The 72,089-nt window shown below is 38.1% G+C and overlaps 2 protein-coding genes across 4 annotated transcripts; one reads left to right on the top strand and one right to left on the bottom strand.

The window, feature by feature from the left end:
* Positions 1-8,118: 8,118 nt before the first annotated feature.
* Positions 8,119-24,297, top strand: LOC309390658 (protein EURL). 2 transcript variants are annotated; one of them, XM_081950224.1, is made up of 5 exons: positions 8,119-8,549; positions 14,075-14,205; positions 16,949-17,479; positions 18,865-18,927; positions 23,203-24,297. In XM_081950224.1, the coding sequence occupies exons 2-5, from the start codon at positions 14,082-14,084 to the stop codon at positions 23,361-23,363; spliced, it is 879 nt and encodes a 292-aa protein (XP_081806350.1). In that variant the 5' UTR covers positions 8,119-8,549; positions 14,075-14,081; the 3' UTR covers positions 23,364-24,297. The 2 variants fall into 2 exon arrangements, with proteins under 2 accessions (XP_081806350.1, XP_081806349.1); XM_081950223.1 differs by lacking the exon at positions 8,119-8,549 and adding an exon at positions 11,839-11,988.
* A 12,308-nt stretch (positions 24,298-36,605) lies between these two features.
* CXADR (CXADR cell adhesion molecule) lies at positions 36,606-63,393 on the bottom strand. Of its 2 annotated transcripts, XM_081952067.1 has the most exons (8): positions 63,110-63,392; positions 54,268-54,428; positions 53,207-53,405; positions 51,082-51,237; positions 48,265-48,387; positions 48,003-48,141; positions 46,611-46,797; positions 36,606-38,014 (listed from the first exon to the last, which is right to left on the bottom strand). In XM_081952067.1, exons 1-8 carry the CDS (start codon positions 63,156-63,158, stop codon positions 37,973-37,975), a joined length of 1,056 nt encoding a protein of 351 aa, XP_081808193.1. In that variant the 5' UTR covers positions 63,159-63,392; the 3' UTR covers positions 36,606-37,972. The 2 variants fall into 2 exon arrangements, with proteins under 2 accessions (XP_081808193.1, XP_081808192.1); XM_081952066.1 differs by lacking the exon at positions 36,606-38,014 and having other exon boundaries at positions 42,367-46,797; positions 63,110-63,393.
* Between the last annotated feature and the right edge of the window lie 8,696 nt (positions 63,394-72,089).

Below are 72,089 nucleotides of genomic sequence, written 5' to 3'. Positions count from 1 at the left end.
ACGGAGGGAAACAAAAGGCAGACGAAAGAGGTTGAGGCTGTTAATGGCATAAGGCAGTGGTGGGCAACCTTTTTTTTTCAACTGAGCCAAATCTCGCCAAAACCACGATTGAAATTTATTTTGAGAACCACATTTTTAAAACCGAAAATACATAGGATGGTACACTGTTTTTAGTTTCAATAAACTCTGGCATTTGAAGCACGCAAGTCTTAAAGCTGTCAAGTTGCAAGACCCTTGCACCTCTAACCCTTTAGAAAAAAAAAACCCAGGGGTCTTCAAACCTGACAGCTTTAAGACTTGTGGACTTCAACTCCCAGAATTCCTCCTCCAGTCATGTTGGCTCAGGAACTCTGGCATTGAAGCATGCAAGTCTTAAAGCTGTCAAGTTGCAAGACCCTTGCACACCCAACCCTTTAGAAAAAAAACCCAGGGTCTTCAAACCTGACAGCTTGAAGACTTGTGGACTTCAACTCCCAGAATTCTGAGAATTGAAGTCCACCAAGGGCATCAATCATATTAGCCCAGGGATCTGCAAAATTGGCTCTTAAGACTGGTGGACTTCAACTCCCAGAATTCTGAGAATTGAAGTCCACCAGTCTTAAAACAACCAACTTTGCAGACCTCTGTGTTAGCCCAAAGCCTGGCGCTGGGCGGGCCTTGCTCCCCCATTGGTGGAGCCCCAAGAAGCGAGGAGGGAGAAAAAGAGACGGAGGCCAAGGAGCTTCCCCCCCGCCCCCTCCCAGCAAAAATCTAACCGGGGAGCCGCGTGCGTGATCGGCTAATTTGCTACTGCCCGCCCGGCTCCCCGGTTAGATTTTTGCTGGGAGGGGGCGGGGGGAAGCTCCTTGGCCTCCGTCTCTTTTTCTCCCTCCTCGCTTCTCGTCCCCGCCTGACTTCAGGATCCTCCCTAATCATTGTGGGTCGAAAAGAAAAAAGGGAAAGGGGCGCTTGTTTTGAAGTGCCCGAGAGGAGGGAGGGGAGCGGGCGCCCGCCCCACAGAAGAGCCACATTAAAATGTGTAAAGAGCCACATGTGGCTCGCGAGCCGCGGCTTGCCGACCACTGGTATAAGGGAAATTGAAGGGGGAGGCTTTGCCCCAACAAAGAGAAATAAAAAACATCCTTTTGGTGGTGGCCTAGGGAAAGTTGGGGAGAGTGGATGTGCCAAAGCAAAGAGAAGGGACAGAGCAGGAGCATAAAAGTGGGACAAAAAACGTACTAGGAAAAAATCAGATAAACGGGAATTTTTATCTGGGAGAATATAAAACTAAGATAAGGGTTTTATTTCTAAATATGACAACAAAATGGAGCTGCTAATTGATTGAATGTAATAATGGAAAGATAATTAAGCAAAGGTTGAAATATATGTAATATGGATAAATATGATATTGGTTTTGATGTGGGGAGGTTATGAAAAACATGACAATAAAATGGAGTTGCTAACTGGCTGAATATAATATTGAAATGACAACAGAAGGATAACTAAGCATGGGTTAAAATATATGAAACATAGATACACATAGAACTTTTAAGATGATGAAATAAAGCGAGATGTTTACCATTTGCTACAGTATACAATAGATTAAGGCAATTGAAATGAATATTGAACAGCGAGGTTTGCCAGTCACAGACAACTAAAGGTAACCTAATCCAAGACATGGAAAAATTGGAGAGGAAACATGAAATACACTTATAATGGGAAACTATTGAGACTTAAAGGCAGAATCACAAACTGGGGGCGCCTAAGACTGTATAATTATATAAAAATAATGATGAGAATAGCTGGGAACTGTAACCAGATCTATATCTCGACCAAAATTAGGCTGGTGTGGGTTTTTTTTAAAGTACAATGACTATATATGTATACTTCTTTGTTCTATTTTTTCTTCATATGTTTAAAATTAAATATGTATATTGAAAAGGAACTATAAATACCATCAACATAAAATGGAGCTTGCTCAGAAGCTGAAATACACCAAGCAAACGAGATGAAGAGTGGGAAGAAAAGGAGAGAGGTAAGGGAAGGAGAGAGGGATAGGAGATAGGTAGGAGGGGGGGAAGAGGAGGAGAGAAATGAGGAGTGGAAAGGGGAGAGCGGAATAGGAGAGAGGAAGGGGAAGTAGAGAAGGGAAGGAGGACAGAGAGAAGAAAGGAGGTAGGGAGGGGGATGAGAGAGGAAGAAGAAAGTGAACACATAAATATAATGTATGGAGAGCAGAAGAGCCAATAACTGGGGTTTTTTTCTTTTTCTTTTGGGGAGTTGATGGTAAGATGAATTGATATAAATATTTAATAATACCATACAATGTTGGCTATGTAATGGTATACATACGATTATATGTTATGAAAATGAAAAATAAAAAATTATGAAAAAAAGTTTAAAAAAAGAAAGAAACCTTATTCCGAAGAAACAAAAACTTAGCTGAAATAAAATTTCTCAATCAGATTAAAGAAAATCACCATAGTCATCCATTCCAGTTTCCTTTAGCCATCAAACTGCTGTGTTCACAACAATCTGATCTATTCTACCACCATGTAATGAGACATAAACATACAGGACATGGTGGAATGGATCCTGTTCCCATAATAGGGTCTCCAAATGTTATTGTGTCTTTTCAACCTTCTTCTGCTTTTCTACGCTTGGTTTGCATAATTAGGACTTGAATTTTTAACGAATCAATGATCCTAGTTTTGGGAGAGCCTTTAGGCACATTTTCCCTCCCTCCTCAAGTTACTGATGGAAAGAGAATTACCAGTTGCCTACTTCTAAGTAAAACAGTACAGAAGAAATTGTCTGCCAAAAAGTAAATAGTGGCAGCATTATCAAGAGACTTCCCAGTAGGTGTAACAGTTTGTGGATTCAAAGTTCGTCTTATGGTAATCAACATCCTACACATCCATTCATTATCATCAAACGCTTAAATCTTCACATTTCACTTGCTGATTGGTCAGAATTTCTAGAGCTTCATCTCTTTTTTAAAAAAAAGCATTTAAAGTTATATAGTCTGGATTTCTGATGTGAAATATAAATGAGCCTCTGAGAACCTAAGTTACTTATATCAAGTCAAAACCATCTGACCACTACATTTATTTATATTAAATCATGTATTCATTCATGTTATTTGCAAGTGCAGAAAGTGAAGGCAGAAAGTGAAGAAGAAGTAAAGAGTCTCTTGATGCGGGTGAAGAAGGAGAGTGCAAACGTTGGCTTTAAACTCAACATTAAGAAAACTAAGTTCATGGCATCCAGCCTTATCGGTTCCTGGCAAATAGATGGGGAAGAAATGGAGGGAGTGACAGATTTTACTTTCCTGAACTCTGAGATCACCGCAGATGGGGACTGTAGCCAAGAAATTAAAAGACACTTGCTCCTGGGAAGGAAAGCTATGCCAAATCTAGACAGCATACTAAAAGCAGAGACATTACCTTGCCAACAAAAGTGTGTATAGTCAAGGCTATGGTTTTCCCAGTTGCAATGTATGGCTGTGAAAGTTGGATCATAAGAAAGGCTGAGCACCAAAGAATTGAGGCCTTTGAACTATGGTTCTGGAGAAGACTCCTAGGAGTCCCTTGGACTGCAAGGCGATCAAACCGGTCAGCCCTAGAGGAGATCAACCCTGACTGCTCTTTAGAAGGCCAGATTCTGAAGATGAAACTCAAATACTTTGGTCACCTAATGAGAAGGACTCACTGGAGAAGAACCTAATGCTGGGAACGATTGAGGGCAAAGGAAGAAGGGGACGACAGAGAATGAGGTGGCTGGATGGAGTAACTGAAGCAATTGGGGTGAGCTTAAATGGACTCCGGGGGATGGTAGAGGACAGGAAGGCCTGGAAGAATGTTATCTATGCGGTCGCGATGGGTCGGACATGACTTCGCAACTAACAACAACAACAATCTTATTTGTCTGGAAGAAAATTGAAATTTTGCCTGGAAATAAAATTGATTATTGGATCTGAAGAAGATTTGATTAATACATAAAAAGATGAATGAAATTACAAAAGGCAAACATAGTTTATTAATTTCAAACATTTATATATCTTATTTTATTTTAGTGAGCAGTTTATTGGAATGAAATACAGATAGTCCTCGACTTACAACAGTTCATTTGGTGGCCATTCAGTTACAATGACACTGAAAAAAATTGCCTTAGTCACACTTAACGATTACTGCTGCATCCACATGATCAGATGATCAAAATTCAAAAGCTTGGCAACTGGTTCATATTTATGATGGGGTCATGTCCAAGGGTCATGTGATCAGCTTTTGCAACCTTCTGACAAGCAAAGTCAATGGTGAAGCCAGATTCACTTAACAACCGTGTTACTAATTTAATAATTACAGTGATTCACTTAACAACTGTGGCAGGAAAGGTCACAAAATGGGGCAAAACTTACTTAACAGATGTTTCACTTAGCAACATAATTTTTGAGCTGAATTGTCATAACTCAAGGACTACCTGTATAGAATAAAGCAACTAAATAGTAAACAATGCATAAAAGATTTATAAATGTAAATAGAGTGATAAACATTCATACCAAAATCAAAAACGCATGCAAGATTCTGATGGAAGGAAATATTCTGAAGTTTATTTTGGAATAGATTCAGTGAGTGCATAGGGGAAGAGGAAAATCAACCCACCATTTTGCTGAAGAATGACATAAAATATAATAAAATGTTATGTGTTCTATATTTATAAATCATCAGTTTATTTTCTGAAATCCTATACCCATTTTAAAAACAGAAGTGCTAAGGTATAAAGTTTATGTAATGCCCGTTACTTTGGTATTATGCCATGAAAGAGTTTAGCATTAAGGGAATAAAGCAGCTAAACAACTTCACACAATTTCAGCATCTCTGAAGGTCAACTCCCTACATAATGTATATCTGTGCCATTTCTAGGTCTCTGCCTTTCTGAATTAGGAATACAACATACTTTCAATCTGACAATTCATTGCCAATAGAGGTCCCCACTGACATGTTCACTTTATAATGGACTACCGGAAAAACAATCACATTGACCAAACTGTGAATGCTGTACAATTGGTGAGTATAATTGAAGTTTTTAATAAATGTATAAAAACTAATACAAACTAAGTCAGAAGCAAATAAAATAAAATTCAGAATGTGCAAAAAAAGATCAAAGTAGAAAAGAAAAAGGCAACAAAGGCAATAATAAAGAAGTGGTTTTAATCTTTACCACATTGAGTATATGAATATAATAACATTTCACCTTCTTTTAAAGCTACATGTCAAAAAAACCCTCCAAACCTTCTTCTCCCCATTTTATCTAAAAGCAATCCAGAAAAGAACAATAAAGATGATTAAGGAACTGGAGGCTAAAATATGAAGAATGTCTAGTCTAGTGAAAAAAATGTTTAGACTGGAGGATCTTTGGCATCCCTTCCAACTCTATTATTCTGTTCTGTTAGTCTGTTATTCTTACTAGGATCACATTTATCCATCCCATGAAGCTCAAAGAAAGTCTTGAATGGTATAGGACAGTGATGGCAAACCTTTTCAACACCAAGTGTCGAAAAGGGAGCGCACGTGCGCATGCGCTCATCTGGCTGCAACCTGGAAGAGGAGCTGCACAGGAGACATGTGTACACTGGAAAATGAACTTCTGGTTTCTGGTGCCTGTGTGCACACCAGCCAGCAAGTCTTCCGGTTACTGCTGTGCATGTGTAAGCGCCAATCAGCTGGCCGGCGCACATGCTCACGCCGGAAAATGGAAGATCAGCTCTTCGTTTCCGGCACTGCCGCATGCACAAGGCCAGCTGATTGTCACATGCGTACCAGAAACCCAGAAGAGGAACGGGCGACGCTGTGTGCCACTTCAGGCATGCGTGCCATAGGTTCGCCATCACGGGTATAGGATCGCCTGCCATGAGCAGGCGATTGGACTAGAAGACCTCCAAGGTCTCTTCCAATTGTATTTTTCTATGTTCTATGCTCTTAAATCGTTCTCTTTTTATTCCTGATTAAGCAAAAATCCATTAAAAGTTATCAGACATATCAAGCAAGTAGTTTGTCCCTGGTCAAACAGTCCGAATTTATACTCATTGTTTTTACTTTGAACAACCTTGACTTTTAAATCATTCCTGTAGCATAGCAGGATTTGATCTTTCATCAATCTTTCGCATTTAAAAGGAGTCTTCAAAGCTTTCATCAGCCTACTATTTAGATCCCATAAAAAGGCATTGTCCAAGATTTCTTGTCACAAGCCATGTCTTGTCCACATCATTTTCTTCATTTCTTCCTTTTTCTCTTCTTTTGGATTCCCATTTTGGTAATCTCAACTTTTAATATACATTTTCTCATAATCTAAAAAATGTATCTATTGAAATTATATTCTTTCTGAAATATTAGTTATTTTTATCTCAATCCAATTAATAAAACAACTCTTTAAAATAAGAAAAAGTTAGAGCAGCTTATCCTTTTTAACTCTTTTCTACCTTGTCAAGAGTATATTTGCAATCTTCCTCAAGTGACAGTTCCTAATAAGGGTTTGATTCTATTTCAGTTATTTCCCACATAATTATTTTACCAATAATTAAATATTGGGGAAAAAACCCAATATCCTATAACTCTCTGGATCCCAATCTGTTTACAATTTTCTTATTTTTTTTTGTCTTTGTCAATTGTATATTATTATAAATTCTTAAATCTCTGCTTAAATTTTCTTAAATCCAAAGAAGGTAAAAGATGTCAAACTAAGCTCACCTTTTGGAAGGTCCCTAATATCCATAAATTGGCTAAACTAAACATTTCCAAATGTGATTGGGTAAGGCTATCATGGTGAATAATTAGCTTACAAATAAAAAAATCATTTAGTAGGCTATTTTAAAGTTATCTTCAAAAATAAACCAACATTGTATGTGATGATTTGCCAGACAACATGATCGAGCATTCAAACTGAAACAGCATGAGATGCAAAAGAAGGATTAGATCCAAATGTGATTAGCAAAGCAGGTTGGCAGTTTCTGAATTCATTTCAGTCACTACCATGGAAATTAGGCCTTTGCTAACAATGAGTTTAATGCTGGCTGTCTGGCAATTTCTAAAGACTAGGGTTTTTCTTGCATATACAGCAAGGTATCTCTTTAACACTATGTAAACAGGATCAAATGCAGCTTTTACTTTCTATTTTACACATTATAAAGAGATTCTGCCAGCTAAATATGGCCTGTGCTGTTCCTGTGGGAACTTTTTATAGACAACTCACAGTAATAAGAATGTGGTCTATCATATGCTTAATAATGTTTCATCAGATATTATACAGTACTGAAAAATATCATTATAGTAACTGCATTTTTTAAAAAAATGAAATGCTACCTAAAAGTTTAATCGTACCTTCAAAGTGCGAAGTAACTTAATTTTTTTCCATAAAATGGAGAGCCATTCATTTCTCTTTTTCATGTGTGGACTTACCAGAAGTGCAAGGAGTCTGAAATGAAGTCCAAATATTTTCATACAACTCAATGGAGTTAGGTGTCCAAATAAAAGAAATATACAATCTATGCTACTGGAAACTGGAGCTCTGTAATAGTGAGAAGATTGCTGACTTTCTATCTCTAGCTGAAAGAACATAATCTTTCAGGTTGTGGGAGAAACACTGTTGAAAAGACATATGATACCTCAGATCTCTGAAAATTGAATTCATTTTCAGACCTTATACTATTCCTTAAGTGCCTTAAAAACATTTTAATTGGCTAGCTCTGAATCCCAGCACCATTAGAAGTAAAATTAATGTCACTCTATCTGAGCCCAACGACTTGGTTGTGAGGAAAATAAGAGGAAGATATGTTGTTGGATATGTTCGCCGCCATAAACAAACAAACTTCCCACATTTTCTGTCTCTTGAAGATTTTACCAACTATCTGCGATCGCGTTCCTAGGTATACGCAGCGCGGCATAAGAGCTTGCATACAAAACTGCACATTTCTTCGTGGTTGGCCAAAACTAAGCACTCACGTCATAAATTGAAGTTACCCCATCTCAACTCTATTGCCCAATAATCCACTTTCAGAACACATTTAAAAAAGGAAGCGTGCAAGTCTCTTTCTAACTGTGAGCGACGTCACGGAAAACTACCGACAAACAGGGACTTCCCTCGTCTTCCTCCTAGTTCATCAGGGTAATCTGAAGATCCCGTTTCCAATCGCTCCTACACAGCAGAGCTACAATAGAAAGAAGTAAATTTATTATATATGCTGTTCAGTAAAATTCCCCTTATTAACCCGAATCACTTGTGGCTGAAATGGAAACTGCTCAATAAAAATCCCTGGAAAAACCCCTGAATTTTAAATGTAAGCGGCAAAAACACATTAAAAAAGTTTTGTTCAGTTGTGCCTTTATTCTGTTTAGGAAATATGATCCCTTTTTTAACACTGATAACCCACAATCCATATTAATATAGTATCGTAATAGAACTTGATACAAAATATTGTATTGAGCAGTCGCCCCGTCTCAGTCCGTTCTACGCGACAAGATTGTGGGGGGAAAACACGCGTGTTCTGCAAATCAGTTTGAGCTTCTGGAAAAAAGGTATAATATGCAATATAAATGTAAACATATACTGTTAAAACCTCAACACTAACAATAACTAGTCACGCCTCCTTTCCTATGACTTTATAAAGTTATCTTGTCTCGACGAGTTTTTAGTCCTCAAAAGCTAGCCTATTTTTTGTAACCCCAAGTCGACATTCTGTAAGTAGCAAATTAGCATAGTTGTCTTCTTACCCAATTTGTCTATGGAGATTCTGAGTCATTCAAGCCCCAGAAGTGCTTTTTCAAGAGGCAACTGGACTTTCTGTTTTTTTTCTTTGAAGACATTTCGCTTCTCATCTTGTATGAGAAGTGAAACGTCTTCAAAGAAAACTCGAGAGAGCCCAGTTGCCTCTTGAAGAAGCACCTTTGGTTTCTTACGCAATTAGTATTAAGAATAGTTCATTTACCCTTGTAATGCATTATTTTCTATACCTCTTAAGATGTTTGCAAATTCAGCAGTGTATCATTTTGCAATAATATTAGTTGCCATGTTATTACTCTTGCAACATGCCAGATTACTGTTTGCTTTTCATTAAATGAATCAAGATCTGAGGAGGTATTAAGCCTGACTGGTGCCAAGTCACTGAGGTCAGAGGCTTGAATAGAGGAATTCAGAGATACAAACATTGGCAATATTTTTTGCATGTAATCAGAATAGATTATATTATTAATTTCAATTAGGTTGTGTTTATTGATTCTTATAAAACTGAGGCAAAGGAATACTTTCTTACTTTAAACCTAATGCCTTTGTTTTCCTTGCATGCTCATCCCATGGCACTCCCTGTTGCTCACCGTCTTACTGGTCCCACATCAGGCCCTTGTTGTACCCTCACCTGGATTGTATATTCTGATTGTGCTCCAGTGGTGTGCTCTGTCACCAACCACACCACTGCAAAGTCCCAGATTGGTGGTCTTTTAGTGGCAACCCTATCTGCAGGGATGCTGCAGTATAAATGTCTTTGACTAATATCCAAGTAGTGCAATGTTATACTGTATTTTAAAATCAGATCGATTGATTGGTTACATTTAATTTGTTTGCCACCCACCTCGCCGACAGGCAGTTTGATCCTTTGGTTGACCAGTCAATAAAGTATTGAATACATTTATACATGCAAGAATATATATATATATATTTGTATCCATGCCAGACTTTCATATTAAAATAATTTGATTATTTAAAATCTTTTAATCATCCACATTTACAAGTTCGTGCACAATCCAGAATTAGCACTGTGTAGCAAACCCATGGTTGTTGTGCATAGTCTCAAGCAGCTGTTTCAGATATGTTGGGGGAAAGGTAGATGAAGGAAGTATTTCTTAGCCTTAGATGGACCAGCACACTTAAATATTAGATGCAGGATTATCCACACCAGCCTTGAATGCATGTCACAACTTGGGATACCCTACGTAAATAAGTTACACACTTCATTTCTGCCTTCATGTACTTCAAAGCTGGTCAGGATTTCTGAAAAGCTGAAGGCAAACGAGAGAGTAGTTATAATTAATATCAGGGTCTCTATTGTTCATGGCTGAACTTTCTGCACCATCTGTAGCACTTCTTTTAGTAGAGAGAGATATAATGGAGAACAGGATGCTGGTCACAACACAGAATTGTAGAGGGATGTTAGGGCAAACCTCCTTGAACTGTGCTGATCTATGCCTGGAGTTCCAGGTCCTTTACAGAATCATCCACCCTGCCAATAGAATCTTGTAGCATCAATCAATTCCACTTCCTGGTTGCTGCACAACCATGGGTGCCACTGCACATGAACTATAGTTCCTATAGTTAATAGGAACTAAATGTAACAGTGTGGAAAGTTATCACCCAGCCCTCTCCCAGAAAAATAAAATATCCTAGGAAATATTGAAAAGGCAGAATATTTCTCTGGATGTGAAAAGGAAGAAACATGTTTTAAAAGACAGAATAGCTGCCTGCAGCTTCCTGCCCATCCCCCTTTGTCAATGAGCCATTAAAGACTGAGCTAGTTCTATTTACATAATGAAGAGTTGTCCCCTCCAACTCCAGAGTGATGGGATTAAGGCATGATAGTATTGGCCTTTTACCCAACTCCCCACATGGCATCTGAGAACTCAACCAAACCGGGATTCAAAACACACCCTAGAGAGTTGCCCCTGCATGGGCCCATGGGAGTCTGACAACCAATTAGAAGACAAGCTCAAGATCAAAGGTCAGAGGACATAAAACCAGGGATTCAGCATCTCAGGCCTTCTCTTCTTCTCCACCAACATTGAAGCATGTGATCACCTTTTCTGTTCAGGACTCAAGCCATGTGGTCCTGTCCACCAGTAAAACCATCTTTCCAAGCAGCCTCCATGTCTCCAGTGTCTTTTTCCCCACTTGGAGCTGAACCCAGAAGGACATTTCTTTCAACAACAAGGGTTAAAGATGCAGGTCTTTTTTTTTTGAAAACATCTACACATTATTACTTTTAAATTAGAATTATAAATTAAAGATATATAACTTTATTGCAGTCATTAACCAGCACAAGGAAATTGTTTCAATGGTTAAGATGTTTAGGAAAAGTAAATGCATACAAACATTGTGGTTAAAAATAATTTTAAATAAAAGTTAGCTAAAAGGCTTACTCAGGCTACACAGTCAATAAGAAGAGGTTAAAATTAGCAATCTAGAAGATAAAAACCTTGAAATTCCAATATAAAATACAATACAAATATACATACATACACAAAGGAACACATATACGTACCCATATATTTATGTGTATCTATTGCAATGAATAAAGCAGTAAATAAAGCAATGAAGTATAAATGAACAAGTAAGTCTCTTTACTAAAATTTATAGTAAGAGTTTTGAGGGGGGGGGGGAAATACGCTTAACCATAAAACATCTGAGAAATCTTGAAGTTCCCAATCATCCTTTATTATCTTCTACTATCGTATCCCAAATTTCACTTCTGAAAACTTGGGGTGGAGGGAGGACTTCTCAACAGGAAATGCGTAACTCTATATGGAGTATATCTCTAGCTTGCAGCACTGGTTGCTACCTGTCTGGGACTGACGGTCGTGTTTTTCTTGCACCGTGGGGAGGGGGGAGAATTATAATTTTACGGTGCTGCCGAATCAGAGTGACAGCAAAGTAAATGTTACTGCACACAAATCCCATTCTCTAGAGAGAAACAAGAAAAGAAAGGAGAAAGTGGAAAGGCTGGTTGGGGAAGAGGGAAAGTTTTCTCACTCTCCTAGATTTTCACCCCTCCCTGACCAACAATGGTATAGTCCGGAAGCAGGCAAACTCGGGGTTTCCCCCATGCTGGGAGGCCAGGCTTAAGCTTAGGTTTGCTGCCGCCGCCTCCTCCCACTGTTTTCGCTGTTGCTGTTTCTCCGACAGCCATTTCGCGAGCGCCTGTCGTGAGCACCGAGAACGCGGGAAGGCGGCGGGTCCCGTGTGGCCAGGGTGAGGAGGAGGGCCAGGGGGTGGCATGCTTGCGTGTGGCAGGGCTGGGAGCGCTAAGGGTTTCACTAGGGTCAAGTCAAAGTGGAGCTGGAGCTTGCCTAGAGCGCGATTTACTCTTAAAGGGGGAACGGTAAGGCAGGAGGACGTTGGAGCGCAAGGAGGAAATATTTGGGTTCTTTTCCAAGCGGCTTTGTGTAAGGCTGGAAGGACTCGTGGTAATTTCAGGGCAGCCATTGGATGGCTTGGGGGCGGATGAGTTGCAGCTGCGTGGTTTAGCTCTCCTCTCCCCGTCTCAATTTTTACCTTTCTTTTCCCCTCGACATGCGGCTCATCACCTCTTTCCCATTCTCAACTTTACCCAGCCTTCCACCCTCTAGATGAGTTGGGACTCTTCTTCTATCACTTCTAGAAACCCCCTGGTAATCTACCTCCAGTGCAGAAAAGGCTTGCTTCTCTGGAGGTTGGGATATTGGGCCCATCAACTGAAGGGGACTAAGGAGAGGCAGGGAAGTAAATATTGTCAGGATTAAATGTGCCTAATGAAATGATAAAAACATCTTTTGTACAGATGCCATCCCTGGAACAATAAGATATAAACCAATGGAACACATATATGCAAGGGCCAGAATGTACGAGAGCAAAATTGCCTCTTTACCTGTACCAAGTACATTTCCCTGGCCCCAAATTAGCTCTGAGTTTTCCAAGATGTGAGAAAGTTTTCCTGTTTTCCAGCTATATTGGTTTTTATTGTAAAAATGACAACATGCAAAATGCCGCTCCTTGGTATAGCTCTTTTCTCATTAAGGTGAATATAAATGTTTAGATATAGGTTTTCCCTAGCAGTAGAGAAATAATTATACTTGAGATGTCGAAGTGTACACATCTGCTATCCTCTTCACTGAAGCCTTGGCCAAGCCTTTTTTTTAATCTCTTAGTACCCTTTCTTATCTTATCTCTTAGTACCCTTTCAGCAAAGAGAAAATGGCCTAGTTTCAGTTTTGGGGAAAAGGAAAACCTGAGAAACATTCCCACATTTCCCAATGAGAAATGCTGTTTAGAAAACAATTCTGAAATTAACTTTGTGTGCTCATTTTGTGCTTTTCTAAGCCCAGTCAATGAAATGAAAGGCAATTGATTTGATATATTGACTATTGTTACTTATTCTATGAATGAAGTATATAAACAAGGTTGAATATAAAATATAATTTCTTTGTGCTTATTTAGCAGATACAATGGGATGATTTGTGCTCACAGCACATAGACTAATTTTACACTCTGCTGGGGTAAAATTCACAAGCTCAAAATGACTTTAAAAAGATACCTTAGAGCTGCCAAAATTACTCCCTGCATTTATTTATGTGATAAATTGTGTAATATTGTTCTGCCACAGGCTGCTCTGAGGTAGTAAAGTCATTACTGAACTAGCACAAAGATTTAAACACTTATTAAAATGAGAAATTATTGAAGAGACACTGATTTTTTCTATGTGTTTCATTAATGATTTACATACACTATATTGCCAAAAGTATTCGCTCACCCATCAGACTCACACATAATCAGACTCAGTTGTGAGCGAATACTTTTGGCAATATAGTGTATTTATTTAAGATACTCTGGAAGCTGATCATCTTATATACCAGGGATGTCAAACTGGCAGATCACAAGCTGGCTGCATCACACACAGGCAACGCTCACCCCAGCTCTGCAAATGGGAAAAACATCACAAAACTTTATGTGATGCGGCGAGTTGACACCCGTGTTATATACCATAAATCTGTGTGACTCACAGTAAAAATAGTGTGTTTGTGTATGAAACAATTTTTACAAATCCAAAAACCAGCTCCCAGTAGCCTACAACAATAAACAACGATTACTAGGTTTCAGCCAGATCTTATCTCAATGTAGCAAATATATTCAATTTTGAATCAATTGGAAAATAAATTTTTTTAAGTTTACTAAACTGTATTTGAATTAAAAAAGAGTTTTTCCAGGTTTTTCTGTCAAAACTTGTGTGGGATGCTAAATATATGATTCTTCCATATTGTAAGTAACAGTAACAATATATTATTAAACTTTTCTCTTTTAGGGGCATTATGACTGAAGAGCAATTTGTTAACATTGATTTAAATGATGATAATGTTTGCAGCATATGCAAATTAGGAACAGAAAGAGAGACTCTTTCCTTCTGCCACATTTGTTTCGAGCTAAGCATTGAAGGTAAGTGTAATCTAATTTCAGGCAGGGGGGGGATCTAACTTTAACAAACAAAATCTTTCAATATCCAGATTAGTGATCATAGTAGCTTAATAAATGTATTCCTGTTTTGCTAACATCGGTCTTTTCTTTGGAGGGATCCCTGAGTGGGAAGATGAGTTTGTTTGTATTCAGAACTTTGATTTTTCAAAGTTATAAATCATTTAGTAATCCTCTGTGTAAAAAGGCTCCAATTCATCTATTTCTCAATGGTTCTACAAATAAAAATTAAAATGTAACTCATATTTATAATAGATTTTCATTAGGATTGTGTGAATTTATAAATATAAACTTATCCTTGAAGCCAGTTTGGTTTAATAGTTAAGGCACTGGACTAGAAGTGAGAAACTTGAGTTCTGATCCTGCAGTACGTATGGACATAATTGGGTAACTTTGGACCAGTCATTCACTCTTAGTTGTAGGAAGAAAGTAATGACAAACTAATTCAAAAACTTTTGCCAAGAAAATTGCAGGACTTATCTATATATTTACCAGGAATCAGGATGGACTCAAAGACATGGGAGGAAGAACCTAACATTTCCCCATATATAGTTACTTCTGTAATTTTCTAATTTGATAACATTGCTTTATCAGTTAGTCAACAATTTCCCCTTAAATTTTAAATATATTTAAAATTTTATAAATGCTTACTTTTCTATATCTTAAGTTATGGTTCCTTAGTTTTCTCAATGAAATAATGCTTCTCATGCGTTTTTATGAAGAATTTGTAGGTTTGGAAAAACAGCTACCAATTGTCTTGCAGAAGTGAATAAAATAGACACATTATTTTTATTAATCCTCTGGCAGATGAAAATAATGAGACTTTATTCAGAAAATCAGTAACAATTTCAAGCACCGTAAGAATTTTGTGACAAATTGTGCTTTGAAAGTAATGTTCACTAGAAAAATCCCATACTTTTGTTTTACTAAACAGGTTGCATGTCACTTCCATTTGTTATCTATGAATAGAGATAATTTAACGTTTCTGCTTTTTCAAGATTCGTAAACTAAAGTATCCCAAGTTTACTATATTACTCACATAAAATAAAGATAATTAGCCACACAGATACTGTGACTAAGTTTCTATGCCGATACTAATATCAGTGCTAAGATAGGTTAATCACAGTACTAAGAAGATACAGAATCCTGTAAGACTGAATAGTTGGCGCTCTCTCCTTCCCTCTCTCTCTCTTCAATATTAGTGAAGAATTCGTTGAGATTCAGTGAGTGACAGTATTAGATGCTCTTGATAATATATGTATGTATATAAAGTCATTACTTTATATCCAAATGTACTTAGAATGGTGTTAGTGAATAAATAAGTTACTACTCCCTTACACGCTTTTGTAAACATTTGCACAAAATTATTACTGGACATTGGTGAACCAAACTAGATTTCTTGAGCTGATGTTTGGATTGTATTCACATTCAAACTTAGTCAGGGTAACTCATTTGGTAACTCTTGGTGGTAACACTTTGTGGGTTTCAATTCAGCCTTCAATTCTCTGGGTTGCTGTAACACTTGTTGGGGATTTACATTAAGGAAATCCCCATTTAGGTCACTTTTTGCTCTCAAGGAGGTAAGATATAAAACAAATACGAAGTTGAAAAACTATAGTTCTATTATTCGCAAAGCATCCTGGCCAAACACAAGATAAAAGATGTAACTCCAATATCCAATGAAAAAAATCTGCAAAATTTTCAAATGAAAAGAATGTTGAAATCTAGTTCTAGTAAAGGTAGTCCTCAACTTACCACAGTTCATTTAGTGACCACTTAAAGTTACAATGGCACTGGAAAAAAATTGATTTATAACCATTTTTCACATGACCATTATAGCAGCCCCATGGTCATGTGATCAAAATTCAGATGTTTGGCAACTGACTCATATGATTGTTGCGATGTCTTGGGTTATGTGATTACCTTTTGTGACCTTTTGACAAGCACACTCAATGGGTAAGCCAGATCCAGCTAACCCTGTTACCATCTTAACAACTGCCATGATTCACTTAAGAACTGTAGCAACAAATTGTAGCATAAAACTGGGCAAAATTCACTTAACTGTCTCGCTTAGCAACAGAAATTCTGGGCTCAATTGTTGTTGTAAGTTGAGAACTACCTGTAGCTGGCCATATCTGCATACATATTATCTGCATAAAATATAATGTATTTTTCAAAGTATAAGACGCATCTTTTTCCCTCAAAAAATGCTGAAAATCTGGGTGCGTCTTATACACTGAATTCAGCATTTGTTGCCTCTCAAAACCCCACCCCTTTCACCAAAATGGCCGTGCATAGTCTTTAGGAGGCTTTCAGAGTGCTCCTGGGAGATGGGGAGGGCAGAAATGAGCGAAAAACGCCCTGTTTTTTGCTAAATTCTATTATTCCCCCCCCCCCCAGGAGCACTCTAGGTGTCCTAAAGGCTATGCATGCCCTTTTTTTGACAAAAATGGGCCATTTTTTGCTTGCCCCCCCCTCCCCGAGCACTCTACAAGCTGCCTAAAATGCATGGCTTTTGGGGGAGAAAAACAGGGCCGTTTTGGGGAGGTCTGCAGAGTGCAAAAACTTTTTTTTTTTTAATTTGCATCTTCAAAATCTTGGTGTGTCCTATACTCTGAAAAATACGGTATATATATTATTTTCAGCCTATAATTTAGTATTATTCATGGAATTATACTCCTTATTTCTTTTTTCCCCCCTTTCTTAGGAATACCAAAGTCTGATCTTCTGCATACAAGATCATTAAGGGGACATAGAGACTGCTTTGAGAAATTCCACTTAATAGCAAACCAGAGTTGCCCACAGTCAAAATTGTCCAAAAGTACATATGCAGAAGTGAAAAACATTTTGAGCAAAAAAATTAACTGGATTATACAGTATGCACAAAACAAAGATAGGGGTTTGGATTCAGAAGGTTCGAAACCAACACAGCATCGGATTTTTAGTTTTAGACATCAAAAAGAGAGAAAGTTACTTCCACAGTTTGATTCCCAAGTCCCTAAATATTCTGCAAAATGGATCAATGAAAGCTCTGGGAGTATTACAAACTGTTCACAGAGTATTCTAGAATCAAGAGAATCCAGTGATTTTAGATTTGACATGTTGCAACAAAGAAGTGCACAATTTTGTTGTAATAATCCATTATGGTCTACTCATAATCAGTCATCGGAATTGGGAAAAACCAAAAAAGATCCAGATACTTCTGTACGAAGATTTCCCCAATACAGCAGAGAACAGTGTAAGTGCAAGAAGTAATTTATAAACCCATTTGTATATATAAACTTTGTAGTACTTGGAAAATAAAAATACTAACTTAAAATTATTGAAAGAAGTAAATGTTCAGTTGGTGCATTACTTTAATTATTACAATTTGAATCCAGTGATACAGTGTTTGTCAACTTGTCCTAGCCCAGTGGTGGGCAACTTTTTTTTTTCAACTGAGCCAAATCTCGCCAAAACCACGATTGAAATTTATTTTGAGAGCCACATTTTTAAAACCGAAAATACATAGGATGGTACACTGTTTTTAGTTTCAATAAACTCTGGCATTTGAAGCACGCAAGTCTTAAAGCTGTCAAGTTACAAGATCCTTGCACCCCTAATCCTTTAGAAAAAAAAAAAAAACCAGGGGTCTTCAAACCTGACAGCTTGAAGACTTGTGGACTTCAACTCCCAGAATTCTGAGAATTGAAGTCCACCAAGGGCATCAATCATATTAGCCCAGGGATCTGCAAAATTGGCTCTTAAGACTGGTGGACTTCAACTCCCAGAATTCTGAGAATTGAAGTCCACCAGTCTTAAAACAGCCAACTTTGCAGACCCCTGTGTTAGCCCAAAGCCTGGTGCTGGGCCTTGCTCCCTCACTTAATAGCAAACCAGAGTTGCCCACAGTCAAAATTGTCCAAAAGTACATATGCAGAAGTGAAAAACATTTTGAGCAAAAAAATTAACTGGATTATACAGTATGCACAAAACAAAGATAGGGATTTGGATTCAGAAGGTTCGAAACCAACACAGCATCAGATTTTTAGTTTTAGACATCAAAGAGAGAGAAAGTTACCCACAGCATCGGATTTTGGAGCTCTATTTTGTTTTGATTAAGCATGTATATTTGCAATGTTGCTTAAATATACTAGTCCATCTATCTACTTCGAGAATATAATGTAAGGCTACTTATAACAATCCTGGATCAGCTAGGAAGGACTTTAAATTGATGGATTCATCTGGAACCTTCATAAGCAGCCCTACAAGTTTATTAATTGGGGCAAATCTGCAACATAATAATAGTTACTATTTCAAAGTATAAAAATTATTTGGACAAAAGTTGGATGCATCATTTTAAAGAGAATGGTTGAAAAATTGCAAAAGCAGCTTTTCTCAACTTATATATTGCATTGTATTTTAAAAGAGATATCAGTGCTTTTAGTAATTTGATTTATAATTGCAAGAGAGAGAAAAGAATCCCAACACTGACTTAATATAAAGGAATGTATTGATCACTATGTATATATCACTAATATACTGTACAAGTAAAAACTTGGTATTTAATATTTCTATATGAAAGCATTGTTTCCCATTTATACACACTCATTAACAATTTACTTTGTCTTTACTTCATACCAGTGAATATGATGCCTCTGAGAGAGGTTGAGCAGCTGAATGGGAAACTACTCAAGCAAGTCAATGGTGAGATGCATTTTAATATTTGCTGATTAATACATTTTTATAAGCCTGTATTTTCCCATTTTATGTCCCTAAAAAGATTTATGCTACGTATGTGTGTATATGTACATGCACATGCATGCATGCATGCATGCATATGTAAATTAAACCTGTATCTGTCATTGGAAGCAAATAAAAAACAGTTTCAACTATTTATTATTATTAAATGTACTGTATTTTTCAAAAAGATGCACCTTTTTACTCCCAAAAAGAGGGTGAAAATCTGGGTGCGTCTTATACTCCGAATGTAGCTGTCTGGGTCCTCTGGAAAAAGGGCAGGTGAAGCGGGCGCTGCAGAGATCGTGATGGCTGGAAAGGAGATGGCTGGAAAGGATCCCCCCTGCTCGGCTCCCGGGAGGGCTCAGGCGGTGGCAGCAGCTCCTCATTGCTGGGGAGCGAAGTAATTGTGGCTATTGTCTCCCCTGAGCTGCCTGCCAAATATCTGAGGCAACTTTCACTTGCAGGAGGAGGGCAAGGGCGGAGTATACCAAAGACTTTGAGTAACTGGAAAAGAAAGCCGAGCTTGGAACCTGCCGAAAACTGCGCCCGAAAAGCACGCCTTTCTTTCCCAGTTACACAGACGCTTTGGTTTAAGGAGGCGCTGCTTTAAGCCATCCTCCTCCTGCAAACGAAAGGTGCCTCAGAGATGGTAGATTTCTCAGAACGCTAGATTGGGAAGTTAAAAACCTGAAATGGAGTACAATTAAGCTTGATTCAAAGGCTTTGGCCCAGAGAGATTGGGAGGGAGGGCAGGGGGAGGAAGGGAAGAGGAACAATCTCTCTAGGAAGACACTTATCAGAATACTAGATGGGAAGTTAAAAACTTGGAATGGGGTACAATCAAGCTTGATTCAAAGGCTTTGGCTCCTGAGATCACTGCGTTGCCACCCAAAACGCTGGTACCGTGATCTCTACAGCGCCCGCTTTACCTGTCCCTTCTCGGGTGGTTCCAGGCAGGAGAGATCGCGGTAATAGCATTTTCGTGCAGCGATCTCAGGAGCCAAAGCCTTTAAATCAAGCTTGCCACATTCCGAAGTTTCCTTTCCATCTTGTGCTTCTTTCACTAGCCAAAATCCCAACAATGTCAATAGCTTTTTTCGGAGAGAAAGTGGAGATCTAGGGTCCTAAGAAAAGTCTTTGTGCACAGGAGATTGGTTCTCTTCCCTTGCTTCCCCCCCCCCCCCAATCTCTCCGGATCTGTCATGCGGTGCTTATTGCTACTGCTGCTACTGAGCCCAGCTACCGTATCTCTTTGCTGACAGATCCAGGCGGATTTGTGGGAGGGGGGGTGACAAGGCAGCCTCGTTTCCTTTATGCTTCCCTTTTGCTGCTGAGGCGCCGCCACGAGGAACCATTAATCCAAATGGGAGGGATCCCCACCCCTCCTCATCCAAGGGTCGTTCCCAGCCAAGCACAGCAGCAGCCATTCAGCAGCACCCGCATGTCTTTCCCTCCTAGCTGAAGAGAAGCAGCGAGCCGACTGCCGCTCCTTGGGCCAAGCGGCTCACCGTCACTGCCAGTCCGAGGGAAGGGGGAAAACAATAAAGGGCGGAGAGAGCTGTTTAGCCCTGCCGTGTGAGGAGTAGAGAAAAGTAGATTTGAGATAGATAAAAGCTTTACTCTTTAAGAAGATCAAGCCCCCATGCGTCACATTTTTGCCCTCCCCAGGAGCACTTTGCAGGCCTCACAAAAAAGGGTGTGCAGATGGTTTGGGAGGCCTGCAGAGTTCTCCTGAGAGCCGAAGAGGGCAAAACCTTATGTTTTTAATTTACCTCTTCAAAATCTTGGTGCGTCGTATACTCTGAAAAATATGGTATATGCCACCGCTGTCACCAATAAAGTGACTGGGTGGCTTATTTGCTATATATTCTGTAGCAATGTTTCTTTTGCCCCACAATAATTATGGGTAACTGTCAAACTTAAGGGATACGGTCGCCTACATATCAAATGGCACTAAAAACAAAAACATTATCTAGGCCCCAGCATTCTTTACCTTGTGCAGCTCTTCCAGCGTAGTTAAGATTCTGATTGGAGAAGGCAGATCTGAAAGTACCTGGAAACTTGCTGTCACTAGTCAATTGTTGCTTATTTATCTGTCAGAAAAAAATGTGCGCTGCCGAGATCATATTACATGAAGTCCTCAATTTAGCGTACCTTGTGTGGTCCTGAGTGATCTTACAGTGCCAAGCTCTGTCTTTCCACTACTTGGCATGGAAACAATCATTAAAAGTAATATTATATATGTCTATGGTAGTGAATTGAAAGTTGTAGGAAAGTTAGAACTATGTGTATATACCACATTTTTCGGAGTATAAGACGCACCAAGATTTTGAAGAGGTAAAAGTTTTTTAAAAAACAAATTGCACTCTGCAGACCTCCCAAACCCTCTGCATGCCTCATTTTTGTGAAAAGTGGGGCATGCAAAGAGTTTGAGAGGCCTACAAAGTGCTCCTGGGGGCGGGGAGGGCAAAAATGAGCAAAAAACGGCCCGTTTTTTTGAAAACAGGCTCGTTTTTTGCCCCCCGAAAGGGCATGCGTAGCCTTTAGGCTTGCAGCCCATTTTCTGCTCGTTTTTGCCCCCCCCAGCCCCCAGGAGTACTTTGCAGGCCTCCTAAAGGCTATGCACGTCCATTTTTGTGAAAGGGCCAGAGTTTTGGGAGGCCAAAATGCTGTATTCAGTGTATAAGCTGCACCCAGATTTTCACCCTCTTTGTGGGGGGGGGAAGGTGCATCTTATACTCCAAAAAATGCAGTAAGTATAAAGAAGCTATTGGGAGAGGAATTTTTGAGATACACGCCTTTATCATTATTAAAGAACGCATGAAACAGGTTTTTTCCCTCAGAAACCAAATTTATTTTAAATTTAATTTATACAGAGTTTGATTTTTTAAATGTCATAGTCAAACCTCCATCGTGGAGGTTTTTAGGAAATATTGGATATTCATACTTTCCAGTACTATGACTATCTCTGTCAGTAACCTTGCTATTTTAGCATGGTATGTTTTGCATCTCGAAACAAAAATGGATTGTATTGTGAGGAATGTCTCCAACAGGTACAAATAGGTTAATGGGAGTTTGTGCCAGGAGTGATAGCATTGCCCCTTTCTAAATGGATTAGAACTGATTAACTGGTAAAGCATAAGAGATTCACATTTCCCCTAAGGAAAATATGGTTCTAAAGTCAGTTTCATAGATAACACAGTACTGTACTTTGATCATCTCAGGATGAGCAAGGATAAAGAGTGAACTGACAAATACCTAAATTAGAGTTTCTCATTCTGGGGAAGGTATGGAAAAACTAATGGAAAACTTTTCTGTCACTTAGTTGAACAGTATCATGTCCTACTTATCAAGACAATTTAGAAAGCCAGCAAACACCAAAAGAGTGTCCCTGTGTGGATATTTATTAAATGTGTGTGTATATTTTACCCTTTTTGATACATAGTCTCATTCTTTAAAACCCAGCTTTCTGAGTTCTTCAATTACATATAGCAAGCAGAACTTTGGGGAAGATTTTCAATCAGTTCAGACCCTTTAGTTATATCAGATTATTAAAATGGCCCCAAATTGCCACATTCCATGGTAGATTTGTGTTGAGTCTAGGCACAGCTACAATTCACATTTTTAATTATGTTCTTAGCTACCATATTTTTTGGAGTATAAGACGTACCTTTTTCCCTCAAAAAAGGAGACTGAAAATCTGGGTGCGTCTTACTGTATACACTGAATACAGCATTTTTTGCCTCCAGAAATCCCGCCCCCTTCACCAAAATGGCCGTGCATAGCTTTTAGGAGGCTTTCAGAGTGCTCCTAAAGAGGGCAGAAAGGAGCAAAAAATAGCCCGTTTTTGCTCAATTTTACCCCTCCCCCCCACCAACCGCCAGGAGCATTCTATAAGCCCCCTAAAGGCTATCCATGTCCTTTTTTTTTTACAAAAAACAGGCCCATTTTCGTGAAAAACAGGCGATTTTTTTGCTTATCTCCGCCCCTACGGAGCACTCTACAAGCTTCCTAAAGGGTAGTCATGCCCGTTTTTTGAAGAAAAACGGGCCGTTTTTGGGAGGTTTGCAGACTGCAAAAACTTTTTTATATAGTTATCAAAACCTTGGTGCGTCGTATACTCCAGTAAGTCCTATACTCTGAAAAATCTATCTCATAAATGAAAGTACATTGTTGCATCTCTTAGTACGTATAACTATTTGATGTTATAGGCTAACATGCCATCATTATTGATTTCAGATGTGTTTGAAGAGTTAACGAAACAAGTACAAGAAAAAGACTCCTTGGCTTCTGAGCTTAATGTCCGTCATATTGCTATTGAACAACTTTTAAAGAACTGTTCAAAACTGCCATGTTTACAGATGGGACGGGCAGCCATGAAATCCAATGTATCCATATAGCCATGGCAAACTTGCATTTTCCACTTTTGCTTCTCTGTGAGTTAGACTTTGGGGGAAAACTTGCACATTTGAGCAGTATTTTTGGGGGAAAATAAGCTTGTGGGTACACAAGGTAGCTATATGTATTTGCATTTTTAAAGACAAAAATAAAGATTGATAGCATTTTCATTTTATATAAACATTTCCAGTATTAGTTGAACTGTGTGAATCCATTGCTTCATGGTACAATGGGACACCAAGTCTTTAAAACATGGTTGTTTAAGAGCCTCCCACATTGGTTATGTGCATGCACACACATTGTCCAAACATCATGATATGATTACCATCTCTATATTTTGAGTAGTATATTTGAATGAATGCAAAAAATCCCTCTAAATTTTTTTCCAGCCTAATAAATATTTTCCTTTGTCACCAATTACCAATATTTCAGCTTAATTTAACTAATACTTTTAACCACTTGTTAAATAACCTGGGATAACAGGTGAAATACAGTTTTAAGTATTAAGAAATAATGGAACCACCAGTATTCATCTCAATTTTTTTATTTATTGCAAGCAATATTTTATTACTGAATTTTATAAAAAAAGAAAACTTATTTTAGGTACTTTTCCAGATCTTTTTATAAACGTTTTGATTATAAATAGCATTTTACCTGGTGTAATAGGTGTTTACTCTTTTTTCAGCTCAATGTAAATTATCTTTCATGATGGAAGTTGTTTTAAAAAAAAGCTTGTTCCCAAAGAGATGATCTCAGCAGTTGTATAATATTACCTTTAATTTTAAGAGTGTATAATTATATCAAGCATCACAAATTTAAGCCAAGAACCTACTTTTGGAATGATGGTTCAGGCTTTGCTAATATAAGCAGAGCTCAACTTCAGTTTTATATGTGAATTTCTATTGTTTATAAAAATAAATGGTTTTAAAAACATAATGCCTCAAATTAGTTGTTTATATTATTTATGTCACTTAGGAACTTTATAGAAACTATGAAACTGTTAAATGCTAAATTAGGCTATGGCTCAAATGTCCTGCAAAAGAAATGCTTTGTCTCTAAAATACAAAAACACTCATTTGTTGTATAGGCTGAAAGTTGCCCGGAGAATCTCATTCTGGTAAATAGATTTTTTGTAAATAGGCAACATGATTTGTGTGTGTGTTTTCAGATCTCATCTTTAAACTTTTTTTCCAAGAGTTGGGACTATACATAGCCTTGGTTCTCTATTTAATTTAAATAATTCCTCAAATTGAGCTTGCATTTCAGAAATGATAGTCTGTCCATTGATCGTACAGGCTGTCCTTGACTTCCACCTATTTAATGTGGTTTCCAAATTATGGCCTCGGAAAAAGTGACTTATGACCTTATACATACATCATGAGAACGAAGAAGACTTTAAAGTGTGTAACGAAGTAGCAACAATAGCGCATTGGAATATCTGCAAGAAATACTACATACTGTATCTCTCAAATTTGTCACCCATTCACAACAAGTGTACTATAATTTACAGTTAACTGCCTGCAAACAAGAACTGATGGGATCACAAAATAGATCAAGTGTGCTGAGTCTTTAACATTCAAAAAGACAATCAACTTTCATACACCACTCCAGACATAATTGTTAATAGTAGACATTCCAGTACTTTGAAATAGCAAAATAGAAAAGTAAGCTGGGGGGGAATTAAAATACAAAGACCTGCAAATAAAAGAGCTACTCTGGCAAAATGAAGCAAAGATGGTCTCAATAGTACTAGGCACTCAGTGCAATCCCAAAACATCTGGAGCATCACTTCATTGACAAAATCATTACTCAATTGCAAAAGGCAGCTTAGCAGTTTACGTATTGTGACAGTACCATCAAACAACATCTGCCTATCCAAGAGCCTTGGGAAGGACTTGGTATGTAGATAAAAATCTAAACATTTGGCTAACTGCAACAAAACATAATTTGAGAGTCAATAATTTGAGTAGTAGCTCAAGACACCAGACTAGAAACGAGAGACTAAAACAACCCTGGTCTTAATGAAGCACACTGGTCCAAAGTCCTCTTTTCTGATGAGAGCAACTTTTGCATTTCATTTGGAAACCAAGGACCCAGAGTGTGGAGGAAGAATGGAGAGGCCAATCAAGCACAGTAATCCCACGGTCATTGAACCAGTTTTTGGTGCTTTTGGCAAAAGTTGCCAAAAGAGAAAAGAGGACTCTGGAGCACTGAGCAACAGGACTTTGGACCACTGTGCTTCATTAAGACCAGTGTCAACGCAGCCATCTACCAGGTGATTTTGGAGCCCTTCATGCTTCCTTCCGCAGATGAGCTGTATGGGGATGCTTTCATTTTCCAGCTGCCCACACTGCCAACTACCAAAACCTGGTTCAATGACTGTAGGATTACTGTGGTTGATTGGCCAGCAAACTTGCCTGACCTGAACCCCATAGAGAATCTATGGGGCATTGCCAAGAGAAAGGTGAGAGACATGAGACCGAATAATGCAGAAGAGCTGAAGGCTGCTATTAAAGCATCCTGGTCTTCCATAACACTGCAGCAGTGCCACAGGCTGATAACTTCCATGCCATGCCACATTGGGGCAGTAATTGCTGCAAAAGGGTCCCAAACCAAGGACTGAGTACATATGCATGCTTATACTTTTCAGAGGTCCGACATTGTTCTATGTACAATCCTTGTTTTATTGATTGCCTGTAATATTCTAATTTTCTGAGATGGTGGATTTGGGGTTTTCATGAGCTGTACGCCATAATCATCACAATTATGACAAATCACGGCTTGAACTATCTTGCTTTGCATGTAATGAGTCTTACCTCATATATTAGTTTCACCTTTTAAGTTGCATTACTGAAATAAATGAACTTTTGCACGATAATCAAATTTTTCCAGTTTCATCTGTATGTTGTCCAGCTTTCAGTGCCTAAGTAGGGCTCCTTTCCTTTTCTGTCCAGTTAACTCTTCTTTTTGCCTCCTCTAATTTTACTTTTCCCTTTCTCTTTTTCCCAAGTCACTTACCCAACCTGCATTCTACTGCTTCTTATGTTTCTACTAAAAAGAGGGATGAGTATGGATTTGAGAAAGTGATTTCTACATATGAGAGTCAGTGGCTGTTATATTCAGATAGACATTTTATAAATAGCTGTGGTTTTCATCAAAATGACAAAACTAATATTGTAGCCATGGCACATGTTTTTCCCCTTTCATACATGTATGTAGATATTAAAGGGCAGAGCTTACACTCTGAAGTTGGTTTTATCAGTTTGATTTTCCTTTCCCATGAATGGCTGAAATAAGATGTTACCATTACATTTAAAGATTTCATTTACTTTTTATTTAACAGTTACTCCTTTTCTCCTTTAGTCTAGAAAATTAAGAATTTACTCCCTGTGTACATGTACACAGACACATTGGAGCGAGTTCCTGCCAGCATTACTACTGGTTCGGTATGCAAAAAATTCAAAAATGTGAAATTTGATATTTAAGTAGGCAATTTATAACTCTAAATTGAAAGAAAAAGTAAAAAAAATGAATTTATAGTCATTACACATGACTTTAGATAATGCTAGTATTTTCCATTTTCTAGGAAAATGCAGAAGTTTAAAAAAAAACCAAGGGAAATCATACAGTACAAATTTTTATTAAGTATGCTGTGTTATGTATGCCCCCTGGTGGTAGAAGTCAATAACTCTTGAAAATGCTTCAGGTAAATTTTCATTTCGTGTAAAAAAAAAACCAGCCCCATTGTAATAAAAAAATAATAATAGACAAGCCATGTCCAATTGGGTCATAGTTTAAGAGATAGTTGCTTACCTAAACAGAAAAAAATGATCACATGGATGGCAAAAAAGCAGTTGAAGCAGGAATAACTTTCAACTCCCTACTGGCTACCCTAGTGGTGGGTTGCCGATTTTTTTGCTACCAGTTCGGGTCTGCTCCTGCGTGCGCTTTTGTGAGCGTGCGATGCTTCTGCGCATGCACAGAAGAGTGGGTGGAGTCTCCCACTGCCGCTACTACTCATTTGAACTGGGAGCAACCCACCTCTGGGCTATCCCATTAGGTTTCATTGTGGGAAGCTGGTAGAGAGCATCAAAATTCTTCCCTCCCTCCCTCCCTGGCATTCTTTCACTATCCTCCTTTCTCCCTCCCTCCCTCCTCCTCTCCTTTCCTGGCTCTTTCCTCTCTTCCCTTTCCTCTTTCTTCTCTCCTTCCCTCCTCTTTCCTTCCTTTCCTGTCTCTTTCCCTCTCTCCCCTCTCCTCTTCTCTCTCTCCCACCCTTTCTGTTGTTTCTTTTCTTTATTCCCTCCCTTGAATTCCTGCCATCTTCCCCATTTACTTTGCTTTTGGGAAGCTTGCAGAGAGAAAACCAAGCTAGCAGGACGTTTCAAGTCCAAGGTCAGGTGGAGGAGCACCTGAAGGATTATACAGGGACTGAGGGTCAGGAATGGTTTGTGGGGCTGCATAAAAGGTATCATCTGGATTGGGAAGATTATGTGGGGTTATCACATAGTACTGAAAATGAAAATCATAAACACAGCAACGGCCAGTAGCATTAAAACAGCCACAGCTTCCCCAAATTTAATTCCCACACCCACCCACAAGTAATGGGTACTTGCAGAGATATACAAGGTAGGGAAACAATGTTAGTAATTTTCTCCCTGGCCCTACACAAATGATTAGTATCTTTCTACAATTAACTTTAGTACTTTTTGTGATATAAGACAACCTTACTGATTGCTGGACTACGCTTTTATCAAATTTTTAAAAGACCATTATTTCTTGCATGTGTAATTCTATATTTGGTGCAGAGCAACTCATTTAATCTGTATATAGCTTTGTGGTTCAACCTCTTATGATGTCATAGACAAGGTAGCACTCCTGGTATTATGTGTTTCTTGCTATCCAATTCTTCAGCCACCTTTGATTTTGCATTCACTCTGTGGAAGAGATTTGTGAAAATTAAAAGTTGTATATTTGTTTATGGAGCCATGGTGGCACAGTGGTTAGTATGTGGTATTATGCTGGTCTGTTCAGGGTTGAAGCCACTGTTTTGAAATTCACCTTTCAAACAGACAGTAAGTTGTGCCTTTCTCTTCTTAATCGCCTTCAAAGACAAATTTTTTTTTTAAAGTCAAGTTAAAAAAAGGCTCTCTTCAGTCACAGCTTGCTATGCCTTTTTGAAGACTCATGCCATTTTAGGGATTTTTTTGTCTTAAATAACAAGGAAGGTGGTTGCTAAGGAAAGCCAAATAAGGAAGTATTGGGGGGGGGGGGAGCTAACTGACACACATAAGGCCGGATTTTAGTTTATTATTGTAGTACACTTGTAGCTTGATCTTCTTTGCTGTGGGTGACTAAAATTTTCTGATCCTAATTAAAAGTGAAAGCCAAGGTGGTAGAACAAAGTATTAAAGATATACTTATTTGAAAGGTCCATAAATAAAATCTGCTAATTTGTTGACCAGCTGTGCTCCAAGGATGATAAAAAAAATCATCTCAAAATACCGAGATGCAAACATGTGGAGAATGTTATCAAACTACAAAGGCAGGTAGCTGAAAATGCAGAGGAGTTCATTGCAGTTTTGGAAGAACCTGATATTAACTTTCACTATTATGGTTTAAATATAAACCTCTCAACACAACTGAAAGAAGAGCATTGAGAAAAAATACAAATTTGGGACTTTTAAGGATATTAACAAGGTTGAGGATTTCGTGATAAAAAGAAAGGCCTATAACTCCGATAAAACTTCCAGAGAAGAAAAAGATTTTACTTTACACACACACACACACACACACACACACACACACAGAGCGTTAAGTAATTCTTAAAGTAGGTATGTTATTGAAAATGTATTTCAAAGTACCTCTATTAAGAGAAAGTTAAATAAAATGATGTACCAGTTTAAAGGTAAACTCTTTATAAATTCTTTATAAAAGAATGTTTATAAAAGCATTCTTTATAAAAGAATGTTTATAAAAGAAAAAATATTCTATAAGGGTAGTTTGGAGGGAGGGATCTAACTGTATTACTGAAGTTTAAAGTTTGTATGTTAAGAAGTCAATAGAAAAGATGCGCTAGAAAGTTTTGACAAAAAAAAGTTTAGGACTTTAAAAAAGAATGAAAAAAGAGGGTTTTTTTTTTTCAGTAAGATCAAAATATTTGAAAGAATACAATGAACTTTGTAAATAAAAATGGTGATAGTTCATAAAGATTATTAAATGCACCTAGAAATACATACCATTTCCATAGCAAGAAAGATAAAAGCAGGAATGGTTAAATTGATTATTTTATTCAAAGAGGAAAATAAGTTTTCCGTTGGATATCACTTCTGGATTTTATGCTTGTGATGAAAAAAAATTGAAACTTTGACTTTGGTTTTGTTGATCAGAAAGATTTGTCGTTATAGGAATAGCTAGTTATATATTAACATATAAAACCAAACAGTTGAGGATGGAGTATTTTTATCTTGTACTGTGCTAAGAAGGGTTGGAAGTCAATGCCTTTTTCCTCCCCCCACCTTTGTATCTCACACCTCCTTTTTCCTTCTCCTTTTCCTTCTCTTAATTTCCCATTTTATTTTAAATAAAACAAACAAAATTTGAAAGAGAATTCAATACTAGGCAGCGAGAGATATTTTTCCATTGGAGCACAAAGAGAAAATATCTGCTACAAACTTCACATAGGTGTCAGGAAGGGCATCTAGTAAACATTCAGTTTCACCCAGTTATACCCACCTCGATATAAGGGATTACAGGGTCATAAAAAGGGGGGGGGGGAATCATTTGATCATTATTATTGAATCATACTTAACTTTTTTAATGAGGTAAGCAAACACTAATTTTTTTAATTCATCTAAACATCAATGAGATAAATTGTTGGCATGAAAAAGTATTACAAGCTGCTTACAAAAAGGTTGTGAACATTACAGAACTATAGCACAGGTGTGATGCTACATTGAAGACTAAGCTTCACGATTAAAAACTTTCCCTCCAGAGTGCCAACTTAAATTAGTTTTCAAACTGTCATCTGCTAGATGCCATAAGTAAAAAGACTCAAGGTTTTTCTTTTAACCTTAAAAGGGTTATAAGTAGAACCTTATCTGACTAACTGAATGTCATGAATACTTTAGTCAATAACTTTTTCTGCAAAATAAAATTTCATTCTTTTCATTTTTTGATTTTTTTTGCTGAAGCATTTATTTATACATTAAAAGTTATTAACAAATACGTAAATGTCCTAATGTGTACAGAAGTTCATTCTAAATCATTAGAAATGGAGAAGAAATGTACAATGAAACAAAATGTTTATAACTAATAGAAAAAGAAAATGATATGATGCTTTACTTTCTGCTTACTGATATTTCTTCATATTCTGGGTTGGAGCAACAAAACAATGATTAAATCTAACTTAGTAATTTATTTAAAATGAAGTGCACATTTGATAAAACATGTTTATACTTGGTACAGAATATAATTATAGATCTGTAAAGCAGCAAATTATGTTTCATTACTCATTAACATGCTTTGCTGTAAATTTCAGCTGAAAACACCTTGAAATTAATCTCTCATATCAAATTATTAAATGAAGAAAAAAAATTAAACATTTTCCAAAATTATAACATAATGCATGCCCTCACTATTCCTAATTAATGTATGCCAAATAAAATATTCTATGTTCTATAAAATGCAAAAGATAAAAATAGCAATAGCAATTAGACCAGTGATGGCGAACCTATGGCACGTGTGCCACAGGTGGCACGCGGAGCCATTTGTCAGGGCACGTGAGTCACTTCCGGTTTGCTCGGAGGGTCGTTTTAAGCGTTTCGAAGGCTTCAGGGACTGTCCGGAAGCTTCCCTGACGCCTTCGGAGCGCTTAAAATGACCCTCCAAGCAAACCGGAAGTCACTTTTTGCTCGGAGGGCCGTTTGCTCGGAGGGTCGTTTTAAGCATTCCGAAGGCTTCAGGGAAGCCTCCGGCCGGTCCCTGAAGCCTCCGAAGGGCCTCCGGGGGGGCTCTTTTCGCCCTCCCCAGGCTCCCATAAAGCCTCTGGAGCCTGGGGAGGGCGAAAAAAGCATGTAAAAATCGGGGGGGGGGAGCGTCTGTTGTGCGCGCATGTGCACTGGGGGTCGCACATTGCATTATGAGTGCGGCACGCCTGCACATAACCCCCCGCGCTCCCCCCACTTGTGGCACGCGAGCCAAAAAAGGTTCACCATTGATGAATTAGACTTATGTACCACTTCATAGTGCTTTACATCCCTCTCTAAGCGATTTACAGTCAGCATATTTCCTCCTCAATCTGGTTCTCATTTGACAGACTTCAGAAGGATGGAACATTGAATCAACCTTGAGCAGTCAGGATCAAACTCCTGGCAATGGGAATCCAGTTAGCCAGCAATACTGCATTCTAACCACAACCCAGTATTCTTGTGTCAACCTCATAACCTGTACTTCTGCAGTTGCCCTACTTGACAGTGTTATGGAAATAGTTAATTCTTTATTCAACTTTCTAATGTGTCCAATGACTATGGAAGGAAACTTTTATTTATTATTTAAATTTATATGGCAGCTTATCTCAAACTCATGACTCTTTGATAAAAATAGCTAAAAACTACTAAAAACTACTCTAAGGGTGAAATTAAAACAAACACCAATAAAAAATTAACACCAACTGAATAGCTGAACATGTATTAGCTGAATAGTTATTCCACATATCCATGTCGCCAAGCCCAGGTGACAAATGTAGGATCAGTATCAATCTCAGATCTGGGCATTCTACAATCTGCGGGTTACTTCTGGCCCTTTGACTATCTCTGTACAGCCTGTGGCAGCAGTGGCCCTATTGGTTCGGATCTCCACAACCATCTGTTTCTCATGTGGCCTTTTGGACAAATTGCCAATCTCTGTAATCAATCTTACTATGATTCAGCTTAACCATGTTCACATGCCCATAGTCCCCAGACATTTAGAAACCTCATAGCATTACTTGATCAATCAGGGGTGGAGATATAAGCTGGGTGTCATCTGCATACTCATTGGTGTCTCAATCCATACCATAAGATGAGCTCACCCTACAGTTTAATGTAAATATTAAACACAGGGTGGGGGAAGAAAGCCTTGCAGTGTCCAGCAAAAGCTCTTCTTTTTCTTCCCTGTATGAAAACATAAAACACTGAGAGCCCAGGAATGTAGGTGGGTAGGTATGTTTGTGTGTAGGGAAGAACGGAAAGGGATTTGCAGCTGAGAGAGTGGAATAAGTCAGCTGAATAGACAACTGATAGTAAAAAAGAAACAGGAAGGACTTCACAAAGACAACAGACAAGCTGAAAGAGAAACAGAGTCCAGCAGTTTCATCACTCAGTAGTAACAAGGAGCAGCATCTGAAAAAACACCTTCCTTTTCTCACCCCAGCAAAGATTGAGAAATTGCCAAAGCAATTTAAAACAGGAGACAGCACCAGAAAGCAACTTGAAGGTGACTAAGCTCTTTGGTGTAAGCTCAAGTAACAAAGAATAGACTAATAAGATGTAGACACAAATGTTGTTATAGGTATACAGGTAGTTCTCGTTTATTGACTATGATTTGTATAAGGCATCGATTGTTAAGCAAAGAACTCTCTAAGTGGGAAATGATATGACTGAGACAGTTTTCTCCACTTCTCCACCCTTTGGAATGCTCATCTAGGTACCGGGATAATTAGCAAGAAGGAGAAAATGTAGTTTTATACACTGGACAGGAATTATAAGAGTAAGCAGGCACACAATGGGAAATAACACCAACTGTTTGTGTACTGTACTTAGGACTGCCAATGTCAGCATATTTTGTTGTGTATTCCCCTTTGTCTATGTGTCTGCTTACTCTCTTGTAATCCTTTTCCAATAAATGTAAGTACAAACATTAATTTTTCTTGTTAATTATCCCAATATCAAAAGTGAGTATTCCACCGATTGGATAAGTAAAAGGATCTTAAGAATTGCCCATAAGCCACACTTTGTGAGTTGCATTCCAGTGACCACCGCACCATTGAACTCACCTGGCTGTTGAGCAGTAGATCCCTCTGGCCTTTTAACAGTGTTATAGGGCAATTCTTAATAAATTTCCTGTAAAAGGTTTCTCTCTCTTCTCTCTTGTTCTTTGCTGTTCATCCTGCAAATTCTAAATTAAATGTCTATGCATAAATTAGGGGCAGAAGGGCATTAACAAAATAAGGTTTATTATTTTAGAACAAATACTGATTAGGAATATTTCTAATATCATACTTCCTTGAATAGTAATATTGTGAAAATGAATGACATATATTTTAATTGACAGTATTATTTTCTTCTGTAACTCTCCTTCACCAAACATCACAATTGAACTCATTTGTTTTTTCAGCAGTCATGCTGAAGGATGGCACTGTGTAAACGAATGAGCCCTCAATACATTGTACTGTAGTATCAAAATGCTACATATCTGTTGTGGCCTACATATCTGTTGATGCTCGTTACCGACGTGCTACCCGGCGTAAGGAGCAATTGAGCAATTACCGGAGGTAATGGCTCTCAGCTGCTGATCATTAGACTCCTCTCCAGACTATAAAGGGACTGCTTGTGGACACACCCTTTGCAGGAATCAACTGATCATTGGAGTTGGAGAAGCTCAGATCTGTGTCGTACTTTGGCAGGCTGGATTGCTGCTAAAGGTTTTACCTGGATTACTGTCAATCTGTTCCCTGGACCTTGGCTGCTAAGGTGATTATCTGGAGCTTGGTAGCTGGATTGCTGCCAAGGGGTGTCGCTGTAGCTGGATTGCTGCCCAGAGTGCTATCTTGACCTTGGCAGGCTGGATTGCTGCCAAGGTGGAACCTGTATGTCAATAAACATCTTTGAAGAGACTTTGTGTCGGAGTGTCTTGGTATACAAGAGGAGGGGGTCAGAACACATATCTATAATACATTCTTCTCAATTGTGGTTCCCCAACCCATGCAGATTACATTCCATGAGACGGCTTTAAAAATTCATCAAAGTAAAGGAAAGCATTTTGTTTAGATGTTCAAACGGCTAATTCTGAGTGTTTTCAATTTTTTTGCTTTGTCTAGAAACAATTACAAAGCAATTCATACAGTTCTCTGTGGAAAACTCAATTTACAGCAGTTTTACATGGATGTAAATTTATTATACTGGCTTTTTAAAACAACTCCCTCTAATTTTAAAAATAATTTGCATAAGAAATTTGGTATCAGCTGATAAGACCATTTATACACAATATATGCACATTCATTTGAACCATGAATATACTGTGCCTATATACAGAGACTGAACCATGTTATACTGGCTTGGTTCACATATCTAATTAGGTCACACTATAGTTTAATATTGTGAAATGGACTATTATGGTTTCTATTAATCCAATTATTGCAATCTCTTCATATTTGAACCCACTGTACAAACCATGGTGCAAACCTGATGCACTAACAAGACAGGTTTTCATTCCTTATTTTATGACACTAGTCTGAATTGGGTTAGAATTGGGTATTTCACCTCTTCTAATTGTACTCAAAAGTGGTTGCTCATGAGTCATTTTCAAACCTTGCGTAAGCCCCAGAGGTACCCATGTGACTGCTTGCCACTTTTCCTGCCTTAATCTGGGATTTCAACGGAGAACTGCATTGCTGGGAACCCAACAACCTTCAGGAGGTGACAATCCTGCTAGGTACCCAGTAAGAGGCCTCTGTGAAGATTTTTCTTCCAGCAATTAAGTCGGTTATCCATCCCTGTGCTTCTTATTGGAGGTAACATGTCTTTCTTTCGCTTCCTTAGCTCTGGCCATGGCAAAATATGTGGAGGTCTGAAATTTGCAGTTCTGTAGCAGAATTTTTTTTCTTTCAAATGTGCCTAAAATATTGATATTAGCTAATTAGCTATTAAATGATTTAAAAAAACAGCAGGTAGAAACAAATGATGATCTAGGATCAAAATGGAAATAGAAGGGACTTGGATACAGACACTTGATAGCGAGGCTATTTTGGAGGAAAAATTGGAAAGTTTTGGTGAAGTAAAATTGTTAAGGAGTAAAAGCAAGGAAAACAGAAAGGGATAGAGAAGGGTACTTTCAACACAGCTGAACATAAACATTATATTGGCGAAGAATACATTGTTGGAAAATATAAATCTTTGATGAAGAGAAACAAGTGCTTAATTATTAATAGGTGTTTTTTTTAGCAGTAGAGTATTAGAAAAGAGAGGAAATAGAATTATTAAGAAAAATTATTTGGTAGTGTGAAGAGACTAGAAAAATAATGTAGATTTAATGTTGAATAGAAATGCAGTAGGAAAACTAAACATCTTCTGCTACAGTATTCATCCTATGTATTTGTATTTCTATTATTATGAATGTTTTGATATCTGTTGTTTTAACTACTTGCCATTATAATTGCAATTATTACTGTTGCTGTTTACTTGCTGGATTTGCCCTTCCTGAGGGCAGTTTTTATTGAGGTAATTTGTGTGGGTCTAATTAGGTTGATGCTTGGAAATCTATTATATCAAATCAACTGCAACTTTATGAGCCATGGTGGTGCAGTGGTTAGAATGCAGTACTGCATGTTACTTCTGCTGATTGCTGGCTGCAGCAGTTTCAGTTTGAGTCTCATCGGGTCAAGGTTCACTCAGCCTTCCATCCTTCTGTGGTCAGTAAAATGAATCAGATTGTTGGGGTTAATATGCTCCTTAAACCGCTTAGAGGGGTCTGTAAAGCACTGTGAAGCGGTACATAAGTCTAAGTGCTATTGTCATTTATCATACTGCAGTGTCTGTTAGTCATATGGTGCTTAAAATTGTTATGTTGAAATGGTTTCTTGGAGTGAGCATATGTGGGCTCATTACTTTACACAAATAGGGCCGTGCTGGAGAGTGCTTTGGAATGAATTTTCCACTGAAGGTTTGACTAGGTAGTAATAAAAATTAGTTAAATTCAAGAATGATCAAGGAGAAGTGCAGGCAACTGTAAAATTCAGGGTGTGGGTACAGGTAAATTATCTGGGCGCAGATTCTCCCAGCAGGTTTCTAAGTATGAGAAAAATGGTTGGCTAAGATTGGTAAGGAAATGCTACTTTGTTGATAAGCATTCTGAGACTTTACATATACAAATACAATATATAAAAACAAAACAATGTTCTGTATAAAGTAAAAATGACACTGATATATTAAAAAATCAGATTTAAAATAGAATAAAAATGACAGTATCTTGAACAATTGCAAGATTTTTAGCTTTATTAACTATTATCAAGATTTCTATATTTTTATGAATTATCAATTCCCTTGATTGCCTCTAAATTTCTATTTTTGTGGTGTAAACACATATCACATTACATTCCTAAAAACATAGTTTTTCAGCTTTTCACAATTCTTTATTCAGAAGTTAAATTATACTCTCAAGAATCATTTCCAAATAACAGATTTAAATACTATATAATAAATTATTATAATTCACTTCCCTATTTTAGAAATTTATGCATGAAAAACCAAAGCAATTATCTCCATATAAAGTTTATTACACAGGTTTTTTGTCAGGATTTTGCAAACGACATTAAATATTTCATTATAAATAATACAATTTTACTGATTCTGCTGATTCCTCTTGTAAGGAATCCCATTAAGAAGTATATATAGTCATTGTTAAAATAAAGCGACAAAAAGCTAATAGGTGATTCAACCAAGGCCTCCATTTAAAAGTAAAGAAAGATGAAGGATGCAAAACAAATAGGCCACATGGAACGTGTTGATATTAAGTAGGGGCTTTAAACAAAATAATTCAGTTAAGGTTTATTTTAAAATTTGGAACATAAACATATGATCCACAGCTTCTCATCAATTTGCAGAACAGATTTTATTATCAAGAAATTACTTATCAATGTAGATTAGCTATGGACGATTATAATGAAATGGAACCATTTATTGAATAGTTTGTGTAAAAAAAGAGTCATGAATATCTACCTTATGTTTTTATTACTTTATGGTTTTATGATTTTGTATTGTATATTATAGTTTTTTAATTGTATTCAAATAATAAAAAATAAGACATACCTTTTTTAAAAAATCAGATCCATACAATTTTAAAAAGCATAAAACAATCTGAAAGGCAGAGTGTTAAATCATACTGATTGCCTCTAAAGTACATTAGAAAATACATGTTTTACTCAATTAATTAAGTACTTGAACCAAAGCTATATTACTTACTATCTCCATTACATGTTAAATCAGCTGACTGTAAGAACAGTTCAACAATGAAACCAATCATACATTTCCATTCATTGGTTGTGTCCCAAGAAAGCAGGCAGCCATCTGTCAGGAGTGCTTTAAAAGGGATTAGTGCACTAAGCAGAAGATTTGATGGCCTAAATTGCTCCATTCAAGTAGGTAACTGCATGATCTTCAATCGATTTCATTTCTCTTTTCACATTTTCCATGTCTGGGTCTCTTATAAAATTTTCAAGCAGTATACTTTTAAATATTTGAGAGGCAAATATTACCTATAGTAGATTTACTCTACCAATGTCTGCAGACATTAAAGCAGAATGATAAAACAGAGTACTTCATTTCCTTCATAATGTAAATTCATGTTATCTTCAACTTTATACCACTGTTATGTCACCCATCCTGCATGCGTTTTCGAACTACAACAAAGAAAACATTAATAATGAATAAATTAATTTTTAAAATTAAAGTATAAATAAACAATTATTCTAAACTTTTAGCTGTAAATTATTATTGCTAGATATTTTTAATCAGATTGTTAAATGAACAAACTCCCCATCTAATGAAACTAGTTGAATTTCTTTAAAATATTAATTATACTAATATAGGGTTTCACTGCTTCTATACAGTGTATTTAAATTAATATGTGATTAAATACAAATGCTTTTTTTATCTCAGCTCTCTTATATTGGACATTTAATTTGATTTTAATCACATTCATTAATCCAATTCGTATTTTACAGAACAATGCACAATTTCCATGCCTGAAATAACAATGAAGGTCTGATGGTAAACATTAAGAAAACTGCCCAAAAAGTGTTCCCAAAACCAAGAAATTAATTAAGCTGGCAATTTATTTTCCTATAGCATTGTTTTTAATATATTTAGTTTACTCAAAAAGAGTTAAAATAAAAAAATGACAAAATATTAAAAAGAAAATAAAAAGAAAAATTACAAGACATTAAAAATTGTCTTAAAATAAAAGAAAAAAATACTAACACATATACACACCTATCTTTCCTAGTTGAATGCTGATTGATACAATACAACATGCCATGAGGCCTGGTATTCTACCAAAGGAAAAATTAACAAACATATTGACCTAGATCCAGCATATGAATATGTAAAAACTCAGACCACTGGAACAACCAATCAGCAAAAGAACCAATCAGCTGCTCAGAATTTAAATATAGCACCAAATGAACCACCAAATGACCAACTGACAGTGGCACACAAGACATTTATAAGCTAAGAAGAATAGGGCAAAACAATCCTGCTGATGATATTACCTAGTCTGGTAACAAAACATTTGCAAACTAAATTGAAACAAGCTTGGAGAAGAAACCACTGCCAAAATCTAAAACCCGAGCTATAAATATTTTCTATTATTTCAGAATACATCAGTGTTAATTTTCCATTTCTTGCAAAATAGGCGAAAAGAATTTTAAACTATTAAAACAGTTTTTAAATTGTTAATCTGTTATCTACGTACTATATTAATAACAAAACAGTTAACAGGAAAAATAATAATAAACATATTATATAAAAGTATAAATGAAGAATTATTAATAGTAATAAAAGACAAAATTGAATTCCAAAACCCTGCTAACAAACTATTGTTGTAACCAACTTGTACAAAATTTACCATGGCTTCAGTCCCAAATCATCCCAAAAATTTAACCCTAATTGGTACTGGATCAAAAATCCACCTTTAAAACCATTTCTTATTAATTGCTGATTGATTTGAAGAGAGTAGGTCCAATGTCCAAAACCAATTTATCCCCCCCCAAAAAAACCCAGATCAGATCATTCCCCAATTAAAATTAATAAATCCATTCCCCTCTGTACTTCACAGCCCTTAAAAAAGACCCATTTGCCAATTATCCATCCAGAGAATTCTCTGCTTAAAATTATATAAAAGCACAGGGTTGACCTTCCAAAAGGTATATGAAATCAATTCTGTAATTTCTAAGTCCTCATTTCTCTGAATATTTTCTATAGTCTGTGTTGTTTCTGAGTCCATATTTATTCCTTTTGTGGGTTTAAAGTATTTAGAGTAGTTTCTTCAGAACATTTTCTAGTCTTTATGAGTTCATCAAATATTTCAGAAAATGTCAGCTAATGACTGCATGTTGCTAGGCACTCTTCCACCCACCCACCCTCCTTTTCTATGTAATCTGTTATTTGTTCAATAAAGTAGATATGTAGGGAATGAACAAAAAACCAGGAAGGATATTTTCTGACTATTTTTATCCAAAGGCTTTTTGCAGGTTAATAAAATGCAGATTCCCTGCAGTGAATAGTCAATAATATATATAAACACTTTTACCATTCAAAGGCGCATGCATAAGGAAAAGCAGAAGTTGGTAAGAACAGCCAAATAAAGAGAGCAGAAAAAGCAGAATCCAGCAGGGGCTTGAAATGAATCAGTATTCAGCATTAAAAATAAAAAAACAAAAGCAGATTCAAAAAGTCCCAGGCTTACAAAACATTCTACCGGTAGGAATAAATATAAAAAGACCATTGACTTTCTGGCTACTCCCACAAGGAGCTGCAACTTTCAAGATTCCCGCTCCTGGCTGTGTATACAAGTTGTCTTGAGTTATTCTTAAGTGTCCCCATTCAAATCCAGGGGGCAAGACTGTCAAAGAACCATGTATGTCTTACTCTTCTCTTTATATTTGTTTTAAAAAATTATGTTAGAAAATTTTTGCAATGAAAGAGCATGTAACATGCACTATATAACAATTTCTATTACATTCACACATTTTTTTTAAAAAAAGATAAAAATTGTATATTTCCAGCTCCATGAAATAAATAACCATCAAGCCCAACATCTTTGGTAATTTTGCCAAATTGTTTTTGTTTTGGCTTAATTATGTAAAGAAAAACTTACTTAATATGAACAAATTATCTTTTTAAAAGCATTTACAAAACAAAGAATATTTAAGAAAATCACAATATGATTTACTAATATCTTTATTGCAAACATTATACCAGTAATAAAACATTATACCAGTAATAAAACCAGTTCCTTCCACAATTTTCAGCACTTATAACTTTAAACAAAAATGTAGGGAGAAAAAAAATCACATGTAAGTGGGTTCATCACAAAACCCAAAAGTTGTGATGGTGCCTCATAAGCGTTCTTCACAATTTGTTCCATTTACTGTGTTCCAGGGATGTCCTTTGATTTCCTCTTTAAATAAGCAACCCTTTTCTCCTACAGTATTCCAAAGCCACATAATTCCAGGAAATGGTGCATTTGCCTTTAAAAGTTGCCCGTTTTACATATGAAAAAATACATACTCTGTTAATGACAGTGACATCTCCTGATTCAAAACCACAAAATATTCTGTACAGTACGTATATTTAAAAGATGTACTGTAAATGATTTACAGGGTCATAAAAAGGGGTTAATTAACATTAACTAAATATAAAGCTAATGAACTTGTAACATAACATAACTTAACTCTCGTGTATGTTATTTGACAGATTTGACACAAGTAATATTAATGTAAAACCTACATGTTCAAAAAGAATCTTAAGTTCATACATTAATATAAGCCAACAATCTATTAATATAAACCAATTAATCTACTTATTCGAAAGCTATTTTTAAAAAGGCAAAATAAATTTTAACATCATAATTAAAGATTGGTAATAGTTGCACAACCTCTATTATCAATCTTACACTTACTACAAACGTAGCTACTGAAAGGGCTCATAAGGGTAGTGTGTGTAATAATCAACTGATCTCTTTTCCTACCAAGTTTTTTATACTATATGTAAAATAGATTACTTTTTATTGAGCCCTGATACATCACAATTGAAACAGCCTCATGAAAAGCGATCTTTTACAAAATATGAATCAGGTTTTATCAAATGTAAATTACTTTCAATACCTTCTAGAAGTATAGAATAGTACAACCCAAATCAATTCCTACTATATATACAAATACAACCAGACTACCCTACATTTAAATATGTAGAAATCATATTTTGCTGATAAACCATTGTATCTTTTTACTATTCATTTATTATTTTCATGAGAATGAGCAATGATAAAATTAAATGTTCCAGTATTTTTCAACAAATAGCATTTTGCATTTTGTCTATATTCTACTATTAAGTATAGACACTGAAGCAATCTACTAGGACAACAGAATGACAGAAATGTTCAAACTTAATTATTATTTAAACAATGTAGTCACATTCTTGAGTGTAGTACTTCAGAGTACTGTATACCACACCATATGTTGATAATGCATTTCCAAATCCTTTGATTTTTTTATGAAAGCATGTGAACACATGCAAAGAACTATTTTGTTATTGTAATAGTCACGCCTTTTAAAAAAAATCAATGTGCAAACATAATTTTAAAAAAACCTCATGAGTTTGACTAGACTGATTTCAGCAAGCCAGCTTTAAACACAATAGTTAGGTTTAATCCAATATAAATTTAAGGGGAAGCCGCCTTCTTATTAAATCTTTGATTTTTATTATTATATTACTATTCTATTTTAAAAAACATGAAGACAGGTTATAATAACAATAATTTAGTAGTCTTGTGCAGTGGGAGTTGTATGAGTAAGATCAAACCCCATGAAGGAATTATAAAAACAGTAAAGGCAGACAGTCTGAAATACAAAATTATGCAGTGACTTAACCAATATTTGGCAAAAATATTGAACAATAAAGGAAATTGTAGTATTTTTTCAAAAACTGCTTTTCAAGGTGCAGACAGAAATTTTGTAGGAGAAATCTGACATACAATCAAATATAAAGTTTATTGAGCACATGTTTAAGGCAGACATAAACATTTATATCCAACAGTATCAAGAAACCTAAAAGACCTCGATATGTGACGACTAATTCTTGTCTCCAGTATCTAAACTTAGTAATAAGTGTGTGCACTTCAAAAACTGTTTATTATCTAATTCAATATATCATACTATCAGATCAGGTTCACTTAATAACTATCAGTTATTTGCACTACTATGTTGCATTACATTTAGAAATAAAAATTCTGCAAATTAACAGATAACAGGTAACACAGAAACACTGTACTACAATTAAGAGTAACGTATTACAGGTGGTTCTTGGTTTATGACCATTGAAAAAATGAGCTTAAGACTGAGTTTAAGCTCACTGCAACACTCTCGCAAATGGATTAAAATTCAAGGGCTCAGCAATTCCCCCCCCCATCTATTTCCCCCCATCTATTACTTTTTGACCATCCTGCAAAATGGCAGGGCTGGGGCTAAAGTAGAGGCTCATGACCTTCTGTAGGCTCAACCAGCTAACACCACTCCCAGGCCTCTACTTCAGCCCCAGAACTTTCTTATCTTCCCCAAGTTTCATAAAAATGGATGCACTATTGGGAGAATAGCAAAAGTCCCATTCTTGCGATGCTTCAGACACCTCATTCTCCAAACCATACATGCCATTCCTTCTCCAAGCCACATATCCTATTCTAGTGACTCTTCAAAAATTTTCTGGTCTCGCAAGAATGGATGTACTATTTGGAGAAGGAATGGCTGGCCAGTAGTGCTTTGCAAGATAGCCAAAAGGCACAGATCAGGAAGAAATAGGCAGATGGGAAGAGATGTACGGCCCTGCAGTTATTAAGCTCTGCTCGGCCTAGTGGGATAGCTGAAGTTTCTCAGAATGCAGCACCATTTTGTCAAGCTACTGCATACGAGTGGAGAAGCTGAGGATTCCAGCACCTTTGTACCACACGCAGCTCTCCCCAAATTGCATGCAGCCTGCACCAGGCCTTCTCTGTGGTACATGAGACTCTCTCTGCTTAACAACCCATAATTCAGGAGTGCTGAGATTGCTAAGTGATGTGATCACATGATATATCGCTTTATGTCTGCATAACTTGGCAACTGAAATTCTGATCCCAACTCTGATTGCAAGACATGAAATATATACATACTAATTTGGGTTACTGCAAAAGAAGTTTAAATATTAATTCCTGATATCTTAATTTTTTAATTATTCATGTATATGAGAACCACAATTTCAAAAAAAAATTAAGTTATCAAGTATAAATATTTAAACTTCTCTTGCAGTAAATTTTTGAAATTATTCATGTGTACAAAAAGCATGAGAGTCAATTTGGTGAAGTGGTTAAGGCATCAGGCTAGAAACTGAGAGACAGTGAATTCTAGTCCCACCTTAGACACAAAGTCAACTGATGATCTTGGGCTAGTCACGTTCTCTCAGCCCTAGGAAGGAGGCAACAGCTTTCTGAAAACCCTTGTCAAGAAAACTGCAGTCTCCAAGAATAGGACATGATGAATGGGAAAAGGACAGACAGAAACAAATTTTATAAATCATTGGGAGCAATTTCCTAATAAGAATTTATATCTTGTCATATATACATATAAACTACCAGCTTAAGCCGATATTCAGTTTTTGGTATTCCAATTTTTTTATTGGTAATAAAAGCAGTAGAGGAATACAAATAGGATGAATTAATAAAAAAGTACTAAACGATAACACTGAGCATATTAATATAGTGGGGAAGCCCTCACCAGCTCTTGGGTTACAGAAAACGTTACTACAAAAATGTAATTGTGCCAGTATATTTTATAAATTAAACTTAGGTATTCTGGTCTCGTATGTAAAATCTTTTTGCACAAATCTTTATTAAAAAATGGGAATTTCAAAACAGCAAGTACAGCTTGTAAAATATCATTCATGATTCAATTCAGGAAATTACATTATCAGCTCATGTTTGTAGTTAATATGCTGACTAAATCCATTCAATATTACATATCTAGAAAGGAGCAGTTTATCCACATAGAACAAGCAATATCCTGTAAGGCTGGAGAGCAAGAACAAGAGCAAGAAAGAGAAAATGTGTGAAAGGTCAGAAATTGGTAAATATGGTAAACATGTGCATTACTATAAGTAATAATGCATTTTAAATATTCAAAGTTTTTGAGAAAAGTACTCCAGAACCAATATTACAAGAATGCAAGTCTCTATTTTCAGATTTGTGAACAGAAAAACTATCATTGTAACAGTTCTCATATATACAGGTATCTATAACAATGTAAATACAAAATGCTTCATGTCATACAATCTGCTATAACTAATACATCAATAATTCATATTTGAATATTTATTTAGAAATCCCTACAAATGTGGTTAACATTTTTTTCACTGTCAACATTTTTCAATGCAAGCAGTCAAACTTAATAACTGTTGAGCTAAGCACATACATCTTGATGCCCAAGAGTACAGGGGAAACTTGAAAAATTTGATTATCGTGCAAAAGTTCATTTATTTCAGTAATGCAACTTAAAAGGTGAAACTAATATATGTGGTAAGACTCATTACATGCAAAGCAAGACAGTTCAAGCCGTGATTTGTCATAATTGTGATGATTATGGCTTACAGCTCATGAAAACCCCAAATCCACCATCTCAGAAAATTAGAATATTACATGCAATCAATAAAACAAGGATTGTACATATAACAATATCGGACCTCTGAAAAGTATAAGCATGCATATGTACTCAGTCCTTGGTTTGGGCCCCTTTTGCAGCAATTACTGCCTCAATGTGGAATGGCATGGAAGCTATCAGCCTGTGGCACTGCTGAGGTGTTATGGAAGACCAGGATGCTTCAATAGCAGCATTCAGCTCTTCTGCATTGTTTGGTCTCATGTCTCTCATCTTTCTCTTGGCAATGCCCCATAGATTCTCTATGGGGTTCAGGTCAGGCGAGTTTGCTGGCCAATCAAGCACAGTAATCCCACAGTCATTGAACCAATTTTTTGTGATTTTGGCAGTGTGGGCAGATGCCAGGTCCTGCTGGAAAATGAAGTCAGCATCCTCATAAAGCTCATCTGCAGAACGAAGCATGAAGTGCTCCAAAATCTCTTGGTAGACGGCTGCGTTGACCCTGGACTTAATGAAGCACAATGGACCAACACCAGCATATGACATGGCTCCCCAAATCAACACAGACTGTGGAAACTTCACACTGGACTTCAAGCATCTTGCAGTGTGTGTCTCTCCATTCTTCCTCCATACTCTGGGTCCTTGGTTTCCAAATGAGATGCAAAAGTTGCTCTCATCAGAAAAGTGGACTTTGGACCACCGAGCAACAGACCAGGTCTGTTTTTCTTTAGCCCACGTAAGGGCTTCTGACGTTGTTTGTTGTTCAGGAAAGACTTGACAAGAGGAATACGACATTTGAAGCCCATGTCCAGGATCTGTATGCATGTGGTAGCTCTTGATGCACTGACTGCAGCCTCAGTCCACTCCTTGTGAAAGTCCCCAACACTTTTGAATGACAATCCTCTCCAGGCTGCGGTCATCCCTGCTGCTTGTGCATTTTTTTCTTCCACACTTTTCCCTTCCACATAACTTTCTATTAATGTGCTTTGATACAGCACTTTGGGAACATCCAACTTCTTTTGCAATTACCTTTTGAGGCTTTCCCTCCTTATGGAGGGTGTCAATGATGGTTTTCTGCACAACTGTCAGGTCAGCAGTCTTTCCCATGATTGTGATTCCTACTGAACCAGACTGAGAGACCATTTAAAGGCTCAGGAACCCTTTACAGGTGTTATGGCTTAATTAGCTGATTAGAGTGGGACACTTTGAGCCTAGAATATTGCACCTTTTCACAATATTCTAATTTTCTGAGATTGTGTATTTGGGATTTTCATGAGCTGTAAGCCATAATCATCACAATTATGACAAATCACGGCTTGAACTATCTTGCTTTGCATGTAATGATTCTATCTCATATATTAGTTTCACCTTTTAAGTTGTATTACTAAAATAAATGAACTTTGCATGATATTCTAGTTTTTTGAGTTTCACCTGTAGTTTTAAATGTGTAGAACCGGAACAAACTAATCATCTATGTGGTAATGAACTGGTGAAACTTCAAATTAATGTCATGTTATACTATGGAACCATCTTTGCTTTGTGCTGGTATCATCACAGGAATAGCTCCCATTCTACTTAGATTAGGTGCAGCTACCTTTGGTGGATCAAAATACTGGTTCTGAGAGGGAGTACGTTCAAAGTCTTCACTTGGCACTTTATTGTACTGAGTTTTGGTAAAACCATCCATATTAGATGGAGACATTGAGCCCAAAGATGATCGATTACTCCCTATGTAGCTGCGGGCTGTTGAGGCACGACTCTTTGGAGGAGGGACATCCTCTCTGAAAATAAAGTATATTTAAGAATTTACTTAAGAATCTTTAGAAACACTAAAAACCCATCAATACTTTTTATTTAATGAAGGGTACTAACACTACCATAATAGCAGACTACGCATTTTCTTTATCACAGTGTTTCTAAAACTTGGCAACTTTAAGATGAGTGAACTTTAATTTCCACAATCCCCTAGGAACTGATTTATTCTATCCTTAATTTTTTAGAATATTTTTGTCAAATAAATTATGTAACATAAACTATTTTTAATCTACTAATAAACTATCACTTATTCTAAGCTACATCCTGTAAATAAATGTAAATAAATAAATGCATAACAATTTAAGATGCATTTTATTTACTATTAATTAATTTTTAAAATTTATATGCCGCCCATCAGCCTGAGAATATGACTCTGGGTGGCAGAGTGCATTCTTTAACACAATTAGTGTCTCCCAAGTTGCAGTTTTACTATTAAAAGAAAAAAAATCAAGGGCAGGGAATAAAGGAAATGAAGAAAAAAGAAATATATAATTTCTTAAAGAATGGAAAGAATTGATGCACTAATATATATCATATTATGTTATGTTATATTTTAATATTTAAAAATGCTAATATTTATATACAAAAATTGTACATTGAGCATTCCCTTTTCTTGCTGAATTAAGAATAACAATTTACAAATGTTGTTGTTTTAGCTAACAAATTGACTTTGAAGAACTGCTTTTCAATGCTAAAGCAAATATCAGTATCTCTAAAATATTATATTGGCTTATGAAGCCAAAGCATACTTATTAAGTTTTCTGACTGATACCATTTCACCAAAGCAAATAAAACCATCTATTAATTATTGCATCTAAAAGGTGCCAACCTTTTTGGTTGATTAAATGTTCTTTTAGATTTTGTTTAGTTTTAGAAAAAATAATATTTCTATTATTATTGCTACTGTTTCTTTATATTGAATTACACGCAATAGATTTTACCTTCTTAATCAAGTTTAATTTTTCAAACATTGCAATATTTATTTTGTCATTTATAAAACAAAATCTCACTAGGCCCATTCCAATATCTTCCCACTTTTCTTTATAAACTTGTGAATTTGTCCATTGTTATTTGGCTGCTATTTTTGCAGCTAAAATCAGGTAAATCAATACTTCTAGAAGTTAACATTTTTAGAAATGAAATTTTGAAATATTTAATCAAAATGCCGCACCTGATATCATGATGTACTTCTTTTTCATATTTTGTGTCTCTTCGTTTCTTATAGCAAAAGAAAATGATAAAAGCTATTAAGCTGAGTGCCAGAAGAGTTCCTATAACTGCTCCAGCAATAGTACCAGCTCTATCTATAGCTAGAATAAAATGTAAAAAAACACCTTATGTCAGATAGCAGAAATTAATTTTGCAGTTATAACAACAACTATTTACCTAATGTCTATTTTTATTACTTTACTTGCCTGTTGACTAATACTTACGGGGTGTAATATTCAGTACGACAGAACATTCATCTCTGCCGACCTTATTGTTAGCCAAACATGTGTAAGTACCAGAATAAGTCTGAGAGGCATTTTTCACAAATAAGTCACCTGTATTTTCATCTGTAAATATTTAAGGTATTTGTTAGAATTTTTGCATCAATTTATAGAATACAAACAATAACTTAATATGTTATTTCATGTAATGTCACTTTATTACTTAAATATAGCATATTTATTGATCTAAATCTACAACTAATACTGAGCATTAGAATTATTTTGGAAATAAGGGTAAATAAGCACTTCTACAGATAAACACTTTTTCTGTCATCAGACTAGTCACAAAACATATACATTTTAATAGATTTTCTGATGAAGAAACTAAACGACTGTTATCACCATACAAAATTATTAGTAATGTGTGAATTCTTCAAATAAGACAATTCATAATACATGAGAAGTTTGTTCAATGCACTATTTTGAGATTGTTAGAGCAAGGCTGCTCCTTCCTGCCGAAACCTGCTTAGCATTCTGAGGCAAATTTAGATTGGATAAGTACTATCACCTTCCGAGAAGACTTCATGAAATATTATAATTACCTCAAGAGTCTTATAGAATTATCCCATTTAAGATTAAAAATGTATACAAAGATTCTTACACAAGGTTGTGCAAATTCACTTGATCAAGGAACTGAAGCAAAGCAACTTACAAAGCTGGCAGTTTCCAAACTGGTGTTTTTGGCTGGCTTCAAAACTAGTCTAAGAATTCCTCAGTATTTCTTAGAACTTTTCTGTACTTACTCTCATTAGGGAATAGCCTAATTGCTATAAACACTGTGTGCACTATTATTAGGCAAGTGATTATTTTGACCATATCATTTTTATGGATATTTTCCACCTCCAAGCTGTATAAACTTGAATGCTTAGTATCCTCATAAGCATAGCAGGTGATGTGTATTTGTGTAATGAGAGAGGGTGTGGCCTCAGGAGATCAATACCCTATATCGAGGTGTGCATAATTATTAGGCAGCTTCTTTTCCTCATGCAAAATGGACTAGAAAAGAGTGCTAACTGACTGTTTTGAAGTCAAAAATTGTAAAAAGTGTTTCAGAGGGATGCAGCGCTCTTGAAATTGCTAAGATATTGGAGCGTGATCACAAAATCATCAAACATTTTGTTCCAAATAGTCAACAGGGTCGCAAGAAACATATTGAGAAAAAAAGATGTGCCTTAATTGCCAAAAATTTGAGATTCAAACATGAAGCTACCAGGAACCCATTAACCTCCAGTGCTATTATATTTCAGAACTGCAACCTATCTGGAGTGCCCAGAAGTACAAGGTGTTCAGTGCTCAAAGACATGGCCAAGGTAGGGAAGGTTGAAATCCAACCACCACTGAACAAGACACATAAATTGAAACGGCAAGAGTGTGCCAAGAAATATCTGAATACAGATTTTTCAAAGGTTTTATGGACTGATGAGAATGAATCTTGATGGATCAGGTGGATGAGCCAGTGGCTGGCTCAGTAACTGGCACAAATCTCCACTTCAACTCAGATGCCAGCAAGATGGAGGTGGGGTAGTGGTATGGGCTGGTATTATGACATATGAATGCTAATATTTATATACAAAAAGTTGGATCTTTACAGGTTAAAGAGAGATTCAAAATCAACTCCCAAACCTATTGCCAGTTTTTAGAAGGCACTTTCTTCAAGCAATGGTACAGGAAAAAGTTCGCATCTTTCAAGAATTTTATGCAGGACAATGCTCCATCGCATGCATCGAAGTACTCCACTGCGTGGCTAGCCAGTAAAGGCCTTAAAGGTGAAAGAATAATGACATGGTCCCCATCCTCACATCACCTAAACCTTATTGAGAACTTGTGGGCCCTTCTTAAATGGGAGATTTATGATAAAGGAAAACAGTATACCTCTCTGAACAGGGTCTGGGGGCTGTGGTTGCTGCTGCACAAAAAGCTGATCGTCAACGGATCAAGAACTGACAGACTCCATGAATGGGAAGGCTTATGGCTGTTATTGAAAAGAAGGGTGGCCACAGATATTTTGAATTGTCAGAAATGTTTATTTGTAAATTTTGAATTGTTTGTTCTCACTTTAACAGACAAAAATAAATGAGATGGAAAAATTTTCATTTTTCATTTAGTTGCATAATTCTGCGCACTAATAGTTACCCAATAATTGTTCACACATAGATATTCCCCTAAGAAAGCCATAACCTCACTTTTACTTTCTTGAATATTCAGGTTTGAGGTTTATTAATATTTTGGATTGATCGAGAGCACTGTAGTTGTTCAATAATACAATTAATCCTCCAAAATACAGCTTGCCTAATAATTGTGCACACAGTGCATATTTTGGATAATAATACTGTATGTACATTTTGCTCATGCTCCCTTTCTACTACCAAATGTTTTATTCATGCAAATTAATTTTTAATTAAGCATTTGCCATTTAGGAACAAAACAAATATTCCATCCTGAACCTTTCCACATCAATCCTTCCAAAAGAATATGAGCAACAGTAAACAGTAGGGAACAATGCCATATCTCTGTTTCCTTCAGCTAAATTTTAGTCTATTTTCCCTTTTCAACTAGTTTCAAGAACTTAAAAGTCTGATGATATACCACTGAGAAATATTTTGGACAATTACATGCTAAATAAAATACGTTATAACAACATAAATTAAACAAAATGATTTTCTTATATCTCAAAGTTATATCTAAAATTAATTTAGCATTTGATGACAATAAAACAACGGTCTTCTCTATGAAAAATATATTAATAACATGAAAGCCTACTTGGTAACGCTGTTGCTGGAAGTTCTTGTGAACCAGTAATTTTTCTCCAGGAGTAAACTATGTTGGGAGAGCCTTCTTGGGATTTACATTTCAGAGTAACATCACTTCCAATCTCCTGTGACCCCTCAATGTGGCATTTAGTCTTCATGGGTTTTTCTAATAAATAAAGAATCTAATGTAAGTTTTAATTATGATTAAATAAATTGGCATTTGCTTGTATATCCAGAAATATTTTGTATACCCAGGAGATTTTAGCAGGCTATTAATCAGTAGCAATTTGCCCTAGCAAATCCAAATCCAAAACTATATCACATATTTGCATATTAACCCTAAAACCATACCCCTTTCTCAGTTCACAATAATCCTGTAAGTGCCTCATTAGCTCAAGCATGTATCTTCCTGGACTGTTATGCTAATCTGTGAGTCAAGGACAAGTTTCAAACTTTAGAACAGCGATGGCGAACCTTTTTTGGCTCGTGTGCCACAAGTGGGGGAAGCGCAGGGGGGTCGTGTGCATGCGTGCTACACCCATAATGCAATGCACAACCCCCACTGCGCATGCGTGCACAAAAGATGCTTCCCCCCATTTTTACATGCTTTTTTCGCCCTCCCCAGGCTCCAGAGGCTTTATAGGAGCCTGGGAAAAGCGAAAAGAGCCCCCCACCCTCCCCAGAGGCCCTCCGGAGGCTTCAGGGATCGTCCGGAGGCTTCCCTGAAGCCTTTGGTATGCTTAAAAAGACCCTCCGTGCAAACCGGAAGTCACTTCCGGTTTGCTCGGAGGGTCGTTTTGAGCGCTCTGAAGGCTTCAGGGACCGTCCGGAGTGAAAATGGTGAACTCAGCTGGCCAGCGCGGGCATGCGCACTGGCCAGCTGTCAGGGCAGCGCCTCGCGTGCCCTGACAAATGGCTCCGTGTGCCACCTGTGGCACGCGTGCCATAGGTTCGCCATCACTGCTTTAGAAGATAACAACCTATAATCTTGCTGAAATACCTGTTTCACTTCAGATAGTTAACAACTAACCATTCCAAGCTACAACTATTCTACAAGCTTTGATCTGCAATATCATAATAAATGATATGTGTTATATAATTTCTAATGATATGAATTACCATGACAATAGTATATAAGAACCAGTGGGTATTGGCTTAGGTTAAATGAAATCAAGATTTAAACTCCTTTAGCCATGGAAGCCAACTGGCTGACTTTGCACCAGTTATTCTCTGGTCAATGGTTCTCAACCTTTTCTTCATGATGGATCCCCTTTAAATACCTTGTAGAAATTTAGCACCCACCTCTCTCCTAGAAGAGTGAAATATTTTAGGAAATATTTAAAAAGGCAGAATATTATATCTGCCTGGATGATAAAAGAAGAAACATGTTTTAAAGCTCCCTGCCCCCAGCAGATATTTGGTGCCCATTAAAAAAGACTGTGCCAGCCTATCTACAAGACAAAAGACTTCCAGCTCCAGGGTGATGGGATTAAGACATGACCCTCCAGGACATAATAAGATTAACCTATCTAGCAGCAGAGCTCAGCATATGGCACAATCACTCAGGACATAGCATCACCCAGCAAGCTCCAACCAATCCTGGGACTCAGACAACCTACAAAGTTAGCTATGACCCCTACAACAGCCAATAGAATATATGTTCTTGCACAGGAACAAGAAGTTCAAGTGCAAAGCCCACAAGAGGGTATAAATACCCCCCTCTCTCTCAACCATGTGTTCATTTGCACTAGGACCATGTGCTTGATGGTTCTGTTTCATTAAAAAGCATCTTTCCAGTCAGCATCCATGTTTCCACTGTCCTTCTCCCCACTTGGAACTGAAGCAGATGAATATTTCTTTCATCAACCTATTGTGACCACAGCCCTTGGCCAAGGAGCACCAAGATTTAACTGAAGATTTAAAACAATAGACTGCACCAAGCCTTTACAGACCCCCCTGTGACATCACAACCTTCCAGGGGTCTGCGGACCACAGGTTGAGAACCAAGGGGTAGAAAAACCTAGGATAAAATTAAGAAGTCTACTTTGCATGTCAATTTGAACTCCTAGAGTAAATGCATGAAATAATAAATGTATTATTACATTTACAAAAAAGGCAAACCATAAATACCTTACCAAGTACTATCAATTGGACTCTATGAGTTTTAATAATAGGAAGTTTCTTCACTTTACATTGGTATATACCAGTATCTTCTGTTTTTAAATTTAAGATATCAATGCTTGCATTTCCAGATGCTGGATTTTGTTTAGCAAATTGTACTCGTCCCATCAAAATATATTTATCATAAATTTTGCCTTCATTATATATGATAACCTGAATGGGGAAAAAAAGATTCATTAAGCTACATTGGTGTTTAAAAGTTTTTGAACTCTTTTGAATTTCTCATATTTCTGCATAAATATGGCCTAAAACATGATCTGTTCTCCACAAGTTCTTAAATTAGATGAAGAGTGCCCTGTCCAAAATATACTTGTTAATTAGTTATTGAAGAAAATGGTTCAAAGCATATTTCTGTGTAGCAAAAGTATGTGAATATCTAGGATTATCAATTCATTTAAAGGAGAAATGTCAAGTGTTTTAATCAATAAAAATATTCAGCAGTATGGGAGGTCTTGAATAATTTAAAGAACAAAGTAATTCTGGATATTCACTATCAAAGTCTGATCTGCACACAACAGGGTGGTGTCTCCACAAGACTTGCATCATGCTTGGTAGCCAACTGAGAGTAAATCCAAGCGATTTTATCTGCTAGATGCCTGGAGAATTCTTCTATATGGTCCTGCAGATTGATCTTCGGGTCACCCTTTCCAAAAAGAGTCCATGTAACTCTAAACAAGACCGCTGTTTAGGACGCATTCAGTGGATGCAATAAGACCAGAAAAGTATTGATGCTTCGCCACTTTTACTGTCACAAGGTAAACCTAAACAAGTGCTTAGTCGAGATCGTTCTTGTTTTCTTCTAATGGTACTCTAAGGTCTCTTGAACCTTTTTAGCTTATTATGTTTTTTACTCATTTGTTTAATTGGGTTTAAGCCACTGTGTTTCTTAGCTATAAATAAGCTGTAGAATACACTTCTCCAAAGTGCCCTAGAGAAGGATACAGTATTCTCATTAAGAATTTAACTTACAATGCACACAGCCTAAATTCAAAATGAATATTATATTTCTACTTACTGTTTCTTCCCCTTTTGGTGGCAAAATACTCCATTCAATTTCAACTGGGGTTTCATCTGCTGTAGTGAGAGTAAATGTGCACAACAGTGTAACTTTATCTCCTTGAGCTTTTGTAACCACGGTCTGTTCTGTCGATGTTATTGTTACACCTTCAATTAGATCTAGGAAAAGTATTATGAAATCAAGTATATATGATTCAATATCTTAAAAGTTAAAGACAGCATCTTAAAAATACATGTATCATTGAAACATTTTTATAGAAAGTGTTTGATTCTTTAGATAACTAGAGGAATCAATTGATTTTATAATCCTCATTTGCACATTATGCTCAAAAGGACTATGTATTTTTAAAGAAAAGATTATTACGAGAAGGGGGTAGGAAGAGAGGGAGGGTTAGAGTGGATCATTTCCAGCACCAGAATGTTCAAACACCCAAAACCACTCAGTCTTCCTTGGGTTGAACCAAAGCCTAGTCTGCAACATCCAGACTCTCACATGACCAGACAAAGAGGTCTGCATCATCACTGAAGTGGTCAGGCCTAAGATGTAAAACTGAGCATAATCAGCACATTGATGATATCTCATTCCAAATTGTCAGATGACCTTAGCCAGCACTCACATAAATGTTAAACAGGAAGCAAGAATCCAGTCTGTGGAACCCCACAAAGAAGAGAGAATAGTCTGGACCTCCTCTCAATACAGATTGGAACCAGCCACAGAAAAAGGAAGGGAATCAACACAACACTATGCTGTTCACCGAAATACAATCAGATCAAAAGCCTCAGGTACCCTCTTATTCCACATGGTGATCAGTTAGATTGTGTAGCAGAATCAGTTAGATTCTGGGCAACCCCAAGCTCCCTCTGAAACCCAAGCAAGTCAATTTCATTATATAATACATTTCAACGTATGATTTAAAGATGGGAGAAATATTTTAGAGGAATTTGAAGAAAACACTAAAGTTTGTGTTCCTTGATATATATTATCAATAAAAAAGTCCAAAATCATTTAATATTTAAATTTAACCAACAAAAATCTCAATAAGGTAAGTACATTTACCTCTATGTACAGGTAGTCCTCAACTTACTATGACATTTATTTAATGACCTTTCAAAAGTACAACAGCACTGAAAAATGTGATTTTCATTACAGGGGACAATAATGACAGACTTAAATGTTAAAAAATGAAACACTAATACTTACGTTATAAGAAATACTTAGGGTAACAACTAATACAAGAAATAAGAAATCTAATCTTCCTTTCCAACATTATTCCCATTTCTATCCTTTTCCTTCTTACAATTACAATATTTCCCATATACTGAGTGGTTTGGGAATATAAAGACCTTTAAAATAAATAGTAAGTTCTCTTTATATAAGGTCATTTTAAACTTGGATTACTCTTCTTAAGGGGAAAAAATTCTGGAACTCTACTTTACTGCTCCTGTTTTCAAGTGTCTCTAGGCATTTACTGATACCAGAATAAAATTAGTTGATGACTGTAGATCCTTTTTTACTTGAACTTTTATTAAACTAAACTGACACCTTTGGAAGTACTAAATTATATATAAAAAAATTTTTTAGACACTTTCAAGGGCCAGTAACTTGTCCTAGGCTCCAAATAACACAAATGTATCTGAGATTATTAAACAGAAGTGCTATTGTTAATATAATATAAATATTATTAACATTAAAAACTAGGTACCGTGTTTTCCAGAAAATAGGACCTAGACCAAACATAAGCCCTAGCCTGTTTTTTAAGTGTGCGGCTAATATAAATCCTACTGCAAAAATAAGCCCTAGGGTAGTGATGGCGAACCTGTGGCACGCGGGGCCATTTGTCAGGGCACACGAGGCGCTGCCCTGTCAGCTGGCCAGCGTGCATGCGCGTGCTGCCCAGCTGAGTTCACCCTTTTTTAAAGCCATTTTCGCCCTCCCCAGGCTCCAGAGGCTTTATAGGAGCCTGGGGAGGGTGAAAACAACACCCCCCCCCCGGACGCCCTCCGGAGGCATCAGGGAAGCCTCCGGACAGTCCCTGAAGCCTTCAGAGTGCTTAAAACGACCCTCCGAGCAAACCGGAAGTGACTTCTAGTTTGCTCGGAGGGTCCTTCTGAGCGCTCCGAAGGTTTTAGAGAAGCCTCCGGGCGGTCCCTGAAGCCTTCAGAGCGCTTAAAACGACCCTCCGAGCAAACCAGAAGTCTCGGAGGGTCATTTTGAGGGCTCCGAAGGCATCAGGGAAGCCTCCAGATGGTCCCTGAAGCCTTCGGAGCGTTCAAAACGACCCTCCGAGCAAACCGGAAGTGACTTTATCTCTTGGGGATTTTATTATCTATCCAAGCAGCAGGGAGAGCCAGAGGAGGCACACTATCTGGACGTACCACGCGGGCCATGGGAAAGCCAAGGGTTGGTGGGCTAGAGCAGCAGATGGCCATAGGAAGCTTGTCTTCGCTCAGAAGCACTGCCAGCAGATGGAGGAAGAGGCATGGAGGATAAGGCAGTCAATCCAGACGTGCCGTGTGGGCTCTGGGAAAGCCAAGAGTCGGTGGGTTGGAATGGGTGGGCCGGCCGCAGGAGAATCATCTTCACATCTCTTGGCTTGCCTGTGGCCTGCACAGTGTGTCGGAATCGCCTGCCTTCTACCCCACCCCACTGCCTTTGTCTGCTGCTGGTGCTGCCGGGCAAAGACAAGACACTTCACGGTGACCCGACTCTCAGTTTTCCCATAGCCTGCACACACTTTGCCTCCTCTCCCCATGCCTCTGCCTCCATCTGTTGCTTGGACATGTAATCAACTCACCTGTGATGTGCGGACTGTGCAGCCCCAGAGTGCACCGATCAAGGAACCAGCAGGTTGCTGATGTTACCAGATACTGTCAGTCTCTGTGCGCCCATGTGGGCACATCACCCTGAAAGCATGTTTCCCCGAAATTGGAACCCCACAAAATATAAGACTGGGTCTTATTTTCCAGAAAACACGGTGTATACCCTAACCCTGTATATATCTCTATATAAAATGCTATTAAATAATGTAACTATTTTATCATCAAAATATTGTAACAATAATTTGGATAACTGGGTGTCATTTAAACTGAGTATTTGTATAAAATTATATACTTACAGATATGTGATATATCTCAATTTTTTTTAACAAAATGTGTTTTCAAAAACTTAATGCAATGTTTCAGAGGTTTATATTCACATACTGGTTTTGATGTTTTATTTCCCTTTTTATTATTAAGTTAACTGTCTTAAATATTAATAATTTAATTCTATGATAACATTAATGTATTATTCTGATAATTATTAGTATACCTATATGGAGGCTGTAATTTTTTGTGTGATTCCTTTATCTTCACTGATAAAACAAAACATTACACCTAACCTCTGCTTTAGCTGTGTTTAAAGAACTGGCAAAAATTAAAGTAAAAACAAACAATAAAAATTCAAAATACAAACTGAAATTAGTGATAAAATCACATTTAAAAAACCTAGCAAGAGAACTGTTTCTTTTCAGATTTTTAAAAAGAAATAAAGTGAAGACCAAACAATTTGTGGAAGAATTGTGACCCATGATTTGGGAGGAAAGGTGAAGTCCCTCTTTCACATGTCATCCAAATGAGTTTCTGCTAGTAGGATACATTCAAAAGGGCTTCCACTGCAGATTTGTATAGTATTATAAAGATAGAGACCCTTAGGTATTCAAGTCCCAAGCTGCTTAGTATTTTTGATATGAATGTCCACATGATATATTGTATAGGATAAGCAACTAACAATTCAGTAAAGGCATAATGCAATCTCTTTAGTTTCACTATGTGGTACTAACTGCTGTATTTGAACTAATAGCAAACTTTCAAGTATTAACCCATTTAGAACCCACTGCAGCAGTCAAAACATAACTCAAATACAGCTCTGTCCAATATGATTAGCTAAGGATAACATGCAGCTGATGAAGGCAGATATATTACACAAATCCATTATAGAAAAGAGTACAAACCTGTCCTCCAAATCCTAAACCTCAATCCTTATCACATTTCCTATACAGTATACCAATAGTACTTCAGACCTGTCTGGATTTAATTACCCACTATTCTCACACATGATAAGTCAACAAATAACGTGTTTCAGTGGTTACTTTCCTAACCATGCTTTCTGGATGTGGCCCAACAGGAAAGGCAGGGCAGATGAAAGCAGGGCAGAAGAATAGTTTTGGAATGGGAGGAATACTGACTCGTGTCTCATCGCTAATTAGACCACTACAGTATGCTCTATATTGTATATACTGAAATTCATGTCTACACACTCAGTATATCTACTCTAAAATACAGAGATCTTGTTGCTAGCTGATGCTTGTCCTTACAAGCCTATTACCCCAGTGCTCTTCGGGTTATAGTGGATATAGAAGGTTTACACACCTCTATTAAAATGCTAGGTCTTGAGATGTGAAAAAATCAAACCAAGGTAAATCACTTCAGAATTTTTTCTACCTTTAATATAGCATATCAGCTGCACTTAAAGTCTAAAATATATGACACCAGAAGATGAGACCCTCAAGTTGGAAGGAGTCCATACGCTACTGAGGAACAGCAGAGAACAATTAGAATTAGCACCAGAAAAAGTGAAATGACTGGGCCAAAGCTTGCACACCTTTTGAATAACCCCAATAGCATAATACAGTATAGAAAATCAAAGCCAAAATTTCTCATTTTTTCTCCCTGCTTTAACCAGTACAGGTAGTCCTTCACCACAACAGGTCACTTAATGACTGTTTAGTTATAATGGCATTGAAAAAAAGTGACTTATGACCATTTTTCACACTTACAACCATTGTAGCATCCCCATAGTCATGTGATCAAAATTTAGACACTTGGCAACTGACTCATATTTATGATGGTTGCAGTGCCCTGTGATCACCTACCACATCCTTCTGACAAGCAAAGTGAATGGGTGTCAAATTCACTTACCCGTATTAATGATTTAACAACTGCAGTGACTCACTTAAAAACTGTGGCAGGAAAAGTTGTAAAATGGGACAAAATTCACTTAACAACTGTCTCACTTAGCAACAGAAATTTTGGGTTCAATTGTGGTCATAAGCCAAAACTACCTGTAGCTGCATTAGGGAGACAATCTCCTTAAAGGAGATTAAACTGTTGTTGATAGGAACTTCATAAATTTGAATGGGTGCAGATTCTGACAAATGCCATAATATGTAGTTCTGATGCTAGTACCCCACTCACAAACTACTGTATCTCCCTTCTAATCACTTTTTTCCTACTTTCTGAATAGCTCTGTGACAAGAAAGAGCCTTGTTCGTTTTAAATCTCTCTGTGCCTGCCAAACAACAAGAGATGAAGTTATCCTCTTCTCTGGCATTTTTATTTTGACATACGTGATGTCACTAGTGATCAAATTAGATCAGTATGGAAGGAGAAAAAGAATCTGTTTACCATTATCCCATACTTAAGGTAAGTATTTGCAGTATTAAATTTCAAAATACAGAAAATGTACTGGTGCTTCCATGTTGTGGTTATTTCATCTGTCCTTCCTTCCTGCACATAATTCCTTCTCTTATTTATGTCATTATATGTCTGATACGTTTTTCACTTGACGCTAGCTATGATTTTGCTTGCTTTTACATTTTTTCTTTTACTTCATTTATTTTTAATTATACCATTTTCTGTAACTGGAATTTAAATATTATGCAGCAGCCAAAGGTCAATTCAACCAGGTGGAGCTTAACTTACAACTGTTCATTTAACATTAGTTCAAAGTTATGATGGCTTTGATAAAAGTGATCTACAGTCACCTACTGTCATTCCACTCCGGCAGTCATAATCACTAGTGATCACAATTTCAGCACTTGGCAAGTAACTCACATTTACAACCTGTTGCACATCCTGAAGTCATGTGATCATAATTTAGCAAAAAAGACACCCATTCAGAAAGCTGAATCCACTTAACAATTGTCATGATTCACTTTATGACAATTGTAAAAATTGATTTAGAATCAAGTCTGACTCAACTTATGACTGCAATGACTTATGATGGAAATTCCAGTCCCAACTCTGGTAGTTAGTTGAGGACTATCCTTATTTTTGAATATTTTTGAAACCCTTAGATTGAGTTTAAAAAGTAGTACCTTTTAACTAGTCTGAAGTTATTAAAACAAAACTTCTGAACATGCATAATTTACAAGTTTTAAAAATGTACATTTACAGATGTTTTAGCTTTAGAATTTTGTGACTAGGTAGCAAGCAAAAGGAAGATTGACAGGATCATTTCTACAGGGCACATCTCCTGTACAGATATGTGGTTCTGCCAAGTTTACACAGCTAAAATTGCCTGCTCAGATTCTATAGGATGTTGAGAATTATTTTACAGTTATTGTTACAAGGCAAAATTTGAATTTTTAAATTGTTAAGGTTTGGGGAAACATTTTGTGAATCATAATCAGTTCACTAATATCTGAGGAAATAGCTGTTTCAATTTCCTATTTCAGTAGTTTGTATTTAAAAGTGAATATGATATACAGACATTGATATGTACACAAAATATTGCTTGATGACTCAAAATAATTTTTATCCTATGAGTAATGTTGCAAAACTATGACATCAACAGTGGCATAAGATATCTGGACAGGAAACAAAGAGCTGGAAAGTGCTGAAAAGCTTTTAGTTTCCCTAGCTTTTAACCTCACAGGTGTTGGTATAAATTGAATTCTAACTGTGTGCAGTTTGATAGTTGTATCTTGAACACAGGAAATAATTATAGCAAGACAGCAGTTTTGTAGCATTTAAATGATTTAAATCCTATTATAATTCAACTTTATAAAGATAATCCTTCATAAAGATCTGTGTATATTTTTTTAAAAAAATGTAGACCACCCAATGCCTGTTTCTGGGAGTGGGGTGGCATACCAATTTAATTTTAAAATGTTGTGTTGGAGAACACCTGAAGATATCTTCTAAATAACCAACATATTTGTATAAGCTTAGTACTTGCTACATAAAACTTTCAGGATCTAGCACAGTGATGGCGAACCTATGGCACGTGTGCCACAGGTGGCACGCGGAGCCATTTGTCGGGGCACGCAAGGCACTGAGTTCACCGTTTTTAAAAGTCATTTTTCGCCCTCCCCAGGCTCCAGAGGCTTTATAGGAGCCTGGGGAGGGCAAAAAATGTCCCCTCCACCCACGCCGTAGGCTTTAGGGACCATCCGGAGGCTTCCCTGAAGCCTTCGGAACGCTTAAAACGAGCCTCCGAGCAAAGTAGAAGTCACTTCTGGTTTGCTCGGAGGGGCGCTTTAAGCGTTCCGAAGGCTTCAGGGAAGCCTCCAGACGATCCCTGAAGCCTCTGGAGGGCCTCCAGGGGGGGAGGCTCTTTTCGCCCTCCCCAGGCTCCTATAAAGCCTCTGGAGCCTGGGGAGGGCAAAAAAACCATGTAAAAATGGGGGGGGAGTGGCTGTAGTGCGCGCATGCGCACTGGCTCAGTCGCGCATTGCATTATGGGTGCGGCATGCCTGCACACAACCCCCCCTGCGCTCCCCCCACGCGAACCAAAAAAGGTTGGCCATCGCTGATCTAGCATAATATTTAAGCAAGTGTCTTCTTGTTTTACCTGTACTTCTAGTTGTTACCGTACAAGAATACATATTCAAATAAGGTTAGTTACTAATTTTAATTTAGGTTATCACTTGAATGTTATTTTTCTCAATGTGGGTCTAAAATGGTAGGTAAGGGTAAATTTGTCCAATCATAAACATCTGAGTATAGTCTTGTCAATTAGAAGCCCTAATTTCAATACAGGTTGGTCTGAAATGGGTGAGGTTTATCTATTTCAAATAACTCCTTTGTTCTTCATTTAGGAAAGCTATGAAACTTAAGTTTCAAAAAAGCAAAGAACGAGTCCTAAATCGGGCGGCAACTGGTACCCTTAAATGTTCTTTTCGTACTTTTGCAAAGGTGGTGAGACCTTGTTGCTTTGAAGCAAAATAAGGCCACGTTCTGATCAGAAAGAGACTGTTGGAAAAGCTTTTGTTTCATTTAGCTTCTGAAGCCCTTTCCAAGGACTATCAGAACTACATCAGGGCAGCTTATTTGGAAATATTTTGGCAGTACTTGACTCATATCACACGGATTTATGGAGTAAAGATCATGTGGGTGGTTAAAACTTGCGAAAGTTTTTTTTTTTTAACAAGTGCAATTGTAAGCGCTTCTCTTAAAAACACGATTTGCTCTTACATCTTTCAATTTAAGTCTTCGCCTGGCTCACTACTTGAGAGGGCGAAGGACTTTGCTACTGGGCGTAGGGAAGGGTAGTAGTTATGCGAGTCCAGAGCTCACAACAATGCCTCCGGTGAATCATCAGAGAGTGAAATCCTGATACCTCCTGCTCGCTCCACCCCCCCAGAGGGTAAGATTTCACCAAAAGAAAGAGGCCGACATACTAGTGTTTTTTAAAACTAACATAGGGAAGAGAACCGCTAAGGTTGTTTTTTTTTTTAAAAAAAAGGACTCAGTAGTCGGCAAAAAAAAAGGCGCGTTTCTTTTCTTCCCCTCTCACGCCCCTCTTCGGAGCCCTTTCCCAACCGATCCCTCCCGAGAAGCCCCAACAATACAGGAGCCACAGAGTCATTTCGCAACGCGATCCATCCAAGCTCCAGTCCCTTTAACTCGGAGCCTTTGTTTTCCCATCTCCCGGGGAGAGTTTGGCGAAAGAAACGCTGGGCGACCGAGGGGTGGCGAGAGAAGAGCGGGAGGGGGCAAAGGCGGTTGGGGTGGGCAAACGGAGGAGGGGCGAGAGGGGGGGTCTTCTGCTCTTCCTAGCTGACTTCCAGCCTTACCTGCGCAAAGAAACGTTATAGCCCAGAAGAACGGCAGCAGCGATGCCATGGCGGGGAGAGCGAGAGAGACAGCAGTCGCCGGCAGCCAAAGGAAAAGGAGCGACTCTCGAGCGAATTCCCAACGGACACTCGCCGGCTCGCGCCGCCCTCCTCTGTCCCCTCGCAGCCCAGCAGGTGAAACGGCCGTCACTTCCGCCCGGCCACAGCCCTGTTGTGTGCTCCGCTGGTGGTGCCCGACGCTAAGGGCAGCCGAAATCCGAGAGAAAGGCGCCGACCTCTCCTCTTCGCTTACTTAGTTGCTCACTCACGCTAAGCAGAAACTCCCAGCAATACAGGCTCCGGGAAATTGCAACAGGGAAAAAAGCGCCCTGACTTGCCCTATACTTCCCATAAGGTGGATTCTCTCTCCGGTACACGCACAATTCCATAAATAATAGCTACCAGTGCAGAAAGCTTAGGGAGGGTCTGTGTGGATTTGGCCACTTCTTCCTGGACCCCTTTTTAACTCGCCACAGAAAGGGAGAAATTTGTGCATGTGTATAAGAGTCCGTAGTTACCGTTTTACAGAAATAAAAACTATTTCATGCCATAAACATCTTTTCATATAGCCCATGGCTAATACTAGTCGCGTTACACCCTTTTCTCCCCTAACAAAAGATTAAATCTATGAAAGTAAGTACTCTGGATCTACACTAAACCTGTGCATAAATTACACGCACTTATCACATATATAGTTGGAAAGACAAAGTCCTATCACAAAATATAACAGGCCATTGGGATAAAAGAGCTCTAATGGGAAATAATAATAATAATAATAATAATAATAATAATAATAATAATAAACTTAAATTTATTAGCCGCTCCCTTTCCAGACAGGACTCGGGGCGGCGTACAGTGGGGCATATAAAAACATATACAACACATAAACATACATATATACAGGACATACATACACGGAGGAGGTACCAAATTACATCACATTGGACAATTAAAAGTCACCATTAAAAATACCCCAATTGTAAAGCACAATTTAAAATTTAAGGTTTTTAAAATTTAAAAGAACTGTCAGGAGGAGTAAGAGAAGTTTACGGTTGAGCCAGGCCAGATAATTGAAAGAGGTGGGTCTTCAGCTGTACACGGAAGGAGCGGAGATCGGAAGTAGTCCTGATGTCACGGGGGAGGTCATTCCACAGGGCTGGGCCCATCACAGAGAAGGCTCTGCTCCTGGGTGTCGCCCCCCGGCACTGTTTGGCGGACGGCACCCGAAGAAGTCCCTCTCTGTGTGAGCGGATTGGTCGTAGGGATGTATGGGGCAGGATGCGATCCTGCATGTAACTAGGCCCTGTGCCATGAAGCGCTTTAAAGATCATAATCAAAACCTTGAAACGCACTCGGTAGACTACAGGAAGCCAGTGCAGCTCGCGCAGGAGAGGTGTTACAGGGGAGTATCTAGTCCTCCCCATAATCACCCGCGCGGCCGCGTTCTGGACCAACTGCAGTCTCCGAGTGCATCTCAAGGGAAGCCCCATGTAGAGAGCATTGCAGTAGTCCAGGCGAGACGTCACTAGCGCATGGGTGACTGTGCGTAGGGCATCCCGGTCCAATAAGGGGCGCAATTGGCGCATCAGGCGGACCTGATGGAACGCCCCCCTCGCCACGGCTGTTACATGGTGATCCATGGACAGCCAGGCATCTAGGAGGACGCCCAAATTGCGCACCTGTTCCATGGGGGCTAGTTGCACGCCCCCAATGGCCAGAGATGGAAGCACCTGGTTGAACCGGGGGGCCGGAAGCCACAGCCACTCCGTCTTGGAAGGGTTGAGTTTTAGTCGGTTGCCATCCATCCAGACCCGTACGGCCTCCAAACACCGGGACATCATTTCGGCGGCCTCATTGGGGTGGTTCGGGGTGGAAATGTATAGCTGAGTATCATCAGCATACAGATGATATCCCACCCCAAAACCACGGATGATCTCACCCAGCGGTTTCATATATGTGTTGAACAGGAGAGGCGAGAGCACCGATCCCTGTGGCACTCCACATGTGAGTGACCTCCGGGTCGAGCTCTGCTCCCCTGCCAACACACGTTGCGTCCGGTCAGAGAGGTAGGAGCCAAACCACCGTAAAACGGTGCCCCTGACTCCCAGCCCCTCTAGCCGGTGCAACAGGATACCATGGTCGATGGTATCGAACGCCGCCGAGAGGTCTAATAGGACCAGGATAGAGGAACAACCCCTATCTCTGGCCCTCCAGAGATCATCGACCAATGCGACCAAGGCCGTCTCCGTGCTGTGCCCGGGTCGGAAGCCGGACTGGCGCGGGTCTAGATAATCATTTTCTTCCAGGTGGCGTGGGAACTGCTGTGCCACCACACTCTCTACAACCTTCGCTAAAAAAGGAAGGTTGGAGACAGGACGATAATTGACTAGGTCCGTTGGGTCCAGGGAAGGCTTCTTGAGCAGGGGCCTCACCACCGCCTCTTTCAAGGCGGCCGGTAGAGACCCCTCACCCAACGAGGCGTTCACTAGGCCCAGGAGCCAGTCGCGCGTAACCTCCCAGGATGCCAGTACAAGCCAGGAGGGACACGGGTCCAATAAACATGTGGTGGGTCGCAGACGTCCACGCAACCTGTCCAAATCCTCGATGGCAACCGAGTCAAACTCCTCCCAAAGCGGTCCCTCAAGACTCGCCACGGGCGTCTCTACTGGACCACTGAAAGGGGCCCATCCCATCCGGATTTGAGCGACTTTGTCCTGTAGATATTTCCCAAACTCCTCTGCTCTGCCCTGTAAAGGGGCTTCCCGCAGTCTCTCAAATAAGAGGGAGCGAGTCACCCGAAACAGGGCAGCAGGGCGGTTATCTGCGGACGCAATAAGAGCGGCGCAATATTGACGTTTGGCCGCTCTTAATGCCACAAGGTACGTCCTCAAATAGGCTCGTGCCTGTGCTCGGTCGAATTCGGAACGGGAGGATCTCCAACGACTCTCTAGGCGTCTCTTGTGGCGTTTCATCACCCTTAGCTCCTCGGTGAACCAAGGGGCCAGGGTGGTTCGTCGCCGCAGGAGAGGCCGCAAAGGCGCCACCCGGTCTAGGGCCCCGGCAGTCGCACTATTCCATGCGTCTACCAGGTCCTCTACTCGGGGGCGGGTCAGGTCTACAGGAGGTGGCCCAAGCTCCGTCTGGAACCTATCTGGTTCCATCAGGCGCTTGGGGCGGAACCATCTAATACCTTCCGGCTCCGCCTCCCCGCAGCGGGGTGTAGCACCAGGGAAGTTAAGCCGGAGAAGTGAGTGATCTGACCATGACAGGGGAATAATAGTTGGGTCCCCTATTCCCAGATCACTCGTCCACTGGCCAGAGACAAAGACAAGGTCCAGCGTGTGGCCTCCCTCGTGAGTAGGGCCCTGAATTAACTGGGTCAGGTCCATGGCTGTCATGGAAGCCATGAACTCCCGAACCCCCTCAGATGCTTCTCCCATCGACGGCAGATTAAAATCCCCCATCACTACAAGTTTGGGGGTCTCAACCGCCACCGATGAGATCAGCTCGAGGAGTTCAGGCAGGGCCGCTGATGTATAGCGAGGAGCCAGGTATACTATCAGCAGGCCCAACTGCCTCCCTGGGCCCCATCTCACGACGAGGGACTCACACCCGGATGTCTGTGGCACAGTGAACTCTCTCGGCTCCAAGTCTTCCCGGATAATCACTGCTACCCCACCGCCCCTTCCCTGGGCCCGAGGCTGGTGAAATGCTCGATAACCTGGCGGGCACATTTCCACGAGGGGTAGACCTCCCTCGTGGCCCAACCAGGTCTCGGTTATTCCTGCGAGGTCCGGCTCCCCCTCCGAAATTAGATCGTGAATGAGGGGGGCCTTATTGACAACGGACCTCGCGTTGCATAACAACAGTCTCAGGCCTCGGGTCTGTAGATCCTGACCACCTAGTATGCAGGGGTTGGTACAAACGACCGGGAATGACCAAAAACCCCGGTCTCCCAACCGACTACACGTTCTTGATCTGTCCTCGCACCTGCCCCTCCCCACGACCGTTGGTATCAGGGAGCCCTGCGCAAGAATGCTATCTTCCCTCTCCTCCCCCACTCCGCTCCCTCCTCCTTCGACCACACCCAGGTGCCTGGCTCTCCCATCCCTCCTGACCTGTTCCCCCCCCCATCCTTATAACCCCTTACAACTTTTAAAAAACATTTAATTAAAAAACCCCTTAACGTGCGCTTCCTCCACCTCTCTGGGTTAATGAACCCGTCCTCAAGGTGGGCCCTTGAAAGGACAGGAGGCCATAGCTGCGAGAGGGGGGAATCTCGTAGCTGTAGTAGGTCTAGCCTCGTATATAACATGATTAGACAGGGCCAAGTTCGTCAAGTGGGAGCTGTAGATGTATCAGCGGCCACAGTTCCCACTAAGGGGATGTACAGGGTGCCTAGAATATATCAGCAAGAATAAAACAGCAAAATTGTATGAAATTGAAAACATATAGAATTTGTAATGAGAACTTCTAGAACTGTGATGAATTGCATGCAGCAGATTTTGGAAGAACTATAGTCAAATGGACTTTTTATCTATTTCCTGTCTGTGTGTTGAAAATTCTGTGAGTAGATTTGCTAGATGATTTGGTCAAAACAGTTATTAAATGTAAGTGATATATATGTTTATCTAGCTTCAAGTTCAGAGATATTTATTTAGAGAGAAAAAAGACCATTTATTTGCAAAGCTGTAGACTAATCTAATTTCCTCTTCAACTGGCATATCGTTTCCTGTATTTAGAAATCACAGTATTCAGGAGAGAAACTGAACTTGACTTTTTAAATAATTTTAATACAGTTGAATACACAGATAACTGGTTAAATATATTAGTGAGAGGCGCATTTGTAGAAAAATTCCCATTATTACTCTTGTGCTCCTTAACTACTTCCCAGGGGTTGAGATCATTTCTCCTAGATCTTGTCCCTGTATTGCAAAGCCAAGTTTTTTTCCTGACTTCTGTAGAGATCAGTGTCACCTAAGATGATGATGTGCCTTCTTCCTAAATGTTTGTCAATAATCTCTTACTGTGTATGATGATGGCAACCAAGATGTCTCTTATTCTGCTGAAATGAATATGTTAATGTACTGTACAATCTTATGAAATCATTGGTTTCTGTAAATAAACCTACATTTTTTCCCTTGTAATCTGAGTAACTGTTTTCAGGATAAAATTACAGGGGAAGCAGGGGATGCATGTCATTTTTTTCCTCCTGAAAATACAATTGAAAGTTCTGTTTATCATTTACAAAGGAATTTACTGTGTTTAACAGTTTGTTTAGCTTGAGTTCTAAAACAGATGCTTAAGGCTTTATTTATATATTTAGCACTGATTTCAGAGATCTGTTCTTCAAAACCAAAGCTTTGTAAATTACAGAAAGTATTTTAAGATTTGCCAAATTAGATATATGATTACTCCTGGATACTAAGCAACTCATACTTCAGATTTATGTTTATCTAATTATCTAAGCAGTTGGCTAATTCAGAACACATTAATAGCTTTCATAACTGGCAAATGCATAGTGGTATAAATTTTAACCAGGTAGAAATATTCATTTAAAAACCAAGAGACTGTAAATTCTACTCTCGCCTTAAGCATGAAAGCCAGTTAGGTAACTTTGGGACAATTATTATCTCTCAGTCCAATTCACCTCACAGGGTGAGGTGTTGTGGGGAAAATAGGACGAAGAAAGAATAGAGGTAATCCTCAATTTACGACCGTTTATTTAATGATGGTTCAAAGTTACTGTGTTGTCAGAAAATATATCTTACAACTTATTCAACTGTTGCACAATCAACAGGATTCACTTAATGATTGCAATTATTTGCTTAATAACTATAGTAAAAATAGTTGGAAATCAGGTCCAGTCATGTGATGACTTGCTACGGTAATAGCAACAACACTTAGCAACTAAAATCCTGGCTCCAATTTTATCATGTTTTATTATGTATGTTCACTGCCTTGAATTACTTATAAAGTAATAAGGTCCAGGTAAAAATGTAATAAATAATGTCTTACCTCTCCTTCATAGTTTAACTTAGCATGCATCACATTGCTTCAATTTGCTCCACTAGATTGAACTGAATTAAAGCAATTCTGTGAGTTTCCATGATTATCAATGGACAACTTTGTATTTCTGTGATCGTAATATGTTAAACACTATATGATCCTTGCTTTCTAATACATCTGCTAATCTTTACATTTTGTTGTTATTATTATTACAATAATAATTATAATATACTTTATTCATTAAACATGAAACTGAGTCAACTGAACATTCAAAAATGCATCACAAATACCATTGACTGGTGCTACTGGTTGATTCAGGTTGCTGCCAGTGTCCTAGGTATCAACCAAGTACCTTCTTAAGACATACGATGTTCTGAGTAACGCAGTTTTTTGAGGTTCCGCTGGTGTTATTGCAGGAAGCTGCAATTCCTTGGTGTATTTTATAAAATTCTTGGACATGGTACAAAGTACCATGGTACCGATGACAATGGGTACCACTGTTATATGTTTCATCCATAATCGTGTAGTTTCGATGGCCAGGTCACAATATTTTGTGATTTTTTTCCAGTTCTTTTTTTTTGACTCTGGTGTCTCCTGGTACCAAGATATTAATACATTGTATGTTTCGGTTTTCAACAACTGTGATATTTGATATGTTGTGCTCCAAATAACCATCCATCTGTATTTGAAAGTCCCACAAGATGTTCACCTTCTCATTTTCAATAACTTTTTTCACTTTATGTTCCCATGACTTTTTGGATACAGGTAAGTCGTATTTTTTACATAATGACCAATGGATTAATTTAGCAACTCGGTCGTGTTTAGCTTTGTAATCAATTTTTGCAATGTTGCTGCATTCATGTATTAAATGTGAAACAGTTTCGACTTTGTCATTGCAAAGTCGGCAGTTTGAATCATTAGTGGATTTTTGTATCTTCGCTTTCATGGCATTAGTTTGTAGTGCTTGTTCTTGAGCAGCAAGTATTAAACCGTTTCTTTCTTGATAGTTCCCATCTAAAGCCATGCTTAACTGAACATTCAAAAATGCATCACAAATACAATTGATTGGTGCTAATGGTTGATACAGTTTGCTGCGGCAGTCCTAGGTATTATTATTGTTGTTGTTGTTGTTGTTATTTAATCTTTGGTGGGATTCACAGCCCTTGGAGCTGGTTGGTAGCTCAACAACTCGAGTCCTAACCAAGGACCTAGGAACTGTCAAGGCAACGTCGGCGGACATAAGGTGTTCCAAGTTGGGTTTTTTGTAGAATCAGAATGTTCAAGTCCAATAAGTTTAGAATTTACAAATAGCGAGGTAGCCCTTTAGGTATTGTTCCAAGGGTTCCAATTACAATCAGGAAAACACTCAATTTCCTTTTCCACAGTCGTTCAACTTCAATTTGCAAGTCCCGGTACTTTGTGATTTTTTTCTTGCTGCTTATCTTCAATTCACGCATCACCAGGTATTGCAATGTCAATGAACCAAACTTTTTTCTTTTCAACTATTGTTATGTCAGGTGTGTTGTAGGCCAAGTGCCTGTCAGTCTGAATTCTGAAATCCCACAAGATCTTGACTTTTTCATTTTCTAGAACCATCTCAACCTGATGTTCCCAGTGGTTTTTGCTGTACTCAAATCCAAACTTCTGGCACAATTTCCAATGAACGATTTTAGCAACTTGAGGTTGTAGGTAGTCAGTTTGTGAAATTTTGCTGCACCCACTGATCAAATGGTTGGCTGTCTCATCTTTCTCATTACAGAGGCGACATTTGCTGTTGGTGGTAACATGCTGAACTTTTGCCTTCATGCAATTTGTGGCTAAGGCTTGTTCTTGAGCTGCCAAAATAAAGCCTTCTGTTTCTTTTTTCATTACTCTTGATCTTAACCAGTTCCAAGTTAGCTTTTGGTCAGCTTTGCCTTCAATACTTTTCAAGTATTGGCCATGCATAACTTTGCTTTTCCAATTTTCAGCTCACTTCTCAATTACTTCTTTCTTGTATGCAGCTTTCGACTTAGTTGTCTTCAAAAGACCTCCTTTATTTACTTCCTTAATCATTGGTTCTTCACTTTTCTGAAAGTAGTCATCCAAGCTGTGTCTTTCTCCTTCCACAGTCTGCTTTACTTGTAGGAGTATTCGAGTTCTTTGCTCTTGGTAGATACAATTGGTCAACATCACTTTTAGGGTGCAAGGCATGATTCAGTGTCATAAGCTTCATTGTTTTTTTTGTCCAAATTGTCCAACTCCATCTGGGTCCAGTCAATTATTCCTGCAGAGTGTTGAATCACAGTTATTGCCCAGGTATCTATTGTTTTTATGATGTTTCCTCCACTCAATTTGGACTTTAATATCTTGCGAATTCTTTGAATGTACTTGGCTGAAGTTGATTCCTTGACTTTATTATGCATTAAGTCAGAGGCCTCTAAAATCCCCAAGTACTTGTAACCTTCTTCTGGTTTTACTGGCTTTATCATTTCTTCATTCTCAAGTTGTATTCCATCGTCTTCTATGAACTTGCCTACTTTGATTGCCATTGTTGCACACTTGTCAATTCCAAACTGCATACCAATGTCTTGGCTAAATTCTTTTGTGCTTTCAATTAATGAATTCATTTCAGCATTTGTTTTACCAAACAGCTTCAAATTATCCATGTACACCAAATGCAAAATTTTCAATCCTTTCTTTGCAAGTTCGTATCCACAGTTCACCTTCTTCAAAATGGTTGTGAGTGGTAGCGTTGACAGTATAAAAAGTAGGGGTGAAAAGGAGTCACCCTGGAAAATGCCTCATTTAATTTCAACCTCACACAGTTCTTCTCCATTAGTCATAAGATGATGATGATGATGATGATGATGATGATGATGATGATGATGATGATGATGTAAATCTTTGGTGAGATTCCCAGCCTTTGGGGCTGGTTGGTAGCCTAACAGCT

The sequence above is a fragment of the Natrix helvetica genome (genome assembly GCF_964273705.1).
Source record: "Natrix helvetica genome assembly, chromosome: 4".
Classification (NCBI taxonomy): domain Eukaryota; kingdom Metazoa; phylum Chordata; class Lepidosauria; order Squamata; family Natricidae; genus Natrix; species Natrix helvetica.
This window is presented reverse-complemented; position numbering and strand designations above follow the sequence as displayed.

What these genes read in the sequence shown, in the direction of transcription:
- LOC309390658 (XM_081950224.1), top strand. Translation starts at nt 14,082, where the DNA reads ATGACTGAAGAGCAATTTGTTAACATTGATTTAAATGATGATAATGTT. An exon ending in CCAATACAGCAGAGAACAGT is followed by an intron (nt 17,480 to 18,864) that starts GTAAGTGCAAGA and finishes ACTTCATACCAG; the next exon opens with TGAATATGATGCCTCTGAGA. An exon ending in ACTACTCAAGCAAGTCAATG is followed by an intron (nt 18,928 to 23,202) that starts GTGAGATGCATT and finishes TATTGATTTCAG; the next exon opens with ATGTGTTTGAAGAGTTAACG.
- CXADR (XM_081952066.1), bottom strand. Translation starts at nt 63,158, where the DNA reads ATGGCATCGCTGCTGCCGTTCTTCTGGGCTATAACGTTTCTTTGCGCA. An exon ending in CACCAAAAGGGGAAGAAACA is followed by an intron (nt 53,406 to 54,267) that starts GTAAGTAGAAAT and finishes TTCCCCATTCAG; the next exon opens with GTTATCATATATAATGAAGG. An exon ending in TCCAGCAACAGCGTTACCAA is followed by an intron (nt 48,388 to 51,081) that starts GTAGGCTTTCAT and finishes AAATATTTACAG; the next exon opens with ATGAAAATACAGGTGACTTA.